This window comes from Anas platyrhynchos, chromosome 9, assembly GCF_047663525.1.
Source record: "Anas platyrhynchos isolate ZD024472 breed Pekin duck chromosome 9, IASCAAS_PekinDuck_T2T, whole genome shotgun sequence".
Lineage (NCBI taxonomy): Eukaryota > Metazoa > Chordata > Aves > Anseriformes > Anatidae > Anas > Anas platyrhynchos.
Genome location: NC_092595.1, coordinates 10,529,838 through 10,598,721, shown reverse-complemented (window position 1 = coordinate 10,598,721; position 68,884 = coordinate 10,529,838). Strand labels below are relative to the sequence as shown.

The following is a 68,884-nucleotide window of genomic DNA, read 5'->3' as shown; positions in this document are numbered from 1 at the left end:
CACGCTGTTATTTCTCAGCTCCCCCTATTCCTTTATAAAATGGGAAAATTGCCCACAGGGAAGCCGTTCCCCTCAGCCACAAAACCCGAGCGTTACCAGCAGCTCTGCTGTCCCTTCCCACCAGGTGTCCACTTGGCCACCTCACTCGTGCGGTAAGCAAGGACACCCTCAGCAAAGCAGGCTGCCTGCAGCAGCAGGGTGAAGGGCCCGAGTCTGCTTCACCATTAACCAGCCGTGAGAAGCCCCCAGGAAGGGAAAACCATCAGGGCCCCAGGAACTGCTCCTTGGACACAACCGTTTGCAAATGAGCAACTGGGAGGGTGGTGGAGGATGGGACAGGCGTGGGCTTCCCCTTGTGCCCATGAGGCTGCGGAATGATTCCTGCCCCGGTGCCAGCTTGGGTTCACCCATCGGCTGGGTGGGGTGGACGAGACCACGTCTGGGTCCACCCAGTGCTCCCAAAGACAGAGCCACATGTCACCCCAGTTTGGGAACGGGTGTGTTCAGTGGCCAGATCAAGGCATGGCAAGAGGCCTAGAACTTGTTTGACACGGGCTATTATTTCATGGCACCTGGAGTGTATTCCGCATGTCCTTTAAGTGCTCCAGCAAAGTAATGGCCCCGGCCAGGCTTTCCAATCGTGTTCTTCTAACACGTCGGTTTGGTTCTTCCAGAACAGGGAGGGGGTGGCAGTTTGCCAGCATTATGTAAGAAGCAGAGCGATTGCGTAAGTTCGGTTGGTCGCGAAGGTATAAAATAGGCTTTATTGGCTTTTACTGCCACTGGAAAGTTTTCCAGAGGCCTCTGGACATTTTGACAAGGAGCTTGTCCTTTTCTGGAGATAGGCTTCATTGGGATCCTCTTTCTTCTGGGTGCTTCTGCTGTCACAAACCATTGTGCAAAGGGAAATGTTTGGTTTTGTGCAGGAAGCAGTAGAAGGACGTTGTATGTCACTTCTCCAGAACTGCCTAAAGTGTTTGAGTTGCTCTACTGACATGCAAGCTGTGCACACTCAGAGGCAGATGCTTGCTTTAAATCAGTCCCCAGATGCGAGCCCGGGACACTTGGTGCACTTGTTCCGTCCCCTGGAGAGCACCAGTGAGGCCATATGACTGCAACTAAAGCAGAGCTGCTCTACTTGAGCTCTTTCCTGAGAACTGCATAGTAAATAACATCTGATACCAACAGTAGGAGCCTGGCACGATTTCCCAAGCAGGGGAGGATGGTTGCATTTCCAATGTCCAGGTGGGGCGTGATCTTGCGTCTTTCAGGGAAGGGGAAGAATGATACAGCATCTGCAGCCATCACCTGTAGCACGCAAACAAATGGCACGCTGAGCTTTGTCCCTCTGAATGTCTCCTGTATGCGCAGCACGAAGCATATGGAAAAGGCTTTGCAAGACCAAGGCCTGATCAGAAGCTAATGCGTTCCCAGGTTCAATAACAAGTACACTTTGTACATCGGAGGAATGGCAGGCTGCCCAGAGCTTTTGGGCAGATGCTGTTTCTAAAGAAATTAAATGCGTGAATAGATAATAACCAAAAGAAATCCCTGCTGGAATAGAGAATGGACAACCTCCTTCTGATAAAATCAAGTTCTTGCTCAATCATTCCCTACTTGAACACGAAGACCAACCTGAAGGTCCTGGAGCCTTCAAATACATGGTTGGGTTTCTTTCCTGTTTGTCATGCTGCACCTTAAAAAACACAGCAAGGATGGCTCCTGCGTCCCAGTGCAGGAGGAACCGAGTGGTGACCCAGCGAGGAAGACCTGCATGACATCGAGTGGGGGCCCAGTGGTGGCAAGATGAACATGAGATTGGCGAGGACTGTCCGAGCTGTGACGTGGGCAGGAGTGAGGTGAGGGTCAGGGTTAGAGGGATGGAGAGAGGTAACCGCAAACCACCTCGGTATTTCAAGCAGCTTCCAGTCATGACGCAAGGTGATTTCCTCAGCTCGCCTCCCCCGCTGGTGGATCTTCTCCCCAGGCTGCTGCCAGAGCCTGCTGGTGCTGTGCCCACCTCTGGCTGATGTGGCTTTCGCTGGTGTCACTGGGAGCCCTGTGGGAGCTGAACAAATATTGAGCCATGCTCAGTGGGTCTCCTGGCAAGGAGAGCTGAACACCCAGCTGGTGGGACGGCGCTGTTGATGTTGGTGTGGCCACTGTCGTCTGCTGGCATGTGAAGGTGGTCAGAGGAAACCGTGTCCTGCAAACCACGCTGCTGGCACCACACGAAGTTCTTCTGGGAAGTGCAGAGATGTTTGGCCAGCCCTTCTCCAAGGATCAGGGTCCATGTCTTGCTTCTTTTGTCCCTCTTGCCCCCCATAGCCCAAGGGGTGGTGCAGCCCCACAAAATCTCTTCCAAGGCGATGAATGTGAAGGACGGTGATGGTTCTGCCCAGGACTTGGCTCTGGAAACCAGGGGTCAGAGCACATAACTGTAGCTAGGAGGCAGGTGGAGATGCCCTGAGCAACAAGTGGGACACTTTTAGATGTCAGACATGTGAGACAGCTGCCTGCCAAGCCCACAGGCTCTCCTTTTGCCTCCTGGTGAGGGTAGCCAGGGGATTAGTTGTGGTGCGGTTGCCAAATCTAAACCCTGACGTAGACAGCAGTGTGAGGACAGGAGGGTTTTGCACACAGGCTTGGTGCCCCAGCCCAGGCTGTGTGCTGCCCATGGCTGGGATGTGCTTCTTGACCATCAGGACCACCGGGATGCCTCTGAAATGTCTCACGGTGAGGGGGAAGTTCAGTGCAGCCAGTCATCTAGGACAGCTGCAATATCTGGAGTTCCTGGATCTCACACAACCTCTGAAATACATTTCTGGTCTATGTGACAAGTGGTTTATTTTCAACACCTAGAGCATAGTAGGCAAGTGAGATGATGGGCTGTCATCTAGGGCACTTTATGCTCGTTTAGTGCCAACTATGTTACAATATCATTTTGATGTCACCATTTCCTCCTGCTGAAATAAAAAAAAAAAAAAAATCCATTGCCAGACAACATTTCTCAGCAGGGAGATCTCTGGGTTTGTTTTCCATTGCACCTGCTTTTTATGACTTCATTGACTTGTTCAGAAAAGGAAGAGGAAGAAACTAGAGGGAACAAAATTAATAATTTTCTATAACTTTAAATCCTTTTAATTATAACAGATCTGAATCCTTTAAAAACTACCTGACTTCAGAGTGTCAACATGCAGTTGATGTCATGAAGTATTCATGGGGTTTGGGATTAAAGCTGACATTTTTTAGAGTGATTAAATTTGAGAACCTGTTGACTAGAGCTGGGTTTTCATTATCCTTCCAACACGAGTGGAAAGTTTCAGGATTTGACAGTTTCTAAGTATCCAGCACATCTCTGTGGAGCCCACACACATGGGCTGGGGACAGCAGCAGCAGACGGTACCCAACGATGGGTTGGTGTTTTCTCTCACCGCGTCTCCAAACCCTGATTGCTTATAAGCAGCACTTTCACCCCGATTTGTTCCACTAATCTCTTTCGCCAGGCTCCCCTGCTGCAAACTGGGGGAGCAGCTGCAGGTGCCAAAGCGTTTGCCAGCCGAGGAGGGAGCGAGAAGTTGCTGGCAGGGCAAGCCGAGCCGTCGCCGTCTGCAGCCTCGCTGCTCGGCTGCTGTGGGGCAGCCGTGTTGCAGCAGGCGGGCGCGTTGCTCAACGCCTTCCCCAGCTATTTGGGCTGGATGTGCTCCAAGGCAGCGCGTGGGGCTGGATGCAGCTCCTGCTCTGGGAGCAGCTGCCGTGGGTGATGCAGTGAAGCAGGAGCCTGCACACCTCTGGGAGATGCTGCCAGACACGGAGGAAGTCCAAGTCCTCCTGGAGGAATGTTTTCCATGCAAAATATTGTCCCTGCTTGAGTAAGGCGATCTGGTGTCAATGCAGGGCCCCTCTCAGGAGACCTGTCCTCAGGAAGAGCTTCGTTCCCAGCGGAGAGCGCTCTGCAGAGGTTACCTGCAGTGCCACCTGTAAATGAGCTCTGCGAGGACCGAGCTCTACCAGGCAACACTTCCGAGTGCACAGACTGAAAAAGGCCCAAACTCCCTGCAGGGAACCCTGGGGGACAAGTCAGAGGAAAACCACTGAACTGCTGAGCAGCTTTAGCCAAAAGTACCCTCGATTTGACAACGGAGTTTGGGAACACCTGGATTGGACCCTTCGGAGCCCATCAGTTTTGGTAGGGCACAAGGTTGCTGCCTGCTGGAGGCGTGCATGGACCCTAGAGCCTGAAGGCTCTCTCACCAGCACCCACCCCACCCCTGCAGACTGGGGCTGGCTTGCTGGTGCCCCCGAGCTTCCAAGCACAAGGGATTGGGCACAGAGGATGCCCAGCCTTGGCCCTCTTGCTCAGGACCTTCCTCGCTCAGTCAGGACGCTTCAGCACATCCCAGGGAGACAAACCTCAAACCTCTGCACTGCTCTGAAGAAAAACCTGTGAATAAAAGCACCTGGGAGTGAAGAGAGACTTCTAGGCCTAAAAATGTAGGAATTTTCCTTCTGGGCCCTCTCTGCAGTGCCATCACCTGCTTCTCTCCCAGGGCAGGAGGAGCTGAGCTGGGCTGCCAGGACCCATGGCATCGACACGAGAGGTATTCTCCAAACCTTCTTCCTCCTCCTCTTCCTCCCCAGCCTGACAGCACCTCCTGCAATGCCCACATAATGACAGCACCTTGGTGTTTGCCTCGTAGGGCTCCTGCAGCTGCCATTTCAGGGCATGGGCCCCAAAAATACTCCAATTCCCCACTGCAGGAAAAATGAATCTTTGCACTTCCATGGGGCTGGGCACCTGCAGCAAGCTGCTGCCCTCCTGCACCTCCCAGAGCTCGCCAGGAAATGGTGCTTTCTGCAGGAAAAGCACTTTGGGCTTTTATTATTTTCTCTTTCTGCTCTTATTTCTTTTTTTCCATGAGGGGGAGGGGAATTGAGCTGAGGGATTATGCTCGAAGTATATATTATAGGGAAAAAATATCCAATTGCTGTCTAATCGGAAGAATTTCCTTGATGCAGACAAATATCTCTGCCCAGAGGACTGAATTGCTTCTGCTTCCAGTTGCTGAGAACCACACTTTGTTAGATGGGAGTTTGATGAAAATCTCAAGTGGTGGCAAAAATGGAAATTTTGCAGAGATAGCTGCTGGATCCCTCAGAAAGGTCATGTCTGGCTGCTGAGGAGGCATTTTAAACCTTTCTTTGGACCAGACCTATTAGCGGGATGGCTTTGCCAGAGAAGAAAGAAGTGGTTTAGGAAAAGTGGATGACAGATGCAGTGAGGGGAGACAGAGTGAGGGATGAACGTCCTTCGGTGCCAGCACACAGGCAGGAGAGGTGACCTGTGACCGGCGGATAAAAGTGTGGCTGAGGTTTCACTGGGGGACTTTCAGCCTCCTAATTCGAGCTCTGGTACCAGGAACTTGCATTTCCCCCCCCCCCCCCCAAAAAAAAAAAAAAAAAAAGTATTGGTAGAGTAATTCAGAGTGCTACAAAGGTGATGCTATGCAAATTTCTGGTGGGAAATACAGCTGTCTTAAAACATTGATAGCCTGTGGTTTCATTTATGTGGTGGATGTTAATGCGTCTAATGGTTCTGAGAAGAGCTGCCTGAAAAAAAAAAAAAAAAAAGAATTTGGAGTTGTTTTGTTTTATGAATAGTTCTGAAAAGTCAGGAAGGAGGGAATTAGTTTTAGATTGCGACTAGAACTATTTATTTAAATTACAGCGTACGTGAAAGGTGAGGAGAAAATGTTGCACTTTGATTTGGAGCAATTTACAAGTAAAATGGAGGGGAATTTCAAACTGAAATAAACATTGCAAATGTACTTTCTTGGAATTTTTTTCTCAGGACAAACAATTTAGCACAACCCGCACTAATGCTCAAAACTATTTGTCACCAGATTTGCATTTTTCACACAAGGGAAGTTTCAGGTGAAAAAAAAAAAATAATAAAAAAAAAATCACCCATCCCCAGCCCTGAGCCTGGGAATATCTGCAGAGGTCTCGCAGCCCTGTGCTGTTGCATGGATTGACTCAGATGGGCACTAACACCCAGTGTCTCCCTGCTGAGGACCCATCTCCAGCTCCTGGATGAGGATGGATGTGTGCAACCCCCCTCCTGCAGTCCTACAGCCCCTGCTCTTCAGGCCAGGGAGCCCATCCCCAAGCTCTGCCCCAACCCCAACCACCACTCCCAGCCCCGCAGCATCCAGCTCGTGGATCCAGAGACAGAAACATCACTCCCAACAAAAGGCCAGCACATCAGCTGTGTGGCTGCAGAGAAACCAGCCCTTCAGGGCTTTGCTTGTAGATGAAATTTGGCTCCCTGGCTGGGGATGCAGCATCTTCTCCCCTGCCCCAGCACCCAGGGACGGAGGGGACGAGCATCCTAAGAAGTGGTGGCAGGAGGTGGTGACACAGCACAGCCCGCATGGACCTCAGCCAGCCCCAGCTCCGAGTCCCAGAGGACACGGCGGTGGTTTAATAACATTAGGCAGCCAAGGTTAGGAGCAACATTTTTCTCAGAGGTAGGTTAAGTGGGAGGAAATAGTTTTTCATCTGAAATGAGCTGAAAGTCCATTTCAGAGCCATGTGCATTAACTCTTCAGGGGCAGGAAGGTTTGGAGACACCACTAATGGCTTCCATGAATCTCTCAGAGTGGGATGAAACAGGGCAGCTTTTGAAGTGGTTCATATTTTCTGAAATGGCTCAGGAGGCACCACTGAGGTAGCCTGAATTCCCATCCTCCAGAAGCTACGCAAAGAAATGTTAAAAAAAAAAAAAAAAAAAGGCATTTTTAAATCCAAACCTCCTTCTTTCCCGTAGCCTTAATCGTTCCCTGTGACCCACAGCCCAAACAATGAAGCAGTGTGCTGGGGCCTGAGAACCATTCATTAATGTTTACAAGACACTGAGATAATAAGGGAAGAGAGCCATAGAAATAGCGCCTATGAATAAATGACAGAAATAATATGTTCGTTCTCTGCAATTACTCATGCTCTCAGGACTGAGCAGGTGCACAAGTTTTTACAGGTTTGGGCCTTGATTTGTTCCAAAGATCCCTTAAGATCAGCTCGTTTGCTGCGTGAGCACTTACTGCATCTACTTGGCTGCCCTGGATAGGAAGGGGGGAAGCTGCTGGCTACCAGGAATTTGGCACCATCACCAGATGACTTCAGCCATGTTAGCGACACAGTGACACAGCCGTGCTAGTGGCCACTCACTGAGACACAGCACTGACAAATGCCACAGAGGCGTGGAGCCGGGGAGGTCCAGGAAGACAAACACTGTTTAGGTTTTACAGTGCCAATTTCACTAGGAACGGAAAAATGTATTTCCATTTTCCCGATCCCAGACATTCCTGGGAGCACAAGCCGTGGCTGCGCTATTTTTAAAATCAACAAGTTCTTCTGATGAAAAAGCAAAGTTCCTGATCCTGTGATTGCAACAGGGGAAGGATCTGTCCCCTCGCAGCCAAGCTTCCTGCCAGCTGGCCCCGCTGGCTGCCCAAGCCCTGTCCCAGAGATGCACAAGCTGCGTCTTATCTGGCAGGTCAGGCTGGAACAATGGGGTTGAGACATTTCGAGATAACATCTGGGAGAGCAAGATAAATCAAGGTGAGCTGATTTGTCAATCTCTGCCGCATGCTGTAAAGCAAACAGCCATCGTGTTGCCCTCGCAGCTCCAGCTGTGCTGCACCTTCATGGCGCACCAGTCCGTCTGTCTGTCCATCCACCTCACTTATTTGCCCTCACCATGAAGAGGTGACGCAGTGTGATGGAAACACCTGCACAATTTATCTTAAATGGAAAAGTGTTTTGCACCAGAAAAATGTAAAAGTGATCCTGCTTCCATTTTCTGCGTGCTTTTCTCCTTTATCAGCATCACATAGTGGCACGCGGTGCCAGAAGGCGGCCGCCCCATCACCAGGCTGTGCCTGCTGAGCCTTCTCTTGTTCTCAGTTCAGTTTTACACTGGCTACTTTGTACCAGTTGAAACGTCTTATCTCCTTTGCTAGATCAAGGTCTTCCCTCCCTGTGTTGCAGTTCAGCAGTCTGGCATTCAGGAATTGCAAGTTTCAGCTAACTCCAGCTGCTCTGGGGCTCTGCACAAGTCACTGAGTTTCCCTCTGACCTGATCGCTCCAAAGCCTGGCTTAAACCCCAGCACCTGCCACAGGCTAAGCCCTTGCTGTTAAGGATCCATTCAGTCTCTCTGATGGATGAGGATGGAGAGAATTCCGTGTTTCCCCGAATTCAACTTGACACACAGAAGTGATGCTTGGAAAGCCCGAGGATGCAGAAAAAGCCCGGGGACTTCACGCTGCTTTCAGGACAGGTGTGCTTGGAGTGGATATCTCAAAGAGCTCTGTGACATTAATTGGCCCATCTTCACTAACTGGATTGTAAAAAACAAGTATCCACCTTCTGCTGCAGGGTCAGCAAAAACAGGGGCTGAGAAGCCTGAGAAGCCTGGAGAAGGGTGTACCAACCTACCATGCGCTGCTCCTTTAGGGCCCAACTGCAGCGTCTGGATTTGTGCAGCTGATATGGGAGCAGCACATCTGGCCAGCCCCAGGGAAGGTGCTCACACTGGGGTAAGTGCCCAGGCTCACACGGCAGCCCAGCACCCGACCATACCACCTCCCCATTCACACCCACTCGTCGCCCCAGAATCTCTTGGCCAGCAGAAGTTGCCCAAGTCTCCGGAGTGAAGTTCTCAGCATTATCATTACTGCTGCAGTGTCTAGAGGGACCCAGCCAAGACCAAGGGACTTGTTTTCCTGCATCCTACACGCTGCATGCTCGGAGGGAGTTTCTCTGCCTACGAACATAGTCACTAAGATCCTGGTCTCATAAACTCTTACAGGCATTACCATAAAACCTCGTGAAAGGAAAATGACCAGGCCTTATGGAAACTGCCTTCTCCTCTCCGTGTTTAATTAATGTGTCCGCAGGCTTTAGCTGACCTGAAACAATTGGTGAGTGGGGAAGGCAGGGCAGGGAGAGCTGGGGAGTAGTTTGTGCCCCGTGCTGAGCACAACCCAGCCAGCTTGGGGCTCTGCCTGGCATGGTCCCATGGCACACACTGCTCCGGGGGATGTCCCACATGTTGCCAGTGTCCCCTGTGTGTTTGGCTGTTGGTAGGCAGCGAATGAGTCTGAATGTCCCTGCTGAGACACCCTCCTGTCGAGGCTGCACCATTTCCTAGTTTTGCACTTCTTCTCATTGCACAACCACATTTATTTCTCCTGAGAGCTGCCCCCCCACAGACCTGCACACCTGCGAGCAGCAGCTGTGGCACTGACCCCTCCAGAGCAGGAGCTGCACAGGGACATGAAAATCAGCCGTGCCTGGCCAGCACCTATGTGCTGGGGGCTTTCTGCAGCCAGCTCTCCAAATGCCAGAGCTAGACCCAACCTGTGCAATAGACCTGCTCCCTCCCGAGGGAAAGCCCTACACTGTCATCCTCCTGCCTTACCCAGACAGACAGACCGATGAACCTTTAAGATATCGGGAACGCCGGCTGCTAACAAGGTTGGCCAATGCCTGGGATGTCTAAGGGCTGCGGGTGTCTTAGCTGAGCTCTTCCTGCTCAAGAGAAGGCTAATTAATCAGCTCTGCTATTCTGGCATCACCCAAAAGCGAAAATACTTTCTGGCAGAGCAGCAGGCACAAAATTAGCTGCTACATTAAACTGCCAAATCTCCTTTACTCCTTTATTAGTTGCATTTGGTGATGATGAGGAGCGAGGCATTAACCGGTCCCTGATGGATAAAGAAACTATTACTCTGCTTTCTCTTTGCAGCAGGGAGGAGGAAATAGGTTTTATTACAGAGATTTCCTTGAAGACATTCACTTGACTTTGTGGCATCAGAGACGGAAGAGAAATGAAGAACACAGAAATCTTGGCACAGCAGGAGAGATTGCGCACAGATAATAAAAAAGAGAAGTACCGGGTCAACGGGGATCTGGAATGTACTTAGGTGATTGAATCCCTGCATCGGGTCGAGGCTCTGACGATCTGCTGGGCTCAGCATCACAGCCAGGTTCTCTGTGCTAGCAGTGCGAGCCTAAACCATGAAACTTTCTGGGGTCAAAAGGTTTGATTCACCAGAATGTCATAGAGCAGAATAGAGATAAAAGGTTATTCAGCCCTTTTTTTTTCTTTTTTTTTTTTTTTTCCCCTTTAAACTAGACCTTGAATATATTTACCCCTCTTCATCTGAGATCCTGGCTAACATGGCGTGGCCCTCCTAAAGGTAGGAATGTACTGGAATAGCCCATGCCAACTGCTGTTTCCACGTCCCGAAATATCCATCAAGGGTCACGGACCAAAGTCCAGCGTATAAGCTGCAGATGAAAGTGGTGGTGAGGGAACGGGGCAGGCTGCCAGCTGGGTGATTAGGTTGCAGGACATGCCATGGCCACAGTCTGCCACCTCTGCTCCAAAAAGGGCCAAAACGGAGAGAGGGATGGGCAAGAATCTTAAAAAGCACTCTAGAATGAAATGTGGAACTTCCTAAAGCATAATCCCAAGTTCCTGAGTTTTCCACCCATTTCCCAGCAAGGTAAACATGGCCTGGAGGCAGACGTCCAAGATGCCCACAGCTGACAGGAGCGGGAGGGCATGTCTGGCACGGGGATGGCCTATACATGGTGGGGGGCCAACGTCCATGAATAAATGTAGGGTGGGAGCTGGAAGAAGTACCCTAACCGTGAGTGAAAAGAGGTCCTGCACGAGGCAGCCAGAAGCGAGGAGCCAAGCTGGTGAGCATACAGCTGCCAAAAGTTTGTGGTGGCCCAGAGAGGCATGGGCTGGCCTCCATGGCCCACCTGGGCCTCCTGCCCTTCGTCACTGAGGGGCCATCCTCATCTCCCTCATCACCAGGAGGGCTCAGAAGGAAAACAGCATGAAACCATCTCTGCCCATCACTTCTGACACTGAGGGGAGAAGGCACAGGCTGGAGGCCCGATGAAGCCCTCCTGGTCAGGGTGGATTTGAACCTCTTGTGGGAGAAAGCAGCAGCAAGGGGAAAGGCTGTACGGACTGGTGCAGCACCATGGAGCAAGGAGGCTGCTTCATCCTGGAAACAGCCAGTGCTGTGCCCTGCGCTCACCCGAAAGGACCCAAGGCAAAGAGCTGCAGGAAGGGCAGCCTCCTCCATGCATAATGCAGCCCAGGAGGGCAGCACCTCCCCGGCTCAAACCCCAGCAGGGTATGTGACAATTCTGGTGAGATGAGCTTCCTTCCCAGGACATGTCCTCCCAGAGCCCAGCTGAGGCTGGCTGCTGCTCGAGGCACCGTCCTGCAGCCCCAGGACCTCTCCCCAGCTCGGCTGCAGCCTCTCGGCCTCGCTTTCCCCGTCTGCAGCGCAGAGCTGAGGGTAATTACAGCCCCTAGAGCAGAGCTGCGTGGCTTGGCTTTCCTCCTATTTCCAAAACGCTCCGAGATGAAAGGTGCTTGAGAGAGCAGGGTATTGTTATTACTAATAATTACAAAAATTAACCAAATATTTGTCTAACAGCATCCCTCCCCGCTGCTGTTTTTTCACGTAAAACACACACCTGCCCCGGCTGCCAAACCAAAGCCCCAGACTCGCTGCGTTAGCCCTCCAGTATCGAGAAGGGGGGCAAAAAGCGCCTTGGGTCTGAAAAGGGTTGTCTGTTCCAGCAATTAATTTAATTGGCCTAAAAATAACCCAGGTACACTGCGGATCCAAATTGCTTGCTGACAACAAACCCAAACAGGGCCCACGGGCAGCCAGGCAGCGGGTTCACCACCGCTGCCGAAGCTGCGGGGCCGATCCTGGCACCGAGGGTTTTTTTTTTTTTCTCCTGGTATGAGCCACCGCTCGCTGCTGCGGAGCCGGGCTCTCGTAAAACGTTTATCAATGCCTGGGCATCTTCCAAACTGAGAAAGGGTGCACGCGGAGAGAAGTCTCCCCTCGCAGTCAGCAGGGACTGGATTTCATCACTCGTTTTAATTCACGTCCTTATAATTTTATTGCCTTTCCCCCCCCTGTTTTCTAATAAGCTCCTCTAACACCTAATAAAATCAGTCCTTTTCCCTTCTACTTACCTCCCCCTGCTGCCATCGCGATTACCTAGACAAGAAAAATACAGAGCACGGGGTCCTGCCGGCTGAGGTTTTAGTGACTGATTTCAACCGACGTGAGCAGAATCGGCAATAAACTTCAATGTCATGGTATTTTGATTCCTCCTTCTTCCGTATCGCATGAAATATCTGAAGGGGACAAACGCCAGGGAGTGAGAGGAATTCTTTCGGGTCACATAGCCAAAAATGAAACTAAGAGAGGAGCCATTTCCAGAGAGGGAGATGCAGTCAGCTGTGCCATAGTTATCTGTAATAGATGGCATCTCTCACCGACGCGATCTCTATTATCCTCCTATCTCAGCATCTCACAGCCCTCAATAGATTCTTCCTCCCAGCATCTTTGCGAGGCCATGCCATTGTCTTATCCATATTTTACCAATTGGGACCAGAAGCATAAACAGGCCAAGACCCAGCTCCCCTAACCTACTTTGGCACCCAGTTCCCACTGTCGTAGTCTAAAAATCCATCTGTATTCTGGTCACTAGGCCACGTACCCGTGAGTTTATTTGTGAAGGTAGATAAAATGCTCTGTGACCACAGAGAGTCAAACAAAGCTCGTAAAAACCAAGTTTGTTATTTCCTGCTCTGCTTTCAAAACAAAACACAATAATTTTAGCAGACAATTAAACTCCCTGATTTCCAAGGGAGGAAGGCACACAAATACTTTTGAGGATCTGAGCCCACATGATTATGTAAGGAATTAGCAGGAGGGAATTAACCCAATCGCTGGAGCATCCTTGTAGCGAGGCTCTCATCCACACTCAGGGCTGCTTCAGGGGGACGCACCAGAGAGAAATATAAATCCCCAAAACGCTTAAAATTCAAATCGGGGAAATGCCAGAAAATGCCACGATGTTGCTCCAGGCCGGGACATCTCCGCCCCTGCCATCATGCTGCTGTTTGCACTGCCTGAAGCCAGCAAAAACAAGCCCAAGTCCTTTGCAGGCTCCCTCTCCGACCGACGGGACTGGGTGGCGAGCCTGGGGGCTCGTGGTCCACGTGTGGCCCCCTCCCTCAGCACCCAAGGAACATTTTTCAGGGGTCCAGAAGTGCAAAGGCACTCGCAGCAAAACACGGGGATGAGGCAGGAAGAGTGCAGGGTTTCCACATCTCGGCAAGGAGCTTGCATTCCTCCCTCCAGCCTGGGGCTGCTTATTAAATATGCTGTCATATTAAAACAGAACTATTACGAAAAAAAAAATAGAAATGAGCAGGATTTGGGGAAGCAATGGGGTAGGCTGTGGGCCTGATCCTGCTCTCCCTGGGGCCGGGGCAGCGAGGGGCATTTTAGGTGAAGCTCAGGGAAGACGAGGAGCAAAGCAGGTCAGCAACAGGTTCCTCTGTCCCAGCCAGGGTGGGATAGAAAGGAAACCTGGCCGCTTTCCCATATTTCACACCGTTGCAGCCCCATTTATCACCCTGGAAGCGGCGGGATCACTCGCACGAGCGAGGGCTGAGGCAGCCCTGGCAGCACGGAGCGTGGCCAGGGGAATTTGGGAATTAAACCCGTGGCCGGGACAGCAGCAGCCCCAAGCACGGCCGGCGATGCCAGCACCCCGTCCCCACCGTACTGGGAACCTCCCGCAGCCCTGGGCTTCACCTGGTGTTTAATGATTCACCTCCCCAGCAGCCCGCCTGTACCTTTGTAATCTTTCTGAAGGTTAACTTGTTGATCCTGGAAACTCGTCTTGAGAGAGCGAGGCAGGCAATTTTTCAGAGAGGCTCGGAGGGGAAAGTATCGTGTTTTCTGGTGAAAAGTGTTTTGTTTTGTTTTGTTTCATGAAGGAGGAGGAAGGAGAAATAAATTGCAAAATTCATAGGGGCCGATAAGACTTTGGAGAGAAAAAAGAAGAAGGGGGGAAAAAAAAGGAAAGAAATATCCACAAAAAAAAAAAAGACGAGGGGAGAAAAAGCAGTTGGGTTCAGTTTCCAGCTCCTTGGAGAGGTTTTATTTCTGCTTTATAGGAATTAAAAATATATTTGTCATTTACTAGATTAAATAAAAATAATCCTGGAGTTAAAATATTTTTAGGACTTGGAGAGTTACATTCTTATGGGCAATAATCTATTTGTAAACTCTAATGGAGTAACTGGCAATTTCATACAGCTCAGAGATCGATCCTTCCCTATTTGCCATGTACCTATTCAAATAAATATCCCATTCGATTCATGTCCATATCATAGAATCTGCCTGGTTCTTTCTGAGTCCTTTAATATTTAATTATTAAAAATAAGGAGAAATCCCATGGGCAATTTAGCCTCAAAAAATAGCTGGCTTATTCTTGTCATTTGAGAGTAACTGAAAAGGACGGGAAAATCTAATTCTTTTTAAGTCTTAAAACTGAAACTCAAATAAGAAAAAAAAAGGACGAGAAGAAAAAGTCTTAAAACCCAGGAACCAGCAACCCCCCCTTCACATGAATATTCTGCTTTTTTTTTTTTTTAATGTAGCTATTCATAGTCGTACCTAAATGTAGTCTATAAATCTACTAATATATTATTTAACACTCTAAATACTGGTATAAAAAATATAAAATAATTTGTTGGTAATGCATTTAATTGAATTCTTTTCAGAGACAGTTTGTTATTGCCAGCCATGCTTTTAAAGATAGTACAGAGAAATAAAAGAATTTCAGGAGGCAGTAAAACAAATAATTACCATTTTCATCATTACTTCCAGATACCCTCCCACCCAGTCACTAAATCCTTTAAGTCTAAATCAAAGGGTTTCACTGAAATAAAATGTGCAGATCATTTCAAAGAATATAAAAATTACACTGATGCTTTATTTGAAGAGAGAAATTGAAATTCCCGCAGCACTCGACTGGCTGAGATGTCCGAGGAGCTGTTAAACCCCCCTGCTGCTGCAGCCTGAACTTGAGAGGCCTGTTTGCAAACCATCAGGATCGATGCAAACCCCTCTTTTAATTTCCATTTTTCCGGGGCTTGCATTCAGGCTCCCTGCAAAACTTTGAGGCTCTGTCCTTTTTCTTAGGCTCTCTTCTGCATTTTGATGTCAAGGATCTGAGAAATTCTTGAACAGAAAAGAAAAAAAAAGAAAGAAAAAAAAAACAACAACAAAGCTATTAACCATCCAAAACATTTATTTTATTTTTGTTTTTCCAACAAAGCAACTTCTTTTGCATTAGGTTTGAGCAACTCCTTATCAGAGAAGTATCTGTGGGGGTTACTGAGGTTTTTTTAACGTCGACAGCTGAAAGCTGACAGCTCTGCTGCAATGGGAGAGGTCAGCGTCCCCGCGCAGTGCCAGGAGAGGGATTGAGCACTGCCACCGGTCACACGCTGAAGATTTCTGAAGGTGCCAGGATGAGAAAAATGTGGGGAAAAGCAGGCGAGCTGGGGACATGGGGCGGGTTGGGGACGTGGGACAGGTGCTGCCATCAGGCACGCGAAGGCTCTCTGGCACGGCCCCGCTGAGGCACTCCCAGACTTTGGTCCATAACTGGTTAAAAATTGATGGGGAGCGGGCAGGGGTGGGCAGCAGTCCTCGGGTGCAGCGCCTGGCAAAGCTGGGGCTGCTTAAATCAAATCCCATCTAAATCAGAGCTGGGGCACGGGCAGCGAGGGCCGTCGGCGCTCTGTTGCACGGTGCCGGCACGACGGCAGGCTTTGCACCCTCTCCGCGGGTAAATAATGTTTACTCGCCCTCGTCCTGAGTGCTTGTGAGATTAGGCAGGCAGGCAGGCAGGCAGGCAGCTATCTCGCTCCTTCGGCTACACGGGAGGAAAGTCGTTTTTTTGACAGGCAAGTTTGCACTCTCTCCTGGCAGTGGGAGCTGAGGAGATTCGCCAGTTATTCGGGCAATTTCACGGGAATACGTGCTGGGATTTTATCCGAGTGCAGCGGGACCACCTTTATCATAATGCTCTTTTTGCAGGATATTGATCCGAGCGGTGTTTATTGCCCCAAAGGGGGCATCTGCATGCTGTGGCACTTGGCACGTAAGAGGCAACACTCTCAGACAGAGCAATGCCATCGCACAGAGGCTGGGGGCACCCGGGGGCACCCCTCCCTGCTGTCCCTCCCTCTGTCTGTCCGTCCATCCCTCCGCTCATCCCGTCCTCTGTCTGTGTCCCTCTAGGAGATGCCACGCTGTCACCCAACACCTCTGCACGGGGCGTGATGGGGGCAATAAAAATGGGGCTGGGGGCTCGTGGAGGGAAAGCTTGGGGTGGCGAGGAGCAGGGAGCTGGGGGGTTTGGCTCAGGTGTGCCCAGGGCATGTTGGAACAGCCGGGCCCTGCCACGACATTCAAGTTTTTCCACTTCAGTCCTTTCGCACACAGCGAGGACCAAGCCAGATCACAAACACTCCAATTAAAACAAAAAAAAAAAAAAAAAAAAAAGGAGAGAGAGAGAGAAGAAAGCAAGAAAAAGTGCCCCGATGCACATCACGATACTCCACTCCCTGCCATTTACATGTTCCCTCTTCCCTCCTCACGGAGCTGATGGCTCTTCCGATACCGAGGAAAACATTTTGTTCTGCGCGAGGGCTGAAGCCTGCACATGACCAGCGAGAGGCGGCAGCTTGTTTAGCTCGTGGAGTTTATTTTAATTGCGGCCTTGTTTTGTAATGAGCGCGGCCGCGGCAGGGGGAGCCTGCTGGGAGCAGGGGGCTGTTCCAGGGGAGTTTCCCTTATCAATAAAAAGGAGTCTCAGCTATTTAAATTTACTAGCACCGGATGGGATGCGTGCTTGCTGGCTTGGTTTGCGTGGAAGTTACATCTTGTTCATTACAGGTTTCGGTGGCCAACAGGGACGGCAGGGCAGGGAGCACTGTCCCTGCTGAGCGCTGGCCTCCCTGGCCCCAGCCTCTGTCGGGGAGGAAGGAGAGGAGCTGATGCTGACAGGCAGAAAGCAGCCCGGTAAACTTGAGCAGTTTGTTATGATGATGCATGAAAAAAAAAAAAAAAAAAAGAGGAAAGAAAAAAAAAAGAAAAAAAAAGAAACCCCATGTGATTTTTATGCAAATCAGGTGAATGGACGGTTAAAAAAACCCTAAATGTCAGGTAGATAAGATCGCGTACACCTAGAGCAGTGTCATGATATTCTTTTGTACGTTACATTCATACTGGAAACCAAAACGTGTTACAGAAATCAGACACCCACAAAAAGCTCTGAGATTGCACTGCGAACAGGTTCCTGCAAAGCACCAACCTCTGACAAAAAAGAAATAGTAAAAAAAAAAAAAAAAAAAAGTAGGTTAGATTAGAAAACAAGATAGTTGGGCTGAACCAGGGAATACAGTGTCCCCGTGCAGCGTGCGGCCCGGCCTCGGGCACGCACCTCCATGTGTGCCCAGCTCCCTTCCAGCATCGTGCAGGCTGCGGCCGCCACCGTCCCCTGCTGCCTCCGGGTGCTCCTCTGTAAGGCTGAACAGCCCCCTCCCAAACACGGCTTTGGGGTCTGCTTTTTGGCAGGGGGCTGGAGGAGGCTCGTGGCCTGAAGGAGTTAATTTCTGAAGGGCAAAGTGATCACGGGGCGCTGTTTATGTCCTGAGCTCAGGCGCTTCTTGACAGGGTCACCTGTGAAGAGGTGCGGGCTGTGGGGATGCCTCGAACCCACCGACGTGAGGGGAGGTCCCGCAGCCCCTCGCCTCCCACCCCTGGCTCTGAAGGTCCCCATAACAGAACTGTGGCCCTGGCAGGGGATCAGAAAGCGCCCCCAGCACCACTCAGCCCAGCAGCTCGGCCCAGGCACATCACCCTCCGTCATGCCCAGCACGGCTCCGGCCCTGCAGAAACGCTCTGCCAACACCACAGGGACCATTTTGTGGCGGCGATGCCCCCGTCCTGGCATCACTGAGAGGCACCGGGGTTGCAGTCCCAGCTCCGAGGAGAGGCTGCCCAGGGCTGGCTGCGTGATGTGGGCACGGGGGGCCCTGTGCCAGAGGGGTCCCGGCAGCCCCGCTGCCCCTGTGTGCTGCGAGCTCGTCGTCGCCTTCCTCTTGGGCAGCCGCCACCGGCTGCAAAGTGACCACCCCGAGACAGGGCCGGCGGGCACCCAGCTGGGCCAGGAAAGGGGCAGGAGGTGACAAGGCCTCGTCCTGCCCGGCACGGATCCCTCTGGCCTGTGGGTGACAGGCACGGCGAGGGGGATCCTGTGGAGATGTCCCCTTCCCTAGCACCCCGGAGCTGCCATCGCTGCTTGCATGGGGTGCTGAGGCTGTGGCGGGAGACAGCGTGGGAGCCCCACGGGTGATAGAATAGAGGGATGAGAAGGCATGAAGCTGCGGAAGAAATAAAAAATATAATAAAAAAATAAAGAAAAAAACACTCTGTTATAGCACCCAGGCTGAGCAGGCACCCGCTGAGTTCCCGGCCCAGCGGGGATGCCGGTGGGTGACCTCCACATCCCCACTAAAGGGGGGGGGGACACGACGCAGACCGAGGCAGGGCCAGCCCCCCTCCCAGTGCCACCAGAGCAGAAGTCACGCCTGACCCCGGGGCTCTGCAAAAACCCCGCTGCGAGCCCTCTCGCCCTGCCTAACTTTCTGCAAGCGTTGCGTCCAGCCAGGCACAGGGGCCGGCTAAACCGAAAGCGTCACGCTGCAGAAAAAATGACAAACAGCAAGGAACCTTTTTTTTTTTTTTTTTTTGCTCTTCTCCTTAACCCCTCCACCCCCCCTTAGGCCTTTTAATTTCCGTGCTGTAAGGAAGCACAAGCCCGGAGGGCAGTCGGTGCGAGTGGGTCCCACGAGCCGGCCGCTCGCAAACACCTCCCGAGCCTGCTCCCGGGGCCCGGAGCCTCGCACGGCTCCGGCCGTGCTCCCTCGCTGGGAATCCCATCTTGCTTTTTTAACTACAGCTTTCGAGCATATCTGAACCATCTCAAGTGTCTCGGCAGCACCGTTCCGATCTTGCCACCGGGCTATTTTTAATGATAAGATGAGTCGGATTAGCAGAACGGCTTTCTTCTTATTCCCCCCCCCCAACCACCACCACCACCACCACCCTTCCACTCCCTGACTTTAGAGCAGGCACCGAGCATTTCGGCTCCCGAGCCCGGCTGCAAAACCCAAATAAAGGCAGCACCCGGCACGCAGGAACTTCCCAGCAAAGGCACCCGTTTCGTGGGGCTCGGCGGTGACTGAATCAGTAGCTCGGAGCGACTGTATTAGCGGAGGAGCGAGGGCACCGTGACCCGTGGTGGTTATTCTCATAAACAAATTTCTATTAATTGCAATGGGAAAGGCAGCCCGGCCCGGAGCGTGCCCTCCCCTTGCTCGGCCACACCGGGCAGCCCACAGCCGAAAAAGTGTTGGGGCAAACGGCACAGCGGGTTGGCGATGTGCTGATGCACCCCCCCCCGAGACAAACCCAAGCCGCAGGCCCCAGCGCCGGCACGGTCGCTCGAAATAAATACGCAAGGCTCGAGGCTGGAGAAGTATAAATCTCTACAGATTTACATACAGGGCGATACATTTACATACGGGACCGGAGCAACGCTCGGGTGGCGGCCCCCTCCCACCCCCCCTCCGTCCTCGCCCTGCAGAACCCAACTGGAAGAAGGGTTTGCAGAAGTCTTCGCCTTATCCCCACCGCCTCCCCGCAAGGGCCAGCGCAGGCCTTCGCCCTCCCCACTTTACACCCGGCAATAGGAAGGGGGAAAAAGTGCCCGGAGAAAAACCCCGGGCAGCCCAAGCTTGTCAGGAGGAGCCGCCGGCGTTTTGAACCCCAGCAGAGATTCGCGGAGCAGCGGAGGAACGCGAGGATGTGAGCACTTACAGGCTGGGCTGCAATAAGGAGCACAAGAGCTACAGAGAATTAACCCACCGCTCGGGAGTCCTGGGAAGGAAAAGAGCGAAAGCGTCTGAAAATAAAGGAAAATAATAAGGGAAAAAAAAAAAAAAATTGACATCGTCATCCTTTTTTTTTTTTTTTTTTTTGCCTCCTCTCCTCCTCGAGAATCCCAGCGTCAAGGAGCAAAGCCGAAAAAATAAAAATGCAAAAAAAAAAAAATAAAATAAAATAAAAAAGAGAAAAAGAAGCGCGTGGGGGTGTGGGGGGGGCTTTCAGGAAAAAGCTTCTGGCCCCAAGAGTAAATCCCATCTGAGGCTGTGAGCCGAGCGTGGATGTGTTTGTAAAAAATGAGCAAAAAAAAAAAAAAAAAAAGAGGCAACGGAAGGAAAAATAATGAAAAATGCAAAATTCCAGTGCAGTGCTGCAGGATCCAGGCTTTTTCTTTTTTCTTTTCTTTTTTTAAAGGGGGGGAGGGTTGATTGCTGGCATGAGAAAGTTGTCCCCCACACACACACACAAAAAAAAGGATAGAAGGGAAAAGGAGAAAAAAAGGAGGGAAAAGGGAAAAAAGGGGGGAAAGTAGGGAAAAAAAGGGGGAAAAGGAGGAAAAGGGAAAAAGGGGGGGGAAGGAGAAAAAGGGAAAAAAGGGGAGAAAAGGGGAAAAAAGGAGGAAAAAAAAGAAGAAATAAAGGGGATAAAAGGGAAACAAGGGGAGAAAAAGGAAAAAAGGGGGGGAACAGGGAAAAAGGGGGAAACGGGGAAAAAATGAAAAAAAAAAAAACAAGAAAAAAAAAAAAGGGAAAAATGAAAAACCAAGTTTAAAAAAAAATGAAAAAAATGAATTATCAGTAAAAATAAAAAAAAAAAAGCCTATATTTTTTCACACGCCCTCCTTCCCCCCCGCGTTATATTTTTGGGGGGGAGGTAAAGGGGGGGGTCCACGTGCGCTCAGCCCCGTCCCCGCTCTCGCACCCGGGACCCCCCTTTAGCGTCCAGCGCGGCTCGCGCGCGCGCGCGCGCTCCCCCGCGCCCGCCCGCCCGAACGCGCGCGCGCGCGCTCTCGCCGCCACCCCGCCGCGCCCCCACGTCACGCCGCCGCCCGCCGCCACGTGACCCCCGCGGCCGGGCGAGACCACCGCGGGGGGGGGGACCGCGGCGGGGAACGGGGGGCTCCGGGACCCTCCCCGCCTCCACCTCCCCACCGGGACCCCGCAGGGGGATTCGAACGATCCATTCGGGACCACCGGAGGGGGGTCGTCTCCTCGGCGGGGCGGCGGCGGCGGCGGGGAGGCGGTAGGGGAGGTCCCCGTCCCTCCCCGCGCCGCGCGCAGTGGTAGGGCCGGCAGCTCAAATTCCGAGAATTGGGCTCTGTTGATTCTTAGAACTGGGGTTCTTAGAAGTGGTGATGCAAGGAGTTTCTAGGAAAGCCCGGAGACCAGGTGATTGCTGCTTCTATTGCCGCGGCCGATTTTACCCTTTAATTCTCTCGCTCTTTTTTTTTTTTTTTTTTTTTTTCTCTCTCTTCCCTCCTCTCTCTCTCCTCTCTCCCTCCTCTTTCCCTCCCTGCCCCGCTCTGGCTCCCAGCCGCCCCTATATAATTTCTTACCCGTTTTTTTTTTTCACCCCCCTTTTTTTTTTTTTTTCCCCTTTTATTATTTTTTCTCCTCGGCAGGTGCCCCGACGGCACTTTTAATCCATCCAAAAAAAAAAAAATAATTTTACCACCCCCTATTCCCCCTTCACCCCCCTATTCCCCCCTCCTCTTAATTTTTCCCCCCTTATTTTCTCCTTATGATCACAATTCGCCTCCCCGTCCTTAATTAACGCGCTCCCTATTAAATCCACCCGGGGACACCCCAACCCCCTCCTTACACCCTTAATAGTAAAAAAGAAAAATAAAAAAAGGGGAAAAAAAAAAAATAATAATAATTAAAAAATCCCAACCCCGGCTGCCCTAACGGGGCCGGCTCCTGCAGGGGGGGTCCCCCACGGTGGTCCCCATGGGGTCTCTGGGGGGTTTTGTCCCCCCCCTGAGCGCTGCTGTCCCCATGTCCCCATCCCCGTGTCCCCCGGGGGGGGCCCGGCGCTGCCCCTGCACCTGCAGGCGGCCGCAGGACGGCGGCGAGCGCGGCCGCCGGGGAGCTCCGGGCTTTTGATTTTGTTGGTTTGTTGTTTTTCTCGGGGCCGTTTCTCGGTGGATGGAGCTCGGGCAGGGTGTTTTACGTTCTGTTGGTTTTATTATTTGCTGCTATTGTCCTTTCGTTTCTGGGGGCTGTTCCGCTCCTGCTCCCCGCGTGTTGTGCGTCGTGGCGCGGCACCGGGCGGCTCGGCCCTCTCTCGGGGTGAATTTTTTTTTTCTCCTTCCCCCTTCTCGGAGGATTTTTTTTTTTACCGCAGTCCAAGCTGGGGCTTTTTCCCCGTGTGTGTGTGTGTGTCCCATTTCGGCTCCCTACCGGCTTTTTGCAACCTGTAGCGGGGCCGCGCCGGGATCTGTCAAAAGCCCCCGGGGGGCGAGGAGCCGGGCGGGGATGGAGCGGACTTTGCGGCATTTTGTCGGCCCGGGGAAAAGAAGCGGCGTGGGGCTGGGAGGGGAGGGGAGGGGGGGGGAAGAGAGAAAAAGAGCCACGGCGGGGAGGCTCGGCTTCCCTCCCGGCCTCCCTCCTCCCCGGGGCTCGGTGGCAGGAGCCGCGCCGGCCCCGACGGCACGGGAGGCGCAGCGAAGGTGCGGGGAGAGGGAGAAGCGGCTCTGAAAATACCGCGCAGGGGGGGGGGCTCCGAGAGGTTTTATTCCTTCCCCTTCCAGCGATGCCGCCGCAAACAGCGCGGTGGAGGAGAAGGAGGAGGACAGGGGGATCCTCCGGCCGCTCGGGGATGATGGGGTGCGCTTTGGGGAGGGGGTCGCTTGTCGGGGTACTGGGGAGCCCGACAACCCGACCGGGTTGTGTGTCCCCCCCCCCTTTTCGCCGTGGCAGCCCTTTTGCCGTGTGTTTACTACCGCGGCGGACTTGGCGCGGCGACAGCAGCTCGTAAATCTGCCGCCGGGAGCTGCGCGCCTGCCTGGCCCCCGGCCACACGCTATTCCTGGAGCGAGCCGCGCAAACAGCGCGCAAACAGCGCGCAAACCCCGCGCCCGGCCCCCCTCCGCACCCCCCCCTCCAAAAAAAGAAAAAAAAATAAATGCAAAAAAAAAAAAAGGCAGCAAACAGCATTTGGAATAAGCGAGAAAGCTCTTTCGGTGATGCGTGTTTTATTTTTATTATTTCATTATTATTATTTTTACGCCCCCCCCCTCCTTTAAAAAAAAAAAAAAAAAAGGGAAAACAAAACCGAAAAAGCCCAACTTTGTTGTGAAAACTTTCGTGGTCGGGCGGCAGCGACCTCTCCCGGCCGTGTCCCCCCCCCTTTCCCTCTCTCTCCCCCCCCCCCCCGCCCCCCGGCCCCAGCTCTCCGCCTCGCCAGCCGGCCCCCCCGCCCGTAGTTTGCAAAGTCACAGTATGAAATGTTATGAAATCGCCTCTTGGGAAGGAGGGAAACAGAAAGCAGGGCGTTTGTTTAGAGAGGAAAGAGAAAAAAAAAAAAAATCAGCGGCGGCCTCTCAGATGTGCCTAAAAAGCTGCCTTTGACCCCCTGTTGCATTTCCAGGGAAAGAGGCGAGTCGGGGCTTAAAATCACGGGTCAGAAACAACAAAAACAAAGCCTGCCTCGCTTAGTTTTTTCCACTGGCTTCGGCTAGGCGCAGGATCGGTGCGAGGCGAGGCTGAGCCAGCCAGCTGGGGCTCAGTCCGTCGGTCCCGCAGCTGTCCAGGGCCGAATTCTTCCCCACGCCGCTGGACGTGTCAGCAGGGCAGGCTATGGGATCAAGCCCTGCTTCGATCCGGGGCTGCGTATCGATTCCTGTCCGGAGGTTTTAGATGCTTTAAAATATATATATATTTGCTGTGTTGTTTTAAAGGGCGGCAGGATAAGTGCCTGAAGAACAAACGCAGGCTTCCACCTGCAGCCCCTGGGTGTGGGGGGGCTGCAGTTCCGAAATCCCTTAGAAAATATTTTAGGGCAGACCTCTCTCCCTCTGTAGGCAGAGCTACGCAGGCAGAACCTGAGGTTCTGTTATTTTCCTGCTAGCGATAGGATTGCTGGCTTCAAAAAAAAAAAAAAATAATAAAAAAAACCACCTTACGTTACAGATAGCAATTTTTGCCCCATGAAACAAATCAGCCACCCATCTAAAATATTCAAAGGGTGTCTAGCAATTTTCCAGAGGAATGGATTATTACATTGTTCCAGTAAGAAAAGACTTCATCTCCGAGCATTCAATTTTGACTGGCAAAACAGATCAAAGATCTCTTGGGATGCATTTCAATTCCAATTTCCAATCCCCCTCAGTTCTGCCTGTCTGAGTCAATATTCAGAGAGGAAGTGGAGGTTAACTAGTTAGTTATTATTGTGAAGGAAGAAGTTGGAATGAGAAGTGATTCTTACAAATCTCGCTTTAAAGAGGGGAGGAGGAAAAAAAAAAATCTGTCAAAAGTCTTTATGCTACTTTTTAGACGTCCCTATTTGCAGCCCTGGGAGGACGTAAGCCTGCTGTCTGATGAGACAAAAATAACCCGAGCAGAAACATTAAGTTTTGAAAAACAAGGCTGGAAAAGCTCATAAAAATAATGTTGCTCAGACGCGTTTTAAGAGAAACAGAATTACATCGACAAAATTATATGTTTTCCAGGTTTGGTTGGGGTGTTTTATTTTCCAAGGGGAAAAAATCGGTCCCGCAGCACAGCTGACTGGTGCCATCTAGTGTCGGGTCTGCTCCTTCCTCCCCGGCCAGGGGCTGAGCCGGGAGGCTCGGGAGAGTGGGAACATGTTTATTAACGCTGCTTTTTAAAAAAAGAAAAAAATGCTTGCTAGCTCGGAGGAAGGTGGCAGAGGAAACTCCGGATGCCGCTGAACTTACTTAAGGAGCCTAATTGGAAACAAGCGAGTGCTTATTAAAGTCACTGACATTTCCATATGGAGCTCTCTCTGCATCTGGTCATGAAATCACATGTGAAAATCTTTCCAAGTTGTGCTGCTAATCTGCCCTTGAATTTCTGCCTAATTTAGGTTGTATTGTAAAGCTATGCTTTTTTTTTTTTTTCCTTTTTTTTTTTTTTCTCTTCCACATCATCCCCCCCGGAGGGGCTGAAGCATTCAGCCACCAATGGCAGCAGCCTCAGGTTAATTTGTAGGCATGTTTTTTAGTAATAACACCGACGCTGTCCTCCAAAACCCATTACAAAGACAGGTGGTAAAACGTACTGAGGCGGTCCCGTGTTTTTTAGCAGCAGGGGTGGATGTCGTCTTAATTTGCTGGAATACCCCATTAAAAATAAACTCGTGTTACAGAGTCTGTAGGTGAGGGAAATGAAGCTCTGACCTATAGACAGACGTCTTTAGTTTGTCGTAGCTGAAAAAAATATTTCATGCCCGTTTTAGTCCGTGTGCGGTGGTGTTTGGGCTGCAGACTCCACGAGAAGGGCTTTTACAGGTTCAGTTGGATCCCGAAATGTTGTTTTCAGGTTTCTGAGAAGTTTGTAAAATCTAAATTTGGTGAAAAGTTGCCTGCATGCTCGTAACCTCTCGTTCCGTTTTTATAGCGGCATGGGAGTCTATAAACAGGAGCCCTGTATGCTGAGTGCCTGTATTCTTTTCTAATCTATTTTTAAACCATTCTTCTGTTTGGCAAAAAGTGACACTTGGTTTCCATGTTTACAGCAGGCATTGGCAAACCTCAGGAGTTCACAGTTTGCAGTTTGGTTAGATGAATATCCAAAAGTTAGCATCTGACCACTCAGCTTCTTCAGACTGCAAATTTAGACTGCAGATGTAGTCCTGCCTGCTTTTTTTTTTTTTTTTTTAAATCCGTGCTAGGTCTTGGGTTCCCATTACAGCAGGGCACCGGCAGCCAAAAGACACACACACACCCCTGGCCCTTCAATCAGAGCAATTCAGGGCTGCTTTCAAAGCCCAGCAATCTCAGTGGAGCTTCGCACCTAGAGCAGGGAGAGCTGTGGGAATTGAGAGGGGGGCAAATTTGGGGCTGTTTTTTTTGTTCCTCCCCATTAATTTTTCCTGGCTGGTGTGCCACCTTTGGTGGGCTAAATAAACACGGAGGTGTCTCTCCCCAGCCTGGGGACCCCTAACATGTATTCATGTCTCACCCCAGCTAGGGGGGATGCTGAAGCTGGTCCTTGCTGCCACAACGAGCTGTGTCTCCCTATCAGCCCCAGGCAGACAGAGACAGGGGGGTCAGTACAGGGTGGGGACAGCGGGACCCCTCCTCTGAGCCCAGCTGGGACAGGGATGCCCGGCCCCAGCTGCACCCTGCTGTCGGCTCGGCGCGGGGCTTGGCAGCGTGTGGCGTCAGTCCCTTGCTCCTTTGGCTTCAGCCGGGACGAGTCCCTGCCTTCCCTTGAAAAATTAATGTGCCAAATTGCTTGGGGTCATTGGAAATGCTGAAGGAGGCTCGGCTCCTCGCTTCCCAAGGGCACTCGCTGGCTCTGCCTCCTCGTCGGCTCTCGGCTACGTGAAGGGCAGGGGGAGTCTTCCTTAGTGGAAAATGTTGGAGGCAGCTCTGATGTCCCCCCCCCGCTCTGCTTTTTCTTCTGCAAAGACCAAAACAATGCGGAGACTTGAGCTGGGCCAGCTTTCAAGGGCAATCCTTTTAAACCCTCTTTTGAAGTACAAACTATAAAGTTCCCTGCAGCGCTCAAGAAAATATGCAGTTTTCCTGGTTCCAAATGCTGATAATAAACCCGTCCGGATAATGTATTGCATTTCCTAGAAACATTTGTTTGCTGGCAGGAAATTGGATCAGATTGAAAGTTAGCAGAGACCGCTCGATATAGCGAGTGCAATCCGCTCACGGAAGGGTACGATGGAAAAAACTACAGGGCTCGCACTGGCGATGCTGCTTTTGATCTGTGCTGACACAGTGCGCTAGGACTCCTCTCCGGCTCTTCTTCGGTTATTATTAACCAAGCCACGTTTTGGCCTAGACGCCAACCAGAAGCTGCTAAATTAATAAAAACCGTGCTGTGACAGCTAAAGGACGCTTGGTGCCCCCTGATTGTGTGATGTGGGGAAAGCCGAGCTGGGAACTCGCGTACCCCCAGCCCACAGCATCCTCTTCACGGTGGCTCATGGCACCCCTGATGGTGTCCTGTGTCCCCCCCCTGCACCCCATTTCTCTTTCTGTGCCTCTGCTCCCTGTGCGAGCATCCCCTCTTGGTTTTGGGGGGAAGCTGGCAGCCTGCTGGGTAGGCAGGGGGGGTGCTTCCCCCTGGGGCTGGGCTGGGGGGGGGGGGGTGGCAGGATGGAGCTTCCCCTGGGCGGGCAGTTTCGGAGCTGTGTGTGGGATGAGGCTGTGGGGAAGAGAGACTTCACCCAGCCGCCCCTCCAGGTTGAGGTGAGGGAGTCAGCACTGCGGGCTCTGGAGCAGCACAGGGTGGAGGGGTAGGAGAGCTGAGCTCGGGGGGGGTGGTCGGTGCCCCCACCCAGATTGTGCGTGGTGTGGGGAGAGGGGCAGGATGCGGGGTATCCCCCAGTGTGAAGAGGATGGGGAGGAAGGCGTCTCCCCTCTGCGCAGGGCTGTGGGAGGATGGATGGAAAGGGATTCCCTATAAATAGGGGAGTGGATGGCTGGAGGGATTTCCCTGTGAATGGCAGGAAGGCAGGATGGGGGGTGGGTCCCAGCTTTCTCCCCCCCCCCCCTTCCCGTGTCTGTGGCCGGGAACAGCTGCAGGGGTCTCCCCTTTGCATGGGGTGGAGCTGGGGGGGTTCCCCCAGCCGTGGGCACTCCCTCCCTGTGCCCACTGGACTGGCCCCGGGGAGCACAGTGCTGGCCCTGGGCTCCCTTCCAGGAATGGTTTTTCTCGGGGAGGTGCCGGCAGGGAAGGGCCGTTCCCTGAACCGCTGGGGCAGACCCACTGCCTTCCTGGAAGGCAGCAGCGGTGACAGTCCCATGTGGCCACCCCCGAAATGGGCCCCGACCTTCCTCTCCGGGCACAGCAAGCCCCGGCGTGCAGCCCCGAGCACTGCCACTGGCCCCCACCTGCGAGGTACCGGGCAGGAAAACTTGGGGGGGGGGGGACACTGGGGTGATGCTCTGAGCCCAACTAAACCTTGGGGGCACATCCTGGGCTGGAGAGGGGTGTGGGTGGAGAGGGTCCTGCTTGGTGCTCTGCCCTAGTTCCCCACCGCTGTCCTTTTTTTCTGCTGTCCTCCTCCCCGAGCATCCTCCTTGGGGTGCGGAGCTGGTGCTGTGCAGCGGTTGGGAGGGGCAGGGTTAACGCAGCTGGGCTCGGAGGGGAAGGAAGGTCCCTCTCCTCCCTTGTGCTGCCCGCATCCTGCAAGCTGGAGCGCTTGGGATGCACCTGCCCGGCTCCAATACCCCACAGCACTGCGCTGGGGAGAGGCGATTTGGGGAAGGGGCTGAGCGGGGTCTGGCGGTGGGAGAGGAGCGGGGTGTCCCCGCAGCCGGCAGTGCTGTGGGTGAGGGAATTTGGTGACAGCAGCAGCGTCTCACGTGATGCTCACGGGCACAGAGTTCATCTTGCAGTTTGTTGGTTTATAGACGGGTCAGTCCTGGCGGCTGTGACACCGGGGTGAGCCACCGGGAGCCCGGCCGAGGTCAGGATGCGCCCCGAGCGCCCTAAATACGGCCGTCTGCTGGTATAGGAAGCACGGATGCGTGCTGGGCTGCTTGCGGGGTGCCACGAGTCCCTGGGCTTTCGCTTGCTGGTAGCGAGCGGCTGGCAGTGAGCAAGTACAGAAAGGTCAGAGTCTGCAGTATTTGGGAAATGAGTCACTTTGTGTGTGTGGTGGAGTTTGAAGATAGCCAGGCTCGGAGCAGGTCTAGAAGATTTGCATTTTATGGCCGGGATAGGGCTGTAAGGCACCCTTCTGGGCTTTGCGTGCGACACCATGCCTTAAATCACTCCTCTTCTTCCCACCCCAAGGTCTCTGGGGTTTGGGGTGCAGACCCACATATCAGCTGTGAGGGAGAGGGCAGGGGACACCCGTCCTCGCAGGGCTGGATGCGCTCCCCGCAGGTGCTGGCAGTCCTGCTGGATCCCTCTGCATTTTGGGGTCAGCCCTAAAAATAGCATGGTAAGGTTTTGGGGTTTGTTGGTTCACTTGCTCATTGTGCTTCCTGTTCCTGCTGGGGCGGCTGCTGGGGACCTTCCTCCTGGTCGGTGCCAGGTTGGTTGTGTTTGTTGGTTTTTAGTCAATTTGGAGGTAGCAGCACGAGTTCTGGCAGCGAGCTCCTGGGTTTCCTTGCCCTGCTGCCCCAGCTGCGTTACCCGCGAAGCCAGCTGCTGGAGACAAAGCCTGCGGTTTGGGGGAAGGCTTTTCCAGCAGCCAGAGGAAGGCATTTGTTTTGGGTCCCCTTCCGTCTCCGCCACCGACTTCCTACGTGATCCCGGCCAAGTTGCTTTGTTTGGTTCTTGACGTCCACATCCTCCCAGGTCCGCTTGGCAGCGCCATCCAGCGCGCTTGTGCTGGTGTGTGCGGCGTGTTGGTGTCCCGAGAAGGTTTATCGCTGCTCGGAGGGCCACATTCGGGCTCTTTCCAGGTTTCCGAGCAGAGTGGCAGCAGGTGTTTGTAAGTCATACCTGATAACGAGGTGCTGGGAATACGACATTGGGCTTGGATGTGGCGCTGCCCGGGAATTTGGTCTTGGCAGGGGAGAGCTGTCCCCGAAAGAAGTGGTGAGAAAATTCTCACTCGACTTCCCTTCCCCACCTGCCTTCAAGTTCCTGAGTCATGGAAATGAAAATCTCCTTGGCATACGCCCATGGTTTGGGCTAGAGGGTGTGGAAGAAGCTATGACGGGATTCTCAAAGCCTGTGGTTGTGATAAGAACGTACTGTACCGGAAGAAACAAATGTTAACCTTACTGGAGAGTGGAAGGTTTGTTATCTCTAGCTTTTATCCCACTGATACTCGAGGGAAACAGCAAGCTTGTGCGCTGCCCCGGCCAATTCATAATTATCAGCTAACGTGGTGTTTGTTTTCTTCTGCTTTTATTTATAGGTTTGAAAGAAACTTTTGGACTGTGAATTGAGGCATTGGGTATGTAAATTTAAATTTTGTGCTTCCCTCCTCCCCCCCCCCTCTTCCCTTTAAAGTGTTGAATGAAATGTTTCATTAGCCCCAGCTGGGATTTGTTTTCGGGAGAGCAGCTGCTCTGTGGAAAATGCTGTACGTTCGCATGCCGCTGGGGAAGGAGGAGGAGACGGGGCTGCGGGAAGGGGCTGGTCACTGGGGAGCGTGGTGCTGGAAATGCACGATCCAGCCCAAACCTGGGGCAGGGGGAGGTGCAGGCTGCCCCGAGAGGCTGGTGGCAGGGACATCTCTGAGACGGGTCAATGGGTGTTGTGCTAGGAGAAGGCTTTGTGTGCCTTGACTAACCCAAGCCTTCCTCACTGGGATGGACCGGGCCGCGGTGTGGGTAGCAGCCCGGCAGGTTGGATGGGTTCTGCTCCTCGCTGCCACCATCCATCCATTGGGAAACCATGGACAGGTCTTCTCCAGGGTGGCCACCTGATAGCAAGGAAGTAGTTTGGCGGTGGGTGAGGGTTGGGTTGAAATCAGACAGCTCCAGCTGGGACCTCTGAGGCCTTGTTTGGCTTCCCGTGGCTGAGGTGGGTGGCAGCCCAGGAAGGATCTGAAGGCTGGCAAGCTGCTCTGGGAGCTCCTTGGGGATGAACCTGAGGAGCAGTGGTGGTGGTGGGAGGAGTGGGCTGGGGTGGAGCCGTCATGGGCGAGGCAAGGAGAAAAAAAAAGAGCCGGTTAGCTAATCCTCAGGAGGGTCTGGGCTGGGTGGGACTGAGGCACGCCAGGTCTTGCTGTTGGCCTACAGACCTCACCAGGAGATCTGGCAGGCGCTTGGCACGATGCGGGGCTGTTTGTCCCAGCACCGAGGAGCTGGGACACCCATCCTGGCCGCCCGAAGGCATCCCAGAGCAGCAGCTGCCTCCCCGCTGGGGTTAGGTGCTCTCCCGGCTGCGTCTCCATTCCCGTCCTTCTCCCGCTTGTGTTTCGGGCAGACCCAAGATGGCCTCGCCGGCAGACAGCTGCATCCAGTTCACCCGCCACGCGAGCGATGTCCTCCTCAATCTCAACCGCCTTAGGAGCCGGGATATCCTGACGGACGTCGTCATCATCGTGAACCGGGAGCAGTTCAGAGCCCACAAAACAGTCCTGATGGCCTGCAGGTGAGAGCACCGGCCGCTTCTGGCCACCAGCACCGCTGCTGCGTCCCCAGGGAGGCTTGTGGGTTTTACGGGCAGGGAAACTGAGGCAGAGAAGCAGAATAGAAACAGGCTGCCAAGCAATTAGCACCAGTAAAAAGGGATTACTGAGACCTTTCATCCCCAGCAAGGTGCCCACGTGTGGCCCACAGGGACAAGCAGGAGCACAGCAGACACGGGCATCTCTGAAGGCAGGGCACAAACGCTGTGTGGGATGGGACAGGACAGGAGGGCTGGATGCTGCTGGGGTGAGCGAGTCCTCTGTGACCGCGGTGTCCCCTGCTGCTGCTATTTTTAGAGCTATTCCTCCCAGGCTGCTGGCTGCACCCACCTCTGTGGATTTTCAAGCCTGGTTGGGTCTGAAATCCCTTCCCAGGTCCAGGATTGCTTCCTAGTGACCTCTAATTAACATCCCTCCACCGCCTAGCTGCATTAACTGCGGATGCCTTTCAGGGTTTCGTGCTGACAAGATGAAAAGATACGGAAAAACAAGGATTTGACTGCTAAGACATCTGAAAAATATTTTATCAACATTTCCTTTTTTTTTTTTTCTCCTCCTTGTTAAAGAGGAGCATGGATGCCCCAAGAGGCTTCTGAAAGAAATGAATCACAGTGGGAAGGGGATGGTAGTAAGAACAACAGAAAAAGGTGAATTTCTAAACCGAGGCAGTGGGGAGTTGTTGAGCAGGTGAGATCTAAAAGCAGGCTGTGCCGGTTGGTAAAAGTGCAGCGCAGAAGACGCTTACTAAGCTAGGAAACCAAGCTTGATAATAAGGGGGAAGCTCAGGGAATACTGTAATTGCCTCCTTCTCCTCCTTCCTTATCATGCACAAAACTCTGTGAGCTAAGGGATTTCAGGTAAATTCTCCTTTCTTCCTCTGAATCGTCGTTAACACTCATCTTCCCTCTGCCTCCTCTCTGCAGTGGCCTCTTCTACAGCATCTTCACTGACCAGCTCAAGTGCAACTTGAATGTCATCAACCTAGACCCTGAAATTAACCCCGAGGGGTTTTGCATCCTCTTAGACTTCATGTACACATCCCGCCTGAACCTGCGGGAGAATAATATCATGGCTGTGATGGCCACAGCGCTGTACCTGCAGATGGAGCACGTGGTTGATACTTGCCGAAGATTTGTCAAATCTAGGTGAGCGCCTTAGGTGAACTTTGGAGTTCCTGGCATGGTGTGTTTGGGTGGGAGGGGGGGACTGTCTAAATATCTGCGAGCTTATCCTTATGTGCTGAAAATGACTGCATCTCTTCCTTTCTGCCTGGTTCCAGTGAAGCTGAGATGGTGTCTGCTGTGAAGACCCCGAGGGAAGAGTTTTTGGCTGGCCGGATGCTGAGCCACCCAGAGGTGATGGCTTATAGGAGCAGAGATGTCTCGGAGAACAGCATGCCTCTCCAGAACGGGTCCCTCTGCAACGGGAGGGCTTTTGCACCTGGCTTGTTCAACAGTTTGTCTGGATCCTCCATTCCCTACCCCGGGTACAGCCCCCTCCCTCTGAATGGCTTCCTTGTGGATGACGAGTTGCGGGAGATGAGGATGCCTCTCTCTGAAGTCTCGAGGGCAGGCGCCTTCCCCAAGGAGAGGATCCTGCCGTGCGACAGCTCCAGGACGATCCCCACCGAGTACATGAGAACCATCACCGACATCTCGGCCAACATGTGCCACGCCACCATCTATGCTCCGAAAGAAGGCGCTGCTGAAGAAGCCAGGAGCGACATGCACTACGGCGTAGCCTCTGGCCCCAAACCTGTCGTCCCCTCGATCCGGAACAATCCCTACTTCTCTTGCGACAAAGTGGCCAAAGAGGAGGAGAGGACCTCTTCAGAGGATGAGATCAGCCAGCACTTTGAGCCCACCAACACCCCCCTGGACCGCAAGGGACTTATCAGCCCCCAGAGCCCCCAGAAGTCAGACTGTCAGCCCAACTCGCCGACCGAGTCCAGCAGCAGCAAGAACGCCCGCATCAGTCAGAACTCCAACTCCCTCTTCACCAAGAGCCCCACAGACCCCAAAGCCTGCAACTGGAAGAAGTACAAGTTCATCGTCCTCAACTCTCTGAATCAGAACGCCAAGCAAGACAGCGCTGACCAGAATGAGATGGGAACCCTCTCTCCTCGCACCTACATGCCCATGTCCACCTGCCAGCAGTCCATGGAACCGGAGCATCTCAACGTGCAATCCCCCACCAAGATGAGCGTGAATGGAGAAGACTCCAATATCCCCCAAGCGAGCAGACTCAACAACATCGTTAACAGGTGAGAAGATGTCCCTGGGGAGACGAGGACTCCCTGTGTTGTTGGTGAGGGTTTGGAAGTGTGTGAAATAGATGTAGCGTTGCGCTGGGGTGTCCGGCCGCGGGCAGGTGGAAACCTCTGCACGTGGTGAAGCGCTGCCAGCGATGTCGGCTGGTGGTGGAACTGGGAACACTGGGTCAGGAATTCCTGGCTCGCTTCAGCAGCTCTGGATGGTTTCTGGAGCCTGGATTCGTCGAGCCTGGTTTTCACCCTGTGCCTAAAGCTTTTGGTTGGCTTTAGGTGCTGGAAGGGCCAAACTAGCATGGAACAGTGTGCTATCCCCTGGACCTGGATGTTCCTAGAGAACTTTGAGGTCATTTTGTGATGGGCATCTGAAGGATATGGCTCAGGGACCTGTTGTTGATCAGGGCTATGCTGTGCATCTCACCGCAAAGGTCTCCCCATAAAACGTGGATGTTCCTCGTGTCTGGAAGGGTGCAAACATCAAGGGCCCAGTAGCTCAAGCACAGCAAGAGCCTTCTCACGGCTGTGTGCGTTGCTGTCCTTCCACAGGTCCCGGGATGGGTCCCCTCGGAGCAGCGAAGGACAGTCCCCGCTGTACATGCATTCGTCCAAGTGCAGCTCCTGCGGCTGCCAGTCCCCACAACATGCTGAGATGTGCCTTCATACCCCTGGCTCAGCCTTTGGAGAGGAGATGGGGGAGACCCAATCTGAATACTCTGACTCCAGCTGCGGTGAGTCTTGCATCCCTGCTCGCCTTTTTTTCAACGGGCACGCGAGGGGGCTGTGCGCTCTGGGGACCCGTCCCCCTGGTGCCCTTCACCCAAAGGGCATCAGAACTATCTCAGATGGTAGATCCCCAGGTGCTTCATCCTTTGAGCTGGCTGAGCAGCTGTGAGCACGCATGTGAGATGCACACACATGGGAATTGCTTCTGTCCTCCCCTTCCCCAGACACCTTGTGCGGGGAGTTAGTCACCTGCTGCCAGCTTGGCAGCTCAGGACAGGAAACAAAGCGCACCCCACCCCGCCAGAACCACACGAGAACAAGCTTGGCAGATGTAATGACCCTAATGGGGATTGGGCAAGCTGGTGTGTCTCATGCATCCGTCACGGTGTCTTCATTATCAGGGAGCCCGATGTGCACATCTGGAGAAACGCAGATAATGAGGCTTGCAATCTCGTTGCAAAACTCCCCAAGCCCAGAGAGGAATATCTGTGCGCTGATCTGCCTGCAGCTCAGGGAGGGGGAACGCAGGATTGGCACTGCGGTGTGCTCAGACGTCCATAAGGGAGCCAGGTGTAATGCTCACAGCTCCGCAGAGCATTTAAGAGTTAAGCCAGAGGGGCCTGCCTGCCTCTTCAGATGATGGCAGTCTTCCCGTTCTCAATGTAGACATCTGTACTCGTAAAGGTTTGCACCTCTAATGGTGCTGGAGGTCCAGAACTGAGCATTCCTCCTTCAGAGGATGCCTGGTAGCTTGGGTGCTGTTGTGGGCCTCTCTGAAAAATGCCCAGGTGACCTCCCTGGCTTCTTAGAAGCAGCTTTACAGAAGTGGCAGCTGGTGTCACACTGAAGGAGAGGTGGCTCATGTTGCCTCTTCCCTCTCAAGCCATGCATCCTGTGTGCGTGAGAAGGCTGGGGAGGTCATGGCATGGCTGACCACAAACACATCTGGGCCTCCCTCCTTGTTCCAAAACTCGCTCTGCCTTCCCCTCCCCACCTCCCCAAGCCATACGCGGGCCCGTTTTGGTGCTGGCCGCTCAGTGCCCGTCTCATCCATCTCATGGCTCCCCTCTCTGCCCTCCCAGAGAACGGAGCTTTCTTCTGCAACGAGTGCGACTGCCGGTTCTCCGAGGAGGCCTCCCTCAAGAGGCACTCCCTGCAAGTGCACAGCGACAAGCCCTACAAGTGTGACCGCTGCCAGGCCTCCTTCCGCTACAAGGGGAACCTCGCCAGCCACAAAACCGTCCACACAGGTACGGCAACGTCCTGGGGGGGCTGCCAGGGGCTGGGCTGCGTCTCCGTGAGGGCTGAGCTCATTTACTGTAAAGCCCTGGGCTTTTCTAAAGGCTGCTTGCACAACGCGTGGCTGGGAGCAGATGTGTGGCCACCAGGTCACTTTGTGGTAGATTGAAAAGAAAATAAAGAAATCATTTAGGGGAAAAAAAAACTGTTTTGTTTTGTTAGGTGTTTTTTTTTTTTCCTACATCCTAGAAATCCAGATCCTATCTAGCCTGGCAGAAAGTCTGCTGATGGGAAAATCTGTGAGCGGATGGACTCTGTGAATCAGCACAATGAAAGCTGAGAAAGGAAAGGGATATTAAGGGTTTAGTCATTTGCTGACAAACCTGGGGATTTTTTTTTTTTGTGTATGTGCTTTTATTAATGCCTAGCATGTCAACAGCCAGCTCCCCGGCTGGGGAAGGGAAGTGCGTGCTGCTGGGCTGTAAAGACACCATCCCACAGCCCCAGCTGAGCTCCACGTGGCCACGGGGGTGACCAGGGTGACACAAGCACCAGGGCAGGGTTTGAGGGTGTGGGGGTCAAAGTCCTCTGCCCCCCCAGGTCCTCTGCGTACCCCAGGCTGGAACAGATTTGCTCTTGAATCAAAAACAAAAGAAAAAGGCAGGAAGGGATAGGCGATGACTGTATCCCAGTCCCCACTGAGCTCAGCTTAAGGCATCCTGAAGAAACTGGTTAAAACCTTTTTGCAGCTCCCCTCTAGCCATGTGAAAGCCAGCCAGGGCTGACAACATTAATCGTAACCAAAGAATGAATGGGAGCTGGGCTTGATCATCCAAAGTTCTTCTTGGTCATCCAAAGAAGCACCAAATGGCCAGGAGAGGATGTGCTGGGAGCGCAGAGGGAGCCAGGTGGCTCTAGGTGGCTGACTCAGGGCCAAGGGGACATCTGAGGTATTTATGCCTTGCCCTTTTTGTTGGTCTCTGCAGGAGAAAAACCGTACCGCTGCAACATCTGCGGGGCACAGTTCAACCGGCCGGCCAACCTGAAAACCCACACACGCATCCACTCCGGAGAGAAACCCTACAAGTGTGAGACCTGCGGGGCCAGATTCGTCCAGGTGTGTGTGACCGCCGGGGCAGGGGACACGGCCGGGGTCCTGCCCAAGACCTGGGGTGCTGTGAGGGGGCTGAGGGACCACGCTTGCTGCCTGGGGCAGTTTTTCCTATGTGATTAGGGGATAAATAGGGACTTTGAGGTCTGTAGGGACAAGTTTGATGGCTTAGTAGGAAACGTGATTTCTGATGGTTGCTGTTAAGGATTGGAGAAATCAAAACACGTGGTCCTGGCTCTCTGCTGGAACCCGTATACAAATAAATACATAAAATAAGCTGCTGGGAGCTCTGACCTGGGACTTACTCCCCGCAGGTGGCCCACCTCCGTGCTCACGTGCTCATCCACACCGGGGAGAAGCCGTACCCCTGCGAGATCTGCGGCACGCGCTTCCGGCACCTGCAGACCCTCAAAAGCCACCTTCGAATCCACACGGGAGAGAAACCATACCATGTGAGTGACCCTACTGCTTTCTTGAGGGGCTCTCGGATTGGGGGGGATGCTGCCAAACCCAGGGAGGGGGTGGGAAGACACCCCCATGCCCTTCACCAGCCTCTGCTCCACGTTTCCCATCCCCGTGTTGTGCATTAGCCACAGGCAGCCTGGGCTGGGCACATCCGAGCTGCTCTCCTTTTTTTCCCCCTTCTCTGGAAGAAGGTCATGCTTCTCCAAATAGCTGCGGCTTAAATTACAGCCTCCTGTGGTGCACTGGGATGGGGCAGAGGAGCAGGCAGCCTCACCGGTGCTGGTGGTACCCCACCCTGCCTTGCTGCAGCCCCAGAGGCTCTCGGCTCTTTGCTGAGGCTTTTTTATCTGCTAAGGAGGGAACCAGAGCAGGGACTGTCATCCAAACAGCCCTCTGGAACCACCATCTTGGCAGGGGTCAAAAGCAGCTCCCAAAATAGCCCTGTAGCTACTTTGGGTGTCTGGATTAGCAGCTTGTTGGTGCATCCATCAACAGCCAGGGTCACATCCTGAGGGACCTTTGCATGTCCCATAAATTTAGGTGTGCTGTGGAGAGCCTGGCATGTGGTGTGTGACCCCAGTAGAGGTTCCTGAGCTGTGGGGACGGAGTGACAGGGCAGAGGGACAAGGTTTAGGGACTCAGCAGCCTCCCTGCTGCTTCTCCCCCCGTGCCTCCACTTCCCCAGTGCCGTCTGTGCAATGGGCGCAGCGTGCCCAGGTAGCTGGGGGAGGACAGGATTTTGCTGCAGTCACACTGCTTGGCCACCACCTCCAAGGGAAGGACGTGTCCCCTGATGTGATTTTTGACGCCCTGCACCTTTGCCTCTCTCCCCACAGTGTGAGAAGTGCAACCTGCACTTCCGCCACAAAAGCCAGCTGCGGCTCCACCTGCGGCAGAAGCATGGGGCCATCACCAACACCAAGGTGCAGTACCGCATCTCGGCGAGCGAGGTGCCTCCGGAGCTCCCCAAGGCTTGCTGAAGGCCGAGGATTTCCCAGGAGGAGGTCAGGGGGAAGCTGTCCAAAGGATACTTGCAACACTTTAAAAGAGGAGAGGAATACAGAAAAAAAAAAAAAAAGAAAAAAAAAAATTCATCACATGATGGAGTGCCTCTAAACCCATAGTGCAGATAGGTGGAAAAACATTAGAAACAAAACAAAACAAACAAAAAAAAAAATACACGGGTTTTATTTTTCCCAGTTATGTGAAACTAAAAGAAAGATAAAGTTATTCAGATCTTATTGTATATAAAACATAAAAATAAAAATAGTCATTTTAAATGTCTGTGCAGTGGAGTGTTAATAAACTCTGGAGTCTAACCTTCACAGCCTTTGCCGTTTGAAGATGAGGAATGTAATGTTGATTTATGGGAACAGATTTTTTCTTTTGTATGCAAAATGTGTGTTCTTTTAAAGAGAAAGTATGCTATTAAAGAGAGGGCTTTAACTTTTTTAACCAAAGGTGAAGGAATCTATGGCAGAGTTGTAAATATATATAGATATAAATATATAAATATATATATAAAATAAATATATATAGACCTTTAAAAAAGCTATATTAAAAATATATAAAATGCATTAAAGGCTCAGTTGGACTCTGCAGGCAGAAGCCACTCTGAGAATCTTTATTATGATAGAGCACTTAACGAGATATTTTAAAGTATTGCATCTGTACAAGTAAGAAAATATTTTGTCTAAATGCATCAGTGTATTTGTATTTTTTTGCAAGTGAAGGTTTACAATTTACAAAAAAAGTGTGTATTAAACCAACAAAGCTGCAGAAGGAATTTAAAATAATAATAAAGTGTAATTTTTTTTGTTCTAGTTCTCAGTCTGTATATATGTAAAATGTGGTTTCGCACGGTGCCTTTCTTTTCAATGGAAGTTTTCAATGTATGGACTATATTGAGCTCAGTTTCTTCTTCAAGGTACAGCCTGATGTTGCAAAAGGAGTTTTGGTGGAACTCTCTATCGGGGAATGTTTTTTTTTTGTTTGTTTCGTTTGTTGTTTTTTTTTTTTTTTCAGTCTTATTTTACATGCTTGTGTTATAAACAATCTCGGGAGACAGGGTTTGGGCTGTGTCTAAACTGCATTAATGCGTTCTGTAAAATATAGCTGTACAAATAAAAGAATAAAATGAAGAAAAGTGAAGCACGATGCTGTGAGAGGTCTCTTCTTACCCCTCTTCCTCGTGGAGCGCCCCGAGCCCCAGATGCTGTCCCCAAAGGGGCTGAGCAGATCTCTTGGACAGGTCCTGCAGAGTTGGCTTCTGGCATGGCCTTGGAGCAAAGTCCCTGGGTCCTGGTGGGCACCGTCCCCCCTGTGCCACCTCCGTGGGATTTTGTGCGTTTGCAGCGAGAAGCTGGCAGAGAGAAGGCAGAGCCCGCTGCCAGGTGACGAGGCATTTGTTTGCATTTCCTGGAAACCTGTGCGATTGCCAGGGTGGCTCGGGGAAGGGGGCTGCTGGTTCAGCTCCTTGCACAACATTTCGGTGGAGCCGGGGCGCTGACCTCCTCCAGGAAGCGGCTGGCCCACAGCACCGGGCTTCCAGCCCCACAGCCTGCTGCCCCTGCTTTTGGTCCATATCCAGGGGGCTGAAGCCATGGGGGGAGAACTGATTCTCAGGAAGCTTGTTTAGCTCCAGAGAAAGGGCTCTGTGCAAGCACGCAGCAGCAGCGTGTCCACAACTGGCTGCAGAAAACCAGGCTCCAAGCTGTTTGCGCAGCACAATCTGTACCGGAGCAGGGCCCCTGCTCCTCGTGACCTGGGTGGGTTCAGGGTCTGCAGCTCATCTTTGGGTTTCCTTCACTTAATCCCTGCCCAGTTTGGGAGGCAGGGCTGAGGGGAAGTGATTCACAGAGGAGGACTTTGAAACACCACCAGCGGGAAGGGGAGGTCCTGGCTGTGAGCGGTGAGGAGGAGCTGCAGGGAGGATGCGCCATGGGGCACACGGTGCTGAGAAAAGCAGGGCATGGAAGGGAAATGGCAAGATGGGGGCAAGCCAGAGTGCAGGGCACTCCTCGTTTCCCAGTGCCCAGGGTCTGCCAGCAGGTGAAGACGTCCCCATAAGAGCAAGAGCTGAGCAGCCTCTGCCTCCTCCTGCAGCCAGCCTTGGCCAGCAGCAGGACCTCAGCCCCACAACCTCTCTCCGAGTGCTACCCCTGTTTGACAAGTATGAGGTTTCTCCCCTCTCTGTTGCGATCTGACTGCCTTTGAGGCCACTACCTCTCAGGTCACTTCAGCTGGCACTTTTTGGAAGTTGCTGGGCCGTGCCAACAGCCCCCGCTTCGCCCAGAGGAGCAGGCTGCGTATCCTCGCCCCCATTGAGCTGCTCGGCTGCGTTTGCAAAATAAATACTGTACTTTCCTGGATCATGGCTGCGTTTCCTCCCTGGGACAGATTTTGTGTGTTTGTTCTTTTTTATAGCAATGATGTCACGGCTTTTCCAGGCAGCTCGGCCAAAGCGATCACAATCTCTGTCCCTCTCTGTCCACGGGGCAGAGGTCTGCAGGCAGCTGGCACGGCCAGCCTGTGCCGGTGAGCTTTGCTCCATGTGGGCTGTGTTGGTAGAGGCGAGGGTGCAGTCAGACAGCTCTGCACGGCGTGTTTTAGGGCTGCCGAGCCTGCAAAGGGTGACCTGGTACTGCCTGCCCGTGTCAGTGCCGCTGGGTTAGTTGGAAATCCAGCTCCAGATTGGGGGGGTTGGTTCCTCCCAGCCTCAGAAGGGCAGGCACCAGCAAACTGACAAGCTGGCTGCTTTCCAGGAAGGTTCCCAGAATATGTTGGAGCAGCTCCTTTGATATCCATCTCCCCCTCCTCCCACATGAAGGCAAGCCCTAAACATTGGGATGTGGTCGCGTTTCCCTTCAGATTTCTTCAGCGCCGAAAAACATTTCCCACGCCGCCGACACCTGCCTCATTTCACTTCCCAGCACAGGCTGTGGGGCAACCCCGCAGAGAAATGGGGCTTCGAGTTTCCTCGGGCCGAGCACTTTTAGGGTCACCAGCAGCGATGCAGCAAGGTGCTGAGGCTCATCCGATGCTGCGCTCACCCATTTATCCCCTGGTCCTCGGGCTGGTGCTGAAAAACTCGTGCTGACACTGAAGCACGGAAGGTTTAAATGCAGGCACGGCAGTCAGCTCTTTCCAAAATGTGGAAATGTGCGCAGCCGGGCCCTTGGCACCATCGCTGCTGGCAGCCCCGCAGCCTGCGCCCAGCACCGGGGGGGCCCCGCTGCCTTCTGCAGCGCGCCCACGAGAGGGCGGGCGAGGATGGAGATTGGGAAGGATCCCGGCAACAACCGAGCCGCAGGAATAAATGAATAGGGATAGAGATGAGAATTAAAAATAAAATTCAAAATAATAAATAAATAAAACCTCTATTTTATCAATTATTTCATCTATTATTTCGTATTTGCATGTGCTCACCCATCACCTGTATCCATCATCTCTTGCCTTGTGCTGATCGTTGAGGAATAAATAACAATCCGGGCAACTGGGAGACTCCAGTTCTTATGGATTTGCACCCAAATCTTGCTACAGAAATTGCTTTTTATCCGGATACCTCTCAGCACAAGCACCCCCCAGCCCTCTCAGCCTACCTTCGTGGTGAGTGTGGCCCTTCCCAGGCTAAAAGCCACGAGCTCTGCGTGACACCCGCAGCAGGGGAATTGCAGTCGGTGCACAGGGACATGACCTAGCACACTGTGGCCTGGAGACCATCACCATATCTGTCAGAAGTGGTGTGCACAGGCAAGCAATAAAATGTGATCTCAGTTCTTATGCCCAGGCACAGAGGCATTTTGTCTCAACTCTACTTCTTTAAGAATCTTTTTTTTTTTTCCCCATGTGAAGGAGTAAGAGAATTTCTTGACCTCCCATGTTGCCCATCCCTGTGGGAAGCAGAAGGCAGCCTGCCACTTGCTGAGCTGGGTCTGTCCCCAGCATCCTGCAAAGGGCTGTTACAAGCCCATATGGCATCCCGACACCACTGCCCCCTGCACGGCCCATCCCAGGGACACACAGCACCAGCTGGAATGAGTTTCTCCCCTTTATTTAGCTCTTGTTTCTCATAATTCCCAGGCACAGCTGACTACTCTTATTCAGTCATATGCACCTATATCTCAGGCTGCTTTTCCAGAGAAATTTCATGATGAGGAATTTCAGAGCCCTGGCTCCTGGATCACAGCTTGGCACTACACCGTGGCTGAGTGCTGCAATATAATATATATATATTTTTTTTCCCCTGCTGTCAAGGTTTGTGGCAAGGTTTTTCTGCTCATGGAAAGGGAGCTGAGAGAGCCTGGGAAGCATCTTGTAGGCGGCTGCTGGGGTGATGAGGTGCGAGGAGAGCTGGTCCTGCAGGCACGGTGACAGCAGAGGGCACGCTTCGCTGGCGCAGCGCTGAGCGCGCAGCCTGTGCACACAGTCCGGGCACTGCTGGACTGCTCTGGATTCGTGGAGCAAGCTGGAGGAGAGCTGGGGGTAAGGAAGCAGTCCCAGGAATTCAATGCAACCCAGTCGTCTGCAAAGCCACACGCCCTGCAGCGCTGCGGCACAGAGGAAGGAACAGAATCGCCCTCGCCGCAGCCGAGCGGACGGATGATGGATTTATCTGACTAGGGAACGAGGGGAAAAAAAAATCTGAGCACAGTGATTCCCCGGAGGAGCCGTGGGAGGGGGAAGTGGTGAATGGATCTGCACCTTGCTTGCCCCTCCGTGCCTGTGCCAGCATCCTGGGGATGTCTGACGGTCTGCCCTGTGCTGGGGGCACGGCAGGGGACACCATGAAGGGGCAGGGGGCAGGTGGATCCCCCCTTCTCCACTCCCTCTCTGCTGGTTTCCTTCAGGTCAGCACGAGAGGGTTTTCTGAACCAAAGCACATATTTTCATCTTCGATTAAATTGTATTTTTCTTTTAGGCATTATTTGAAATGGAATCCCAAAACTTTTCGGATGGAGAACATCAGAGTGATCCCCCCAAATTCTGCCTGAGGGAACCAAGCTTATTTTGGTCCTTTCAATATTTTATCCTGAGCAAGGCTCAGATCTAATAGGAACTCAATTTTACTCCATTAAAAGGGGCAAGTTCCCACTGATGCCTTGGCATTGGTCCTGCCTCCACCCAACCTCAGCTGAATCCCATGAGGGGATAAAGGACCAGGGTGGGCGTCAGAACCTTCCTGAGGCCGTTCTGGTGCCAAGTCATCTCCTGGTGGGGCACAGGACCAGAAAAAGCAAAAAAAGCACTGCCCTGCTGTTGTCAGGTAGGTGTCTAAAGCTCAGTGGGACAAATTTGAGATGTTTCCATGCAGTAATGTTTCTCCTACTGTCAGAGGACACCCCGATAATTCCTCCAGCATCCCCAGACAGGGGCACAGCTTCTCGCCCCCAGTGCAGGAGAATGAAGGAGCCTGAGCCAACCTCGTCTTCCAAATCTTGTCCCCGTGTGGCTGGCAGAGCCACAGCATGCACTGACACCACGAAAACCTGAATCCCCAATGGGACTGAGGGTGCTCCTCTTGGGTCCAAATCAACCCTATTGCACTCATTTGCACCGTGATTTGGGGAGGAGGCAGAGGATGAATGTGATGTGGCTGCAGATAACCCCACAGAGAAAGGGGTGCATCGTGCAAGGAGGGCAGTGCCTGCTCAGCTCAGAGGTCTGCCCGGTTGGGAACCAGCACCCAGCACCAATTCCCCTTGCTGGGCTGTAAAGTGGAGCAGGAATACCTCGGTACACTCTCCTCACTCCTAGTCCAGCCTCAGCAAGGCAGTCTGTGAGTGTGCTGGGTGGGTGTTAATTCCACATGAAATGAAAGAGTCCTTCTGGAGATTTCTGGAGACCTCTGAGCAGCAGCAGCCTTGTTCCCACAAGCCTTTGACTTCCTCCAGCTGGGAATGGGAGGAGAGGGCCCCCGACACCACACAGTGGGGTGGTAGCAGAGCCCCAATCTCTGCTCCTGCTGCTGGCAGAGGGCTGGGGAGTCCCCTGGTGTGGAAGGATCCTTCTGTGTGGGCACCAGTCAGCCATGGGGACAGGCTGGGGGAGATGGGGAGACTGTCCCAATGATGGGTACATCCCCCATGGGACCAGCACCATTGAACCCAGGACCGGGGGGACACGCATGACACCAAGGCACCGGCTGGTCCCCATTTTCCCCAGCTGCAGAGATGCTGCAGAGCTGGGGAGGCAGAAATTACCCCCGGGGACAGCTCAGCACCCCCTGTTCCCTGCTGCTAAGCCGCTTTTTGGGGGAAGATTTGCATTTTCCCCCCTTCTGAAGCCTTTTCTTACCCGACGGGGCGGGCAGCCCCGCTGGGGCGCACAGCCGGGGGGTTCCCCACCGCCCCCCGGGGGGATGCTGGAGGCTCGGAGAGGGGAGAACAGACGAGCAGCGTCGAGGACCCAGACAGACGGCGGTTTGGGGAGAAAAGGAGGCGGGGGGCAGCCGGAAAGCACCGAGGAGGGGAGTACAAAGTGGGGGGAGCGCCGTGGGCTCCTGGCCAGCCCCGGGCAGAGCGGAGCATCCCCGGCCGCGGCTCCCCCCCCCCTCCCCAAGCTCGGGCAGGGACCCACCCCCGGCGGCGTGGGGCGAGGGGGGCGCCCCCGCCTTGACGTCAGGAGAAGGGTTTATAAAGGCGGCGGGAGGCGAGGAGATCCCCAACGCCGGAGCCGAGCCGCAGCGGAGCCGCCAGCGCTTCCCCGCCGCCTCCTGCCCGCGCCCGCCCCGCCGGCGAGATGCTGTCGTGCCGCCTCCACTGCGCCCTGGCCCTGCTCTCCATCGCCCTGGCCCTCGGCACCGTCTCGGCCGCCCCCTCGGACCCTCGGCTCCGGCAGTTCCTGCAGAAATCCCTGGCTGCCGCCGCCGGGAAGCAGGTGAGAGCCCCCCCCCCCCCGACGGGGCGGGCACCCCGCTGGAGACCCCGACAGCCCCGCTGCGCAGCCCCGCTTCTCCTCCTGCTTCCCCTCCCTTGCTCCCCTCCATCCCCCCTGGCAGACCCCCTAATTTCCCCACCTCAGACCCCTCCGCTTCCCCGCTGCGCACCCCGGTACCCTCAGTGCATTCCTCACCAAACCTCCCCGATGTCCCTGCTCCAGACCCCAGGCCGCTTGCTGCAGCCCCCGGTTCCCCGACAGACCCCTGGTTCCCCACCAGAGATTGGCCATGGTGGCTGGATGGCTGGGGACAGGATGGGGAGACCCCCTCACCCCAGTCTGTAGGAGATGAGGAGCTGCCCACACAGAGAGCACAGCCCCTGGAGAAGCTCCCCGAGGCTTCTCCGGGGTGCAGAACTGAGGCAGCTGCCTCGATGCAGCAGGAAGGTGTCTTCTGCCATGCAAGGGGGCATCCGGGGCTCGGAGGGAGGAGAGGAAAGATCCCCCAGTGAGAGGGTGCCCCAGCTCAGCTGCTTTCCCAAAAACCTGCCCCGTGCCGCTTCAGCAGCAGCCTCAGCATCCTCCCTGAGTTCATCTGGGAGGGATGGGGTGGCAGGGAGACACTCGGGTGAGCTCCCTCCCTGCCCAGCGATCCCTTCAGCACACCAGGTAGATGTCAGTGCTCTTCTGCTCTGCTTTATTTTGTAGCCACGGCTGCTTTGGGGCAGCTGCTGGTTGGGCTGAGCTGCTGGGGAGATGCAGCTCCCCGTCTCCTGCGGAGCTGTGCCGCTGTCCTGGGTGCAGAGCAAGGGCACAGAGCGAGCCCCAGGTAGCCGAAGAGTAATCGTGGTCTCTCTCCCTCTTTCTCTCCCTTCTCCCCAAGGAACTGGCCAAGTACTTTTTGGCAGAACTGCTCTCAGAGCCCAGCCAGACAGAAAATGAAGCCCTGGAGTCTGAGGACTTGTCCCGAGGGGCCGAGCAGGACGAAGTGAGACTGGAGCTGGAGCGCTCGGCTAACTCAAACCCCGCTCTGGCGCCCCGGGAACGCAAAGCGGGCTGCAAGAACTTCTTCTGGAAAACTTTCACATCCTGTTAGCTTTTGAAACCCACCTCTCCTCCCCATCCATCCCTGCCTTCCTCCTAGCCCCCCGCCCCGAGCAGAACCTTCACCACACGAGGCGAAGACTGTAAATACACGGTTATGGTGAAATGAAACACGCGAGGAAAATCTGAGTTCGATTTCGAGTTGTTTTAATAAAACTTTCTGTTCCAATTGTACACGATTTGCTTGAGTTGTGATTTCTGACTAGTTCCTTAATGACATGCACTCTGCGGCTCTTTCAGATGTACTATTTTTAATCCTTCGTTGCAATAAAGTTTATGTTTCAAACAGTGATGCTGGGACTTGCTGGTCACTGAGGAAACCTCATTCACCTCTCTCAGCCTGCGTGTCTTGGAAACGCTGCCCGTCTCGGGGCAAATGGCAGCACAGCCCCCACATGCACATATATAACACACAATTTCTTTACGTAAAATTTTTTGCTGTTGTCTTTCTAAGGGACCTAGGGACACTGCAGTATTTTAGACATCAAATCCCTGTAATTGGGATTGAGTCAAATCCACAGCACCGGTAATTTGGTTGGGCTAGAGGATTTGCACCCAGCTCCAGTGATGCTGCTGGAAATCACAGCTGTGTGTTGGAAGCTGTGGGTATCAAAAAAGAGGTTCACAGTGCTGCTTTACCCCCAGTGTGCCTTTTTTCTTTTCACTCACAAACACCAAAACATTTTCTTACCTGGTGTATTTTATCCCTTGCAACATCCCCAGCAAACACCGCTTCTGAAATCCCTTCAGAAACTTCTCCTTTGTTCCACTGTGCAGGGGGGTCGCATCCCTGTAAAGGCAAGGTGCTAGCCCCACGCCATCAGCATCTCTCTACCTAGTAAACCTGCTACAGCAGCTTTTCTACCCACTCCATCATCATTAACGACATTATTAAAAGTGTCAGCTGGGTAGGAGATGGCACTGAGAAAAAGAAACACTTTCCCCAATGGAAGATAAATTCGTCGTGCTTTTCCAGAGCCTCTTCCCCTCCCAGCCGTGCTGCTTTAAGTCGTGCAGTCATGGGTGAGCTGGAGGCGTGGGGCACAAATGTCACTTTGATCAGAAATTCATCATTCGGGAGTAAAGGTAGGAAATGTTTTGCAGACATCGTATCCAAAGGTGAGAACTGGGGTTGCTGTTCTTTGTGGCTGGTGCAGCTGAGCTGGGTGCAACGTTAACTCACCCCTGGGAGGGAGCAAAGGGCAGCCCTGGGGGAGCCTCCTGGAAGTGCTGTGGGCAGTGCAAGCAACGCAGATCATTTTGCTGCCCTGAAAGCAGATAGGGTGAGAATAGGACCCCCTTGGAAAGCGTAGATGCAGACCAAGGGGAAAGCACCAGTCCTACATCACGCCTGATTCCTCTGCTGCTGGCTGTCCTCTAAGGAACACATTTTAGGGGACTCAGCAAAGCTGAGATCTCCCCACCCCTGTCCCTTTTGCTCCTCTCCTGCCTGAGGATCCAGTCAGCTTTCAAAAAGCATCCAATTCTTCAGTGCCGAGACAGCTGTAAGACAGCAGCTATAGGAACAGAGAGGGGGGTGGAGGTGCTGGGGGCTCGAATATTCTGATGCACCGAGTCCATCCTTCACGGGCTATAAATAGAGCGCTCCTCGCCTGAGGTTTTTCCTCTTGGTCACTATGCTCAGGCAGTTCTTTTGAAGGGAGTTTAATCCTGCCAACTGCAGGAGTGAAGCCCGTCACAAGCAGGGATATGGATGATCCACGGGCACAGGCAGGAACCAAGACGAAGTGATTCACATGCTACACCAGCCCGGCGCGGCTGGCGGCACGGCGCGGCGGCTTCTGCGTGGTTTAATGAAGATGTACTGGTGGAGGCAAGTGTGAGTGCCCTCTGCTCGGAGGCAGACAGACAAACCTGCTCCTTCAGGCAGCTCAGGAGCTCCTGGAGGCTGGGGAGGTGGCTCCCAGGGCATCGAACACAGCAGCATCACACGTAATAGCACCACAGCAGCACCTGCAATCCCAGGGACTGGGAGCCGTGCAAACACGATGCCAGAGATGGATTTGCCTTGCTGAGCTAGAGAGGCTACAAAGACAAAGAAAGATTTATTGCTTCTCTTAGATAGGTGGGAACTATGGGCTAAAGGGATTAAATGGCTGGATGTAATCCCTGCCCATGCAGCCACGGCACAGTGTGCTGGCTTGGGAAGGCTCGTGCCAGGCTGGATGTGGGGTGAGAGCACACGGTGCGGTCAGCTCCACAGGTCTAAGCTGCCAAAGGGGAAAAGAGAGGCTTTGAGAGAGGTTTTCCAGTGAGGTTCTCAGCAGCTCAGAGCCAAGGCTCCATGGAGGTGCAGCCCCTGCATCAGCTTGGGGCAGCCTGGGGGCTGTGATGGTCCCTGCTGGCTGATTCACCTCTCCTCATGCACTCGGTGGCATGGGCAGACCCAGAGTGATCCCCACCCCAGCAGGTACCTTCAGCTGGTGATTCATGAGGCACTGCAGGGAAATGTCTATGAGGAGCCATGTAAAAGGGCTTGAAACTGCTGTCCAAAGGATCGCTTTTATTGAAAACCAGAAAAGATTGTATGAGGCCTGAGAGCACAGATGCCCCCATGGGAAGCCAGCGATGAGCTGCTCAGCCATCCCCAGCAGCAACCTCTCCAAGTAATGATGCCAGGAAGGGCCATTGGCTCTAGCAAGCAGGCCAGGATCTTCGCTATATGAAGCCCAAATTGTTAGAAAGGCCAAGTCTTCCTTGGCCCAGAGGGCTCGTTGGTGACAGATAGCTCGAAGCAATCCTAGCTGTGGTGCACGAGGAATGCTTCTGGGATCCAGACTTCATAGCCTGGGGCCGCTCTGGCATCAGCTTGCTCTTTTTGGCTCTGCAGAAATTACAAAGAGCCCAGACCCCTGGGCACAACTGTCCTTCACCCAGAACAGCCTGTAAGAGGTTCCACGGTGTTTTTGTATTTAATCTGCCCCTGTAGCTCCCAGCAAGTGTCACGGCAGACTCATCATTGCTCTGATCTGTGGGCACTGGGAGCATCCCCTATTCCCAGGCTCCTGCTCTCACCGTGGGAATCTTTTTCCCCTCCATCCTGCCAAAATCCCAGCACCTCTGGGGAGCACTGGAGCAGCCCCCAGCCCCTGGGTGGGTCAGCACCAGGCGGCTGGAAAGAAGCATTTGCTGCTGTAACCGAGCCCTAATGCTCTGAAAACAAAGCAGCAGGATGCTTATTGACCGGGGTGAGAAACTATACCTAGGCAATAAAAGTTATTATGATAAAGGAACAGGCTGTACTCTCTCTCCTCCGAACACCTTCTGACTCTTTGACAGCTTCTCACCAGAATAATGCAGTAAAATTCACTTACACTGAGCGTTTTTCTTTCTCCTTTGTTTTATTAGTGAATTATTTGTCGCTTTTGTTAGCACCTAATAGCATACCCAGAAGAATTTTTTGGCCAGATACTGTGAGTACCTCAGCAGTCTGGATCCCAGTCCTGGGAGGCTTATCCTGCAAATGCCTGGCAGAACCCCCAAATTTAACAAGCTCTCTAAAAATATCTCCAAGCACAGTTTTTCTCATATGTACAGTACACGTGGCAGTTTGTGCCATGACCTGATATTTCCAGCACCATCCAGCAAAGAAACCCACCTGGGTGGAACCAAAACCCACTCAATTAACAAAACGAGGCTTCACAAAGGTCCACGGTATTTCTTATAGAGAGATGCCCTGAGAAAGCATGAAATGATGCACTCAGAGCCAGGCTTTGCTCACTGCTGGGGCAGAGGGAGAGAGACTTGGTTCTGCTCACCCCCCAGAGCATCGCTGCTGCTGCTCCCTGCTGCCTGCATCCCGATCCCTCGCAGCTGCAGGCAGGCTGCCGTGCTCTGCTGGTGGGAGAAAACGCTCCAGCCTCCAGCCCCAACAAAGCTGGCCCCAGAGGGATGCTCCCAGCCCTCCTGTGCCCGTCCCTCAGCACTTGTTAGGCTCTGTTCCCCCGGCACGGAGCAGAGTTGGTGAATGCTTCCCGAATATTTGCTCCCTTGCGCAGCTCTGGGTTTTGCCTTCAAGGAAAATCTGTCCCTCCAGCTGGAGGCTTAGGGAAGAAAAGGATCCTCCTGGAAATCAGCTGTTGCATTTGCAAGGCTTTTTGGGGAAACCTCGCTGCCACATTTTTCCTTCCCTATTTTACTTCTAGTGCTCGTTGCGGTGTGTGATCCTTCCCAGAGGCTCCAACACGGGACTTCTGTCCCTGCTGCTCTGCTCCCCACACCAGCCTCTTCCCCAGGGGTTGTAATGTTGGGGGACCCCCTGAGGAGCACCAGCCCACGAGTGGGGTGCACTGCAGCCAGCAGAGAGAGCCAAAGAGCACGGATTGTCCTGTTCGTGGTCTGTGCATCCCTGTCCGTGAGGGCAGACGCTCTGCACAGGTCTCCTCTGCACCAGGGGCTGTCCGAGCAGTGGAGCTGGATGCAGGGCACCTCCAAAAAGGAGCTTTCCCTGTAGGATTCTCACCTCCCTGTGAGGACGCAGGCAGTGCTGCTGCACTGCCAGAGATTTTTGCCCACGGCTGAGTGCCTGTTTTTCATTTCTACAGGGCATTTCTCATGCAAAAGGTGTCAAATTGTAACAGGCTGGAAGAAAGTTAAATAGCATAAAAGCGAACTGTGCTATCTACGTTTAAAAACGGTGGGTTTTGTTCTAAAGAAAACCTTTAAAAAAATTGGCTCAGTGAAAATCTTCTCTCCCCTGGCAATTTTGTTGTTGTTCAGCATCCCAAACTACTCCTTACTCACTCAGCTGCCAGCCTCCCAGTCTCAGCAGGAGCCGTGTGGGCAGAGGGAGAAAGGGTTATGTCCAGTTACAGGCTCGAGGGACCAGATGGCTGTGGTGGCACGATGTGTGGCTGTCCCTGCCTCTAGACTACATCTTCCACAGCCCGAATAAACCACCCCCGGAGGCAATGAGGGCTGGAGGTGATGCTGCCTGTGCTGATGCCTCCTCCCAGGGGCTTGGACCCACCTGCAGGAAGAGTGGTCGCTGCTGGTGACAGTGGTGACACTGGGACCCCACCGCAGCGCTGTGGCTCCCCGTGGGTGGCTCCGACCTCACAATGGCCAGCACTCATGGCAGGTGGCTCGTGGGCTCCATGCACCCTGCCAGGAGGGGCCCAAAGGTGCCGCCGTAACATCTGCACCTCTCCATTGGCAAGGACACCCCGCGCCGCCCTCTTGCTCCTCGTTTAGGGTGCTTGGAAGGAAACCTGGCCAGCCCTGGAAGGACAGAGCCCAACAGCAGATGTGAAGGGTGGGCTCGAGCAAGATGTGTGAACCAGAGCTCTCGGAGGAAGAGTGCAAGGAAAAGGTGGCAGCCATGCTCCCCGAAACCTGCATTCAGCACTTGGAAAGCAACGATTGGAAAGAACGGATTTCCAGCATAGAGACCCTGCAGAAGGCTATCTGTGAGATGAGGAAAAGCGAGATACCGTGCCAAGCCCTGGTGAGACTGCTGTCACGGGGGTGCAAGGAGACAAAGCTCCAGGTGATGCAGAAGAAACTCCACACAATCACTCTGCTAGCCCAGGAAGGGGACTTCTCCAGGACGTCTGCTCAAATTGTCCTGGAAAGTGTGGTGGAAATGGTGGGAGACGTGCTGTGCAGCACCAGTGCCCAAGGAGCCTTGACAGCTATAGCAGAGGCATGCTCATTGCCGTGGACAGCACAGACAGCTGTGGCACTGGCTTTCTCACAGAGTAATTCCAGGATCCAGACCAAGATCTTGGACTGGCTGTCAAAGGCAATCCTGGAATTTGGCTTTGCTGGCATGGAGGCCAAGACACTGATAAATACCCTGAGGATTGCTCTCGCTGCTGCTCAGCCCAGCGTGCAGAGATCGGCCATCACTTTGCTGGGGGTTATTTACCTGTACGTGGGAGACCCGCTCAGAGAGCTGATGGAGAGTGAGAAGCTGCCCCTTCTCCCCCAGATAGATGCCGAGCTGAAAAAGGTGCAGGGGAAGGTCCCACCAGCTCCCAGCCGTGCCAACCCCAAACCAGGCCTGGGTGATGAGACCCAGGAGGATCACAGAAGAACAGGAGCCGTAGACATTAGTGACAGGATCACACCACAGCTGCTGGCCAAGCTGCAGGAGAAGGATTGGAGCGTCCAGAAGAAGGGCCTGGAAGAGGTCGCCTGCATCCTTCAGGATGCCAAACACATCCAGCCAAACATAGGAGAGCTCCCAACAGCCCTGAGGGCTTGTCTCCACCACCCGAACCCCAGCCTGGTACAGATGGCCCTAAAGGTCCTCCAGCACCTCTCCACAGCCATGGGCTCCAACATCGCACAGCACATGAAGGACTTGGGCCTTCCCCTCATCGCTCTGCTCAGGGACTGCAAGAGCAGCATGAGAGCGGCCGCCCTGGCTGCCGTGAATGCCTGGGCTGCACAGCTCGACATATCGCAGTGGCTGGGTGGGCAGGAGGTTTCAGGAGAGCTGAGAGAAGCGATGGCCTTCCAGAAGCAGGAGCTGGCGCAGTGGCTGGCTGAAGAGCTGCCCACCCTGCGGTCAGCTCCCTCGGGCCTGCTCCGCTGCGTGCCGCTGCTCTTCTCCTGCCTACAGGACAGCAACGGGGACGTGTTCGCAGCCTCACAGGCAGCCCTGCCCTTCTTCATCATGCACCTGGGCTTTGAGAAGATGGCTGAGGCCACCAGCGAGCTGAAGGCGGGTGCAAGGGAGCACGTACTGGCGATCCTGGAGAATGCCAACGCCAGCCTGTCAGCACAACCCGCTGCTTCTGTCGAGTCGCTGTCTGGGCAGCCTACAGACAACGCCACTGCCACTTCGCCCTCTGTTCCAACCACACCACCTGCAACAACAACCTTCTCTTCACAAGCATCAGCTGAAGAGCCAGCACCCAAACCCGGCAGAGAGCAGAAGCAGGGTCCCAAGGAGCCCACGCCAGGAGAGGAAGGCGTGAAAGACGTGGGTGCAGCCAAGGGGAAAGCACAGGCAAAGCCCACGCTGAAGGATGAGGATAATGCCATACCCATCTTCATTGTTGTCCCCAGGGGGAAAGAGCAAAGACTGAGGGACGAGAAAAGCAGGAAAGTGCTGCAGTGGAACTTCACTGCTCCCAACAAAAGGTACATCGAGCAGCTGAAGGCCCAGATGAGCAGCTGCGTGTCCAGGAGCTTCCAGGTGGAACTGTTCCACCCCAGCTTCCTGCACCAAATCAAAGCCTTGGCCATGATGATCAGGCACCTGGAGACAGAGAAGGAAGGAGTCATCAGCTGCCTGGACCTGATCCTGAAATGGCTTTCCCTGCGTTTCTTTGACTCCAACACGTGGGTGCTTATCAAGAGCCTGGAGTACCTCAACCTGCTGCTGACTTTGCTGATCCAAGAAAAGTACCAGCTGACGGAGAATGAGGCCCTTTCCTTCCTCCCATACCTCGTCCTGAAGATAGGGGAGCCAAGGAAAGTCATTTGTAAATTGGTGCACGCTGTCCTGAAGGGCACGTGCCTGGTGTACCCAGCTAAGAAGGTGTTCAGCTTCCTCATGGAAGGCATCAAGTTCCAGAACACCAAGCAGCAGGCAGGATGCCTGGTGGAGATGGGTCATCTGCTCGAGGAGTACGGCCTGGAGGTGTGTGAGCCCAGCCCTGGCAAAGCCTTGAAGAAGATAGCTGCCTTCCTTGGAGACAAAGACAGAGCTATTCATAACGCTGCTCTAAACATCATGGTCACAGCTTGCAAAACCCATGGGGAAATTGTGCTCAGAATCGTTGGGGATCTCCCTGAAGAATATATGCGGGTGCTGGGACAAACTGCAGAGCAGGAACCTGGCAGGCCACGAGTGTCTCCAGCAAAACATCTTTGTGAAAAGCCTCAACAGGAGTCAAACACCGGCTGTGAAGACGTCTGCCAGCAGGCAGGAGGTGCACCCTCAAAGCCAGAGCCCACCAGCCCTGAAGGAGGAAATCTGAATAAGGCGGCTGAGGCTCCTCGGTCTCTGCCTCCACATACAGGACAGCACGAGTGCAGGCTGGTCTCCAGAAAATACAGGCACTTAAATCTGAGGGACATCATTCATCTAGAAACGATCCCTGAATTCCAGACCTTGCCCTCCTCCTCAGACACCGAAAACACGTGTCATAACATCACCCCTGCTATTAATTCCCTTATTTGTGGCGTCAGAAATAGCGATGCTGACACCAGCATTCAGGCGGTGGAAGAAATTGAGAATATCCTGAGGCAGAAGAACAAAGCAGAAGCCATGGCTGGGCATGTTAATGAGTTCCTCGTAGCCAGCTTCCAACCATTCAAGTTGATCCAAAAGCAGAAGGAATCTGATGAGAAATGTGGGAAGGACCAAATCATCCTGCGATGCAAAGGCGTCATCCAGGCCATGTTGTTTCTCTTCCAGGAGAAGAACCTGGCTCAGGAGGCCTCGATGGAGGTGCTGAAGGATGTAATGCACAACCTCCTTACCTTAATGCTGGAATTCCTGGAGGGGGACCGAGAGGAAGATCGGAAGCTCATACAGTCCATTAATGTCCTCATGAGAAGGGTCTTAGAAAAATCTGACCAGACGGGGATCTTCTGTGCTTTGCTCAAGCTGCTCCAAGGCAGCCTGAGTGCCGAGGGCAGCCCAGATAAGTTTTCTGACCTGTTGGCCAAATGTCTCTGGAGGACTACACGTCTTCTCCCACACACCATCAACACCATCGACCTGGACCAAATCCTGCTGGATGTCAACACCCTCCTGAAGTCAATCCCAAAGGAGAAACTGAGGCAGTGCACGAACGAGCTCCCTCTGCGGACCCTGAAAACTCTGCTGCACACTTTGTGCAAGCTGAAAGGGGCAAGGATCCTGGACCACCTCACCCTGATTGAGGATGCAGCTGGCTCCGAGGTGGAAGCTTACCTCCGAAAGACGGTCAGTCCTGCTGGGGCAAATAAAACAGCTGTAGGGGCAGGGGGAGAGGTCCCCTGGACAGCTGGCAGGGTTGCAAAGCACAAAACAGGCAATGCCTTAGGGAACATCTTCCAGAATATTTGTTCCTAGGAGAGTTTGAGGGAGGGTCTGGAGGAATTGTAGGAATGTAAGAAAAAATGTTTTAAGTGAAAGTTGGAGTCTTTCACGGTAAACCTCTCCCTCTTCTTGCAGAGCTATTTGAATCAAAACCTGGCTGTCATCAGAGCAGAGCAAAACACCAGAGAACATCTTCCTCCACCCTCCCTGGACATGTCCCCAGAGGCAGAAGCAGCTCCCCTTGGATCAGCGGAGATCCCAGAAGCTGCTCATCCATCCTGCAGCCTGGAAAACCTGCCACCCACAGCTGGCTCCTCACCAAGGGGCCCGTGTCACGCTTCTCCCTCTGTTCCAGGGCTGCAGAGCAGTGGGGTCCCTGAGGGCACGAAGAAACAACAGCAGAAATAGGAGCGGGCCCTGAAGCCAAGGTGGGTGTTCAGTCACCAGTCCCAGAGCTAAGCTGGCACTCTTCTGGGCACCCATCAATGGGGCAGGTGGTGTGAATCGTATAACCAATAAAGAAGCAACTCTAGCATGGATGCCAGGAGAGTTATCTGGGATCTGGCTTCCCAGGCTTGCAAAGCCCAGGAGCTGGTTTGGGTTTCTGGTTGATGTCTCTGTTGCTGTTTTTCGGAAGCAGGGAAGTGCTGTAGGACTTGCCTGTTTGCAGAGCTCAGTGTTCATAGCAAAACCGAGTCTGGGAGAGAGGTCTCAGGGCAAAACAGGGCACAGAACCAGTCGGGATGCTGACCCTAGCTGGACAACCTCCACGAGGGGGTCCACGGCAGCCCCTGTCCCGCAGATACTGTGAGTGACTGCAGCAGCAGAGGCACCCAGAGGCCTATAGGAGCAAGAGGTCTCTTGCATATTCACAGCACTTACCCATCAGTACACCCTCCAGCAGCAATCAGAAGTGCCCTGAACATCAGGACAACGATCTACAAGGTATTCATGCTTGCCTCTCCTTGCCCCTGACAGACAGCAGCATGCAATGGGGTATTGAGGTCCAGCATGGGCTTAGGTGCTCATCTGGGGTTTCCCCAATAGTTGCATTGCTTCAGGTGGTGCGAAGAAAGAGAGCAAGGACTGCAAATGTGCTTTGTTCAACAGCTCTGGGCAGGAGCTACTTCCAGCACAGGTAGCACAACCTGCCAGGAAATCCTGCCTTCTGCCAGGGAAATTTTGCATTTTTAGACAGTCCTTTGAAGACAGAGGAGCATGCTCCTGCTGGGGACATAATGCTTAAAGGATGGGTCCTACCACACAGGATGAAACCTCAGGTTCCTGGGATGCTCCTGCCAGCACCACGGGTTTGTCAGGTTTTCCTGAAGGACAATTCAATCCTTCCCCATCCCACCTCCCTGCCAGCCAGCCGTCCAGCCCATCAGCCTCCTCCACAGCCCTGGGGAAGAGCAAATAGCAGAAGAGCTCTTGGGTCAGGAGGCAAGAAGGAGAGCTGTGATGAGCTCGGGAGAGAGAGCTGACCCATACCTTTTGCTCTTTCCTGGTTCAGGTCAGACTCCCTCTTCCATTTGCTGGAACTGTGACCAAACTGCAGGCTGGGGAGGTAGCAGGGTCAGGGAGATCAATGCATTATAAATAAATGCAGCATAAACAAATCAATCAGAGAGATAAAAACATTGGACAGAGCCACGCTAATTAAAAATATAATAATCCAGATAGCGGACATTTATTTAAAATGGTGCAATTACAGCTTTTAATCATCTTGGTTTAAATTAACAGCAGCAGTGAAGCGGCTGTGCAAACGTGTTCCCTATAATGAACTGATATTAGAAAGCCAGCTCGGTGATCTCTCCCTCTCAGGCTAATTCTCCCTCCTCTCGTTGTAAAATAACCTTTTGATGTCGTTTTCTTGTAGAGTCTTGAAGATGAAGACACAGTATCAGAGCTAAATTAAATCCCCTTCACATATTTCTCTCCTTTCAAGCTGTAAAAATTGCTGGTATCAGTCATTCAGTCTCTAGTGCTGACGCAACCACACTTGAGGAGAACATCTGGGGGCCCCAAGAGTCATTATAGGGAAAATAAAATCCTATATTACAATCAGTCAGCAATTAAAAGGCAGGATGCAAGGGGGCCAATCCTGCAAGATGCTGAGCTGGCTTGGTGGGGAAATCAAATGGTCGGTTTGTGACCCTCCGGGGCTCTTTTCTTTGAGTGGACTGGGAGGAGGCCAGAAAGTTCCTTAATCTGCCCCTGCCCAGCACAAATGATCTGGGAAGCAGCTCGTGTTAATTCAGGTCGGTGCTGGTGCAGAGGTCACAGGTTTAGCACCTGCTCACGGCCACGTCTGGTGAGCTGGGGGCTGGTTCTGCCTTAGCCTGGCAGGTCCCAGCCAGGCTCACATTCAGACAGGGAGGTCGTGGTGACCACTGCATGGCTGCAGGGTGATGCCCCCATGGGAAGAGGGGCTCGATGCAGGTGTTTTTAAGTCAGAGATGTAAAAGCTGCGTGCCCAGTGTGGTTCTGACTTAGTGATGTGATGCCCTGGGCAATCGTCATGTTTTCCCCCAATGTGCACACCTACTTCTGCCTCATAAAGCATCTTTCCTACAGAAGAGCCCAATGTCCACCAGCCAAGATGCCAAGAATTGCCCAGTGCACTGATGGAAGTGAGCGGATTCACAGACATGGGCAAGCAAACTGTTGAAGGCAAAACCATCCAGGCACTGAACTGGGCTTGAGCCAGCAGCCAAGGAGAGATAAATATCCACTGGCTGCAGAGGAGCCAGGGCAGAAAGAGCCCCAGAAGTTCCTAGGTTTGGGGAACCCGAGATGTCGGTCACACTGGTGACAGCATGGTGCTGGCCCTGCTCATGGTATCAGGATGCTTCACGTCTCCGCTGGATGCAAGGAAAGGGACAGGGAGAAAAAAATTGGGGGGAAAAAAAGTCATTTTGGAATTGTGGAAAGACGTGTATGTGACATGAGAGAGCTCCTGCACACGTGTGCACGCCTACGGACACGTCTCTGCCCGCGTAAGCCACGGCTCCTCCCGGAGCTGCTCACCCACCCTGGGTTTGGGCCACTGTCACCAGGCACAATTACCGAGCTCACAATTAAAATCAGGAGCCCTTTGCAAAGGAGATTTCGTCTCCCTAATTAGCACCAAACCCTCCTCGTTTTCCTGTTTACCCAAAGGGTGTGCAAACATACAGCAAGAGAGCAAGTGAGAGTCACGCAGCCCTCGCTGCCGCAGCGGGCAATGCAATTACCTGGCCTGCACATTAGGATTAATAAATATTAACTTTACTCGTGTTTTTACTGTCCACCTAAGATGGAAACAATGAGCTTTGCCGCTTAATCAAATTAGAGCTATAAAATGATTTCCCTTTTAGAAGGTTCATTTCTGTTTCGCTGGCAATTAATGCTGATGATTTGAGTCCCATCTTTAAAACATTTTGAAATACGGAAAATGGCAGAAATGCCACAGTGCATTAACAGAGCCATAATACACATCAGGTAATAAAGCATGAAGAGCCTGTTTACTTGGAGTACTCTAATTATTTGAGAGCTTTTTTTTTTTTTTTTAATAATAAAAAACAGCAAAGCCAACATGTGAAAACTTTTATTTCATTTGAATTAATTTTTAAAAACAAAGAGGAAAAAAAAAAAAAAAACTTTTGAAGTGTTGCTTTGAAATTCCCTGCAGACAGGCCAGGCCCTAAGCAGACACAGAGGAGCAAATTCCCCTTTCTGCTTTTTTTTTGCTTTTTTTTTGCTTTTTTCTAGCTTTTCTCACTTTGGGGTGTGCAGGGCCCAGGGCTGAGGGGCTGGAGCACCACGCATCCATGCCAGCACCTTCTCAAAGCATCAGCACACCATCCCAAAGGGCACCCTCACCCTTGTCACTGCCTGGTCTGGGAGACCTGAAAACCCCTCACACCTCCAGCACAACCGTGGAAATGTCCTCAGCTGTAGCTTGTCTGAGGCTCAGCTCTCTGATGAGGCTGACTGCAGATCCCAAAACATCCTCACCTCTGTGGGACGAGCGGAGTTTAATTCCTTCTCTTTGCAAACCAGCCCAGCAGAAGCAGAGTGACTGAGGCAGGATGTGACTTCTGGAGGCCTCCAGCTCTGCACAGAGGGGACAATTTCCAAGCTGTGTCACAGGCTTGTCCAGCTGAAGTTTGAGCATCTCCAAAGGCAGAGATTCCCCCATCACCCTGCCCCTGTCCTGGGGCTGAGCCTCACATTACAGATATGTCAATAATGTCCTTCTCCCACCTGCTGGTCCTCCCATCCTGCTTCCACCTCCACAGCATGGTCACAGAGAAGACAAAATTACATGGAAGGGCCCAAATGGCTGCTAGCAGCTGGAGACAGCACAGCAGGGTGCCTGTGGTCTCCATCCAGCACCACCCAATGAAGCTGCCCATGGGGAAGGTGCAGGGCGCTGGGCTCGAAGTCGTGGCACTTTTGGAGAGATGTTGGCGTGGGGCAGCCTCTCTTAGCCTGCTGCCCGTGTCCCAGCACTCCTGCTCTGACCACTGCCCTGCAGCTTTTGGGGACCTCCGTGGGCACGTGGCACACATCAGCCTGCACGCTGTCACCCGGGTTGGGTGGCACTGCCTTAGCTCAGGACCGCAGCCACCACGCGGAGCACAGGGCTGTGCAAAAATCACCCCCAGATCGTTTGGCCTGGTTTTTCTGCAGCAGTCTGCTCTCCCTGTTACAGTTCATGTATTGCTTCACCAGTCAAGTGTATTTGCAGCGCTATACAAGCCAAGATAAATTTGCCCCCAAAGTAATAACTTTTCAATTACCTTCCTCATTCCTTGCTCAACACAAGAACAGCACAGCTCCTCTTGAGGGAGCAGCTGAGTATTTCTCTCCAGGGTGCACATTTATTATTTTAAGAATCATTTAATTTTCCATCTGAACATGCGGGGCGAATGTAGGTCCTGAATGACTCCAGGGCCCCGTTCAATACCACGCCGCGTTATCCATCATGGCAATTACACATGGTAATCCATCTCTGAGAAACTTCAATACGCAGATCAGAGAGCATTTGAGGTACCTGGCATGGCTCACAACTCTGGGAGCCCGTAGAAAGAAGGCGTCGTGACTGGGAAGCGTACCACTGCTCCCCAGAAGCTCAGGCCAAGCCTTTATTAATATAACGGGACTTATAGCGTACCAGCTGGTTGTCCAAGGCTGTCTCCAGGTACCCATTTGGCAAAGGCTGCCTGGTCTAGAGAAGCTGCCATGGGCTGTGCATCCATCCTTGGCACAGGCCTAGGCAGGATCAGGCCCCACAGGCATCTTCCAGCCTCTTTACACGGCTGCTTGTTGGTGCTGGGAGCACAGCCCTGGTCTGTAACACAACGGGGACAAGCATGGGTGAGAGATTGCCCTCAGTGCTGCTGCCACGCGTGCCCATGCTCAGCAATCATAGGAGCAGAGTGTGTCCTAAGCAGGCACACAAGTGGTGTCCTGGCTCTGCTCCCACACCATCCTGCCCCCGAGCCCATCACCCAGACAGACCGGCTCCAGGTACATCATTTCTTTTCACTTTCTATATGATATTCTTGAGAGAAGCCCACCCAGAAGTCTGATAAATACTCCTGACTGAAGGGCTGGCTGCCATCAGGCTGCTGGACACCCCAAAAGCTCCTGATGCTGCTGTAGCTCCAGGACTAACTGGGTGCAGTCGATGTGGAGACCCCTGTCCCCTCCAGCCAGCATACATTGGCAAGCCCAGAAGGTCCTTCAGACTGCATCAGAAAAGCCACCTGAGAGCCTCCAAGGTACAGGTTCAAAGAAGAAAAAGTATTAGAGAAGCTGGTAGTCACAGAGCTGGTGTGCTCAGAGCGAGATCCACCCGTGAGGCCAGGATGGAAATGACAAGCAGGCTGCGTAATGCGCTGCTGAGGAGCTCTCCACACAGCTCACGGGAGCCAGCCTGAGAATTTGGCTAATTGGAAAATCATCTCAGGTGGCTGCCGAGGTAAAGGGCCCCTCCCGAATTATCACTGCTGAGAAAACCATTGCTAACAGGGAAGCAGAGGAAAGATATCTCGTGCATTTGCGTCCCCTGCTATTTTCTCCTCTTTGCTTCTTTACAATTCCACGAATTATCACAAACCTGGAAATGCCCACCTATTGCCTCCTTCAGCAAACAGCTCCCCACATTGCCAAAAACAGCTCAGTTAAGAGAGAAGCATGGCAATGCTCAGATGTTATCACCATTCCCGTGTTCCCTGTGTCCTTCCCCATGAAATTCCCCAGGGACACAGCTTGGCTTTTTTGGGGGGGTCACTTCTATGCCCAGTTTCTCGCACTTCTGGGGTTCACAAAACCCACAGAGGGCATGGGGAGGCCATGCCAGGACGGTGTCTTTGCCAGCAAGGTCCTCTGGAGTGGCTAAAAGAGCTTCCCTGATGCTGTGCAAGAGGCTAAACCGAGAAGAGTGCAAACACAACGCTCTGGCATGTGTAGCTCTCTCGTCTCTGCCTCATCTTGAAAAACAAAGCACTTAGCTCTGATTGTGCGCTGGCTGTCAGCTGAGGGTAGGACAGCGCTCGGAGTCACAGAGGAAGGAACTGAGCAATTTTTCAAGCACTCTGGGGTGGGCTTTTTCCAGGAAGACCAGAGCATATCGGCACCCCCAGACACAGGGAAACAAGCAGGGAAGGTGTCAGGTTTTGGTGGCACCGACAGACCAAGGAGCCATGCACAGACCCTGGCCCTGGGGCTGTGAAAAGACCACGAAGCAGCAAACCCAGCCTTCTTCCAGTGCCGTGCCTGGAGGATGCCCTTTGTTTCCTCTTGCTGGTGACTATCAAACATCTGACACTGTAGAGGGGACCCAGAAATAACAAGAAAATAACACGGCTAATTAGCCCTGTGGACGAGTTTAAGCAGCTCCCTCCGGAATACCTTTGTTGGACAGGGTTAGGTTTCTTCCCTTCCCCCCACAGCTCATCTTCCCATGTAATTACACTGGAAGCCTGGCTGTGCCCGGCTCCGATGGAGTATTTTACTGCTTAAATGGTCTTTGCAGATAAGAGGTGCTGCTGTTATTGCACAAGTGGCTCTGAGAGGCCTTGTGTCTCCTCTGGGAGGCTGCAGCTCCAGCCTCCTCCAGCAGCAAGACCAACACAGGCAGAAATCTTGGAGGGGAAGCTAATAACTCCCATGCCCTGTACAGGAGGAGCAACACTGCCACAGTGTCAATCCTTTCTTCTACTTGAATGAATTGTCAGGTGAATTGTCCACACAGGAGAGAGGAGATAGGATCGGTTCTGGTGGAGGCCAGGCTGATCTCCAGGGATATCAAGCCTCGTGAACAGCTTGCTGAAGGGCAATGCCAGGCAGTCTGGAGAAAGCAAGCTGGGCATCCGTTTCAGACAGGCTATCCAAGGCAGTGTCACCTACAGTATGGTCAACAGCCGGGGTGAAACTGCAACACACGACATCTTCCATTTCATCACTCAATCTATTTTCAAGGAGCATGAAACTGGGCCCCTGGGAGAGAAGTGATGATCCCATGGATAAGAGACAATACTGGGCTGGGAATTTAACATTTAATCCACTTTTTTTTTTTTTTTCTTTTTCTGCCAGCCACTGATAAGATCTTTAAAATAGGGACAGCATTACACTTGTTTCCTGAGAACACCGTGTCTACTTAGGCTACAAATTCTTTAATATCGAGGTCTTGACATCTCCTCTTCCATCCTGACACCATTTATCACCCCACTATGTAATGCACGGCATCCACCCACAGCCAGGGACTGTGTCTGTCCCAAGACAAGCCCAGCAGAGAGCCCCACGGGGTCCTGAGACAGTCCAACTTGGTTTCCTTGACAGACTGGCAAGAATTATGCTTGAGTCATGTAATCATACAAAATTCTCATCCTCTCAAAAGTTATTTTCTCCTGACAGGCTGAATCTCTCCCTTATGTTTTTCCTTACACTAATATGGAGCTTTTCAGACAAAAAAATTCAAACTAATTGTGCACAGCGGCAGGTTAATATGATCAAAGGAGGCTAATAGGCTTTCATATGTATTTACATTACATAAGGCTCTCAAATTCAAAGACTGGATCAAGAGATTTGCGATAAATTGCACGAGGATTACTTGTCTGCCTGTTGCGTGGTGGAGAACTTCTCTGTTCTGTTGCAAAAGTCAACAGAGCATTTGCCTGGGCTGGGAAGCAGCAGCTTTTTTGGTAACACTGTACTGCTTTCACCACCCCTGTGCACGCAGGGGAACCTCAGCAGATGCCATCAGCCTCACCTCGTACAAAGGAGAGCAGAGCAGAGCTGCCCAGCTGAGAGCCAGGCTGGGTAAAGGTGGGAAGATGCTCCTGAGCTGAAATATTGTGCTGAGCAGGGGCACCACACCAGGTTTCCAGTCCATTGGTAGCAGAGCATGTTGGGAACCCTGTGTTTTGTTTCATTAAAATTCCACAAATCCTCTTTTTTTTTTTTTTCCTAGTTCTGAAGCAGGCAAACAAAGTTTTAAGCCTCTCCAATGTTGCTGGCTTTTGAAAGCTGTTATAACGGGAAATGTTTAGTTTTAGTGAATTCATGCTTTGTTTTTCTTTGACCTTTAAAGCTATATCAGATATATAGAGGGGAATATGTATATAATAAACTCCGAGTTTGCTTTTGAGTGAAAACAGAGGAAAGATGGAAACCATCCAACGCCAGCAGATGAGTACAGGGCAATTTCCTAGACAATATTGTTCAGAAATTGGTATGTTTTGAAAAATGCTTCCTTTTAAATGAAAATAGCCATTTTCATCCAAAACTGTAAAGCTTTTCTGGCCAGCTCGGTTTGGAAGCTGGCTGATTACCATCTCCTTCTCTTGGTATGACTGCACTGAACCCAGTGAAGCCCACGTCTGCAGCTGGGCTGTGACAGGCTGTGACACGGGGCCGTGTCACACTGCGGTGCTGGCACAATACATGGGGACAGTGGGGTGAGAGGGGGGACAGCGTTGTAGTGGGCAGCACACCATGGGCAATGAGCTCCTCTCCTTCCAGCATGACTCCTGTTTCCACACACAGACTTCAGGTGCGAAGGCCCATTTCCAGGAAACCAGGAGCACAGCAACCAGGCTGATCCTTTCTGGGGCAACAAGAGAGAAGGGGACATGTCCTGGGAGGCAGAGAGCTGGTGGGGTGGGAGGCTCGGTGTCAAGCAGCGTCTCAAATATCCTCTTTGCATCATACTGGCTCTTAATTGTCACCAACCACGGAGGAACTGATTGAGCCCAGCAAGGGTCCGGCAAAATAGATAATTTCTCGCAGGCATCTAAAATTCATGAACGCGGCGGTGGTCCCGTCGCACCATTGCTATGTTGTTCCATGGCCCAGAGTCTCCCTTGAAGGGCGAAAATATCAGGGGTAATTTTTTTATTTTTTTTTCCCGAGCGCAGAATACATTTGGGTGGTTAACACGCGGCTCGCACTTCAGGCGGATCCTCACCGAAGGACCAGGAGCTGGTCTCAGACCGCGTGTTGTAAATTAACTCTTAATGTGATGAATGCATTAAGGGGCTGTTAGGCCTGAAGGATGTGCTCGGAAACCCGAGCTTCTGATTAAGGGCTTGATTCATAAAAGCTTTACGCACCATTTACGCAGGTCTCTTTATTGGAAATGTTACTTGGAAAGAGCTCTGGAGTGGCTTCTTCCCAGAGAAATGGGGCTGGGAGTCTGGACACGCAGGCACACACGTGTGCTTGCAAACATGGGGACTCGTGGGGCAAACAGGAGGGATGCACACATGTAAGTGTATGCAGGGGTGCACTCACGCTCGTTACACACCACTGTCACGTGTGGCTGGTGTGCACCCAAGCAGGAGCATGAGGCTGTCCCCTGCACTGCAAGCAATGATTCTCCTCCAGCCTGAAGTCTGTGCGTTGCCCAGGATGAAAACCTCGGTCCTGCTCAGGGATTTTTCCATGGGTGCTGGCTGCTGCAGGCTGCAAACGGAGAGGATGCTACCTGGGCTGCTGGGTGCACGCAGCGTGTGTCCCCAAGGGGCAATCATCAGGGCCATGTGCCTGTGGCCAGAAGCGTTGAAGCAGCCTGCCAGCTCTGCTACCTGGGCTGCTCAGGGCGGAATATGTCCCTTGAGGAAGCGAGTTATTTAATTTCCACGTTGGCTGCATGAAAGCAGATATTTGCCATTTTCTATATCGTGCAGATCTATAGAGAGGAGCAGTCAGAAAATCGCTGGAGGGTAAAAAATAATTCATATTAAGTATGTCATTCCAGGGGGATCCAGATGAATCAGGTTTTAAGTGACACCCCACGCTGATCATGACAAACATCCCACTTGCAAAGCAGCCCCAGGAATTTTACAGCCCTTACTTAAGTAGCTTCCTGGGGAATCAGAGGAGAGTTTGCTGAGCACTGGGGATCAGGGTGGTGGGGAGCTGCTTGCTGCTTCAGCCCTGCGCCGTAGGTTGAAGGACAGCCAGGGTAACACCAGCTCCTGTAAGGGCGGCCACAGTGTTCCAGAAATGTGCTGCCTCTGGGCAGAAACCTGCCTCCTTGTTTCTGGTTTAAATTGGTGTTTTGCTAGCTTTAGTGAGTGTCCCAATGTCTCAGTGCTGTGGGATGTGGTGAACAAGTCTGCAGGCATCTTAGTGAAAACTTTTATGATTTTCTCAGCCTTTCTCCTCTGCCTGCTGAAGAGACCCAGGGATTTTATTCTCTCCTCATGAAGCAGCTTTCCCATCCCCTGCACCACTTCACTCTTCCCTGCACCCTCTCTAGCTCCCCTGCATCCCGGACCCCAGGACTGCCCGCGCTCCTCAGCTCCAAACCCAAGCAGGGCAAGGGTCCCCTTGTCCCACCACCCAGCTCCCATTCTCCAAAACCAGGGCATGGCAGGCATTATCACCTGCTCAGAAAACAGCATCAGGTCTTTTGTATTCCCTCAAGTCTTTGCAATCACCTTGTGCCTTACACCCAAAGTCCCCCGGAGCAGCACAAGCACGATGTGCCGAGGCAGAGGGTGCTGCAGAACCTGTGCTCTGCGCTGCACCCAGCATGCCTGGGTGTGCACAAAGCCAGCAGCTCTTCTCATCAAAGTTCAGTGATGACATTTATCCTGGTTTTAATTATAACGTGCTTCTGTGAGTCTGCTATTAGCGGGACAGGATAATGGCCCGTTCAATCCAAGCAGTCTGCCTGATCCCAGAGATGTTTAATCAGGCAACGGCAACTGTACCTGAAATCACCACATTAGCTATATGGCAACATCCCTCCTCTCCTGATGCTGTGATAATAAGCCCCTGTTCAACAGGAATGGGCTTTATTTGAAAGGCAGAAGGAGCCTGCCTGCCTGGAGCTCAAAACCAGAGCCTGCTCCAGAGCTAAGGGATAAGGCGGCCGTCGGTGGTTCATGTGTCCCATCCCTTGCAGGGGTGTGTCTGTCCTGAGTGCAGCTAAATGAGGAAAGAGGAGAAAAAGTCAGGGGATATCAAATAAAATTAAAAAAAATAAAATAAAAACGATTGCTCATTTATAGCATGAATAGCTCTCTCATTTCCAAATGTTCCTGCAGAAGAGTTTCTCAGCAGTCGGATTCGTGGAAACGCCGCACTGGGAGAGGAGCAGCGGCTGTGACCCGGGTGCCTGCCTCCCAGGAGGAGCAGGAGCAATGCCCTTGACACCCAGCAAGGTCTGCCCAGGGCAGCTCCCCTGCAAGGTACGGAGCCTCTGAGCAGCCCGGAGAGCAGGAGCGAGCAGCAGGGCTTTGTCCAAACAGAGGGAGCCAGGGCTACAGGTACCCGGCCTCTGCTCTCCTCTCCAAGTGCAGCTCGCAGTCGAGCTGGAAAAAAATGAACTTGGGGAAAATAAGAACCTGAACAGTGCAAAATCAAAATGACAGATGCGATTCCCAGCCACGTTTGAAATACAAAACAGTTCAGCCTGGCGGTTTTTAAGTGAACCTCAGAAACTGGAAGGAGGAAGCTGGTGTTTGCTGTTTGCTTTCTGTACACACAAGGTGAGCAGGGCAAGCTGGAGGGCTTCTCCTGAGAGCTTGTTTACAAAGCTACTTTTTTTCTTTTCTTTTTTTTTTTTTTTTCCTTTTTTTTTTTTTTTTTTCTCCTGGCAGCATAAAGCTTCAGTTTAATCACTGTTTGCTGAGGAACAGCCACAGGAAGCTCTGCTCCCTTGAGCAACAACCAGAGACATTCAATTTTGAACCTGCCAGTCAACAAAAGGGCATGAAGTTATTAGCTCCAAAGACTCCATTACCTGCCAGCTTGGACCCCTGATACCATCTCTCACAGATTTTTCTGGGGATTCCCATTCTGAGTAGGGTCAGAAGCCAGGTGACTGATAGGTGACTTCCAAAACATCTCCAGATGGGAAGGGCTCAAGGTTCAGATTTTGCATTTTTTTTTGTGGGGAAAGAAGAAAACAGCTTATTAATAAAATAACCATGCCCAAGGACCTTTCCATGCAGAGCTGCAAGTCTTCTTAATGCAAGTGGATAAAAAGTACAATGATGATAAATGTCATGGGCTGATGAGGTCGTTTTCCTTCCTCTGTCCCCTGCGGTCCCCAGGGAGGGTCCCCAGCTGGGGGATGCTGCCTCAAGACCCAGAGGGATGGAGCCAGGAGCATCCCTGGGCAGAGCACGGACCTGTAGAGGCAGGACAGGCTATGCCTCATAGAAATGCCATAAAGTGTCTGTTCTGAGCACCGGGAAGAAAATAAATAAAGGTTTGCTGCTTAATCCCTTCTCCAGCCAGGACAATTTCAGATTTGGCAGTTTAAGCTGCAGGAGGATTTATCTATCAAAGAGCAACTTTGAACACCTTAAAGAAATGCAGGCAGAGGCCACTAAGCGATGGTGTCAGGCAGAGGGAAGTGCTCAGATATCATGGTGAGGAGTGAGGGAGGGATCAGTCCCTGCCCACCCGCCCGTCTGCCTACAAATGTAAGTGGATTAAATGAGGAAAGTGAGCAAAATCCCCCAGTGTGGTGAAGAAGGTTTAAACAGAGCAGCTTCAGTACACACCCCAATCTCGGTGGTTAATAGACTGGGGAGCCTTTTCGGTAGGTTTCTCTCGAAGTTATTCACATCAGTTTTATCTTGGGGAATCAGTGGCTTCCCGGTCCCATCCCTCGCCTTCACGGCGCTGTGCTAACAGGAGCCTGAGCTGCTCACAAAGCACGGCCTCCCCGCTGAGGCACAGGGCTATAACTTTACAATTTGCCTGTAGCTAATGGAGTAAATAGAATGGAGTTCATAGAGCCAGGATTTCACAGGAAAAAATATCTGTATTTATGGTCAGCAAGGAACGTGCTCGGAGATATCCTCTCCGTATCGAAGCCGGGTGATGTTAAGCAGCTGGATGCCAGGATTCAAAAACCTGCTGTGTTTAACAAGCGGTGGTGGCGTCTGGAGGAGATCAGAGAGGAGGGGAATGATCCCAGGGAGCTGCGGGGAGCTGTGAGCAGCGCCAGGGTGGGCTTGCCCACACCAGAGGGCTCGCTGCCTCGCGGGGCTTCAGAAGGGATAAATCACGGGGGGTGGCTCAGGTTTACAGGCAGCCAGGGAGGAAAAAAGGCATCTCCGGGGAGCAAGTGGGAGGTGGCACCGTGCCTGAAGGTCTCCTTGAGCTCCGATGGATGCCCCTTCTCTTTGCTGGTTGGGGTCCAGAAAACCTATACAGGTGGCCGAGGACGGGGCAGTGCCTGGGTACAAACAGCCTCAAACCCCACCACGAAGCTCAGCACAGGGCAGTGCTGCCCCACCATGGGACCCAGGAGAAACCTCTGGCAGCATCACCCACATCGCGTCAGAGAGCCCCAGCCTTGACTTGCTCACACATTAGGCCGAGTTGCCACCCAATTTATCGCCACTAATCTGCTCCTTTATAGGCCTGTTAAGATAGAAATCTCTGAAATGAAGA

At 52.8% G+C, this 68,884-nt stretch overlaps 3 protein-coding genes across 5 annotated transcripts; all 3 read left to right on the top strand.

Moving 5' to 3' along the window:
• The first annotated feature begins 21,203 nt into the window (after positions 1 to 21,203).
• On the top strand, positions 21,204 to 39,135 carry BCL6 (BCL6 transcription repressor). 3 transcript variants are annotated; one of them, XM_027464090.3, is made up of 10 exons: positions 21,204 to 21,321; positions 29,957 to 29,995; positions 30,973 to 31,140; positions 32,101 to 32,322; positions 32,457 to 33,440; positions 33,993 to 34,174; positions 35,252 to 35,419; positions 36,395 to 36,525; positions 36,834 to 36,971; positions 37,821 to 39,135. In XM_027464090.3, the coding sequence occupies exons 3-10, from the start codon at positions 30,980 to 30,982 to the stop codon at positions 37,962 to 37,964; spliced, it is 2,130 nt and encodes a 709-aa protein (XP_027319891.1). In that variant the 5' UTR covers positions 21,204 to 21,321; positions 29,957 to 29,995; positions 30,973 to 30,979; the 3' UTR covers positions 37,965 to 39,135. The 3 variants fall into 3 exon arrangements, with proteins under 3 accessions (XP_027319891.1, XP_027319892.1, XP_027319893.1); XM_027464091.3 differs by lacking the exon at positions 21,204 to 21,321 and adding an exon at positions 27,765 to 27,978; XM_027464092.3 differs by lacking the exon at positions 21,204 to 21,321 and adding an exon at positions 28,397 to 29,833.
• Positions 39,136 to 44,638: 5,503 nt separating this feature from the next.
• Positions 44,639 to 46,258, top strand: SST (somatostatin). The gene is made up of 2 exons (XM_027464662.3): positions 44,639 to 44,862; positions 45,746 to 46,258. Exons 1-2 carry the CDS (start codon positions 44,725 to 44,727, stop codon positions 45,956 to 45,958), a joined length of 351 nt encoding a protein of 116 aa, XP_027320463.1. The 5' UTR covers positions 44,639 to 44,724; the 3' UTR covers positions 45,959 to 46,258.
• A 4,988-nt stretch (positions 46,259 to 51,246) lies between these two features.
• On the top strand, positions 51,247 to 55,517 carry LOC101800341 (cytoskeleton-associated protein 5-like). The gene is made up of 2 exons (XM_013109773.5): positions 51,247 to 54,874; positions 55,106 to 55,517. The coding sequence occupies exons 1-2, from the start codon at positions 51,257 to 51,259 to the stop codon at positions 55,376 to 55,378; spliced, it is 3,891 nt and encodes a 1,296-aa protein (XP_012965227.4). The 5' UTR covers positions 51,247 to 51,256; the 3' UTR covers positions 55,379 to 55,517.
• The last annotated feature ends 13,367 nt before the right edge of the window (positions 55,518 to 68,884 follow it).

Bases quoted from the DNA above. Each gene is read 5' to 3' on its own strand.
- BCL6 (XM_027464090.3), top strand. From the start codon at position 30,980: ATGGCCTCGCCGGCAGACAGCTGCATCCAGTTCACCCGCCACGCGAGC. The intron at 32,323-32,456 runs GTGAGCGCCTTA...GCCTGGTTCCAG, and splicing joins CGAAGATTTGTCAAATCTAG to TGAAGCTGAGATGGTGTCTG. The intron at 35,420-36,394 runs GTACGGCAACGT...TGGTCTCTGCAG, and splicing joins CCACAAAACCGTCCACACAG to GAGAAAAACCGTACCGCTGC.
- SST (XM_027464662.3), top strand. From the start codon at position 44,725: ATGCTGTCGTGCCGCCTCCACTGCGCCCTGGCCCTGCTCTCCATCGCC. The intron at 44,863-45,745 runs GTGAGAGCCCCC...CTTCTCCCCAAG, and splicing joins CTGCCGCCGCCGGGAAGCAG to GAACTGGCCAAGTACTTTTT.
- LOC101800341 (XM_013109773.5), top strand. From the start codon at position 51,257: ATGTGTGAACCAGAGCTCTCGGAGGAAGAGTGCAAGGAAAAGGTGGCA. The intron at 54,875-55,105 runs GTCAGTCCTGCT...CTCTTCTTGCAG, and splicing joins AAGCTTACCTCCGAAAGACG to AGCTATTTGAATCAAAACCT.